General features: G+C 39.4%; 1 long non-coding RNA gene across 1 annotated transcript; it reads left to right on the forward strand.

The window, feature by feature from the left end:
- The first annotated feature begins 29,464 nt into the window (after positions 1-29,464).
- Positions 29,465-53,394, forward strand: LOC116038703. The gene is made up of 3 exons (XR_004102155.2): positions 29,465-29,780; positions 45,999-46,003; positions 53,382-53,394. It is a non-coding gene; the product is annotated as an uncharacterized LOC116038703 (long non-coding RNA).
- Positions 53,395-72,089: the final 18,695 nt, after the last annotated feature.

Here is a 72,089-nt window from a genome sequence, read left to right on the forward strand (position 1 = left end):
AGTACAATACAAAGAGAAATACAGCAATTAAGTGAGAAGTGTAGTATGAACCATACTTTTACTTTAAATACTTTGCAGAATTAATTTGTTTGTTTGTAAAGGTTGATTTCTTTCTTTTTAAGTTTATCGTTAGCTTGCATGCAGGGCCAACACATACAAACACACCAAAAAGAAGAAGAAAAAAAACAAAAACTTATTTGTTTAAAAATTTGATTTAAAAAAGGCTGTGAACATTTCTAAGGATGGAGATGGGGCACAGAGCCATTTACACTTCTAATTTAAGGCTTCTTTATTCCCAAATGTTAAATACTAATGATTGGCCCCCATTTTGAGCTCAACCCCCACTGGAGGCCTGTTCAGGATCTCCACTGAGGCATTTGTGTGTGTCTCCCCTGCTCCTTTCTTCTACTTTTAGCCACACAGGCTCAACTTCACAGGACAGTCGACAGCCTGTGGACAGCAGATGAAAAACTAAGGCAGCATATCCTGCGCCTGTTAAGTCCTCAACTAATTAGCAAAAATGGTGTCCTTTCTTTTCTTTTTAAGCATTTAGTCTCGGGGGGTGGCAGAGAGAGAATAAGATGGAAAAAAGGGGGGAGATAGTGAGTGAGGGGGAGAAAGGAGAGATGGGGTAATGCTGGACTGGAGCGAGGGAGTGACTGAGAGGGAGGAGAGGCATCTGAGCTCTCAGCTGGGCTGTTTTGAAAACACACTGTTGAAAGCCCTCAGTTAATTCATGGCTTTTGTTTTTAGACCTTTTGTGTTTGCCAGTTTGACCATATAACATCATACATCTGGTCTATAGATTTTTTGGGGCTTTCTCGCTCAGGGACCCATAGAGTCCCCCTGGGCTCAAATTCGAGTGGTCGTGTAACATAAAAGCACCTCAAGTGTGGGCTGAGGGAGAGACGCAGGGAGCCAGAAATAGGAATAGATGGCTGGGATGCATTTGGAACGTGAAGTGAAACATGCACAAAATCATTTTTACTCTTTTTTGCAGTCGCTTGTGTTGTCTCACCAGGTGACATATTGTGTATGACTGTTTTTTAAAGCAAAACACCATTTATAGCTGTATTTCAAGCAAGAGTAGCATTTTACAATTTATTTTAACATGTACTCCAACAGTTCAGGAAAGATTCAAAATGTCTATTTCATTAAAAGGTAGTATAGATTTAATGGATCTTAGGCATTTTTAATGTGTCAACATTTTAAAGACTACCACTTTTAGTAGCGATAAAGCCAGTTCATATACATAATACAGTATTTCTTCAGGATATCCTTATTGATACACTATTTCAGAGTGGATTGCAAAATTAATTAACTGTTCAGGGTTCAACGTTAATATATTTTTTTAATTGTCCGTTCGGGCAAGTGGGTCAGAAATCTACTTGCCTGAAGTCCATTTTTACTTGCCCCAGTACAAATAGTTTCATTTATTAGGTTATCAAATAACAACAAAGACTAAAGATGCAGAGTAAAATGACTTTAACAAACATTGTTAACAAACAATGTACTTAGGCTACATATTTATACGGCCCATGTGTGTGTGCTCCTCGTGTCTTATCATTTTTCCACTTCAGATGAAACCCATGAATGTAGCCATTTAATAATAGCCTAATAATAATAATAATACTCCATCCATGGTAAAACCACCCCCACTTTCGTATAACGAAAGCATTGACGGCTGCGTTGATGTGCTTTCCTATGCTGAGTGTGTGGATGGATGTTTACACATTTAGCGGCTGGCTAGCTTTCTTGTTCCACCATGCTCTCATGCTAAAATTGTTACAGAAAATGAGCCAAACAGGGCTTCTGACTGGGTTTTCCCTCCGCCTCGCTCCCTGCCACCGGTGAAGATGGCCGTCTTTGGGGTGCTCTTCGCCTAGCAAAGTAACGTTCAGCGGCGGGACGGTTAAGGCTGATTTATGGTTGTATGCTGGTGTGTCTGCGTAGTTCTAGCGTATCTTTTTAAGAGAATAGCAGAGCCAGTATGTGTGTACGGGGATTAGCTTCGGAGCGAATACCTGTCCCTACTCCCCTGTGCTTTTTGACCACGTCAGAGAGCTGTAGCAGGAAAAGTTAACCCTCTCATTGATTTCATGTTGTTTATGGAGAAGAGAACCCAGAAATGAGTAGGGGGAAATGCAACTCTACCAAGCCACAGCCAAGCGGACCAATCACAGTCGTTGCGGTCTGCATCGACGCAACGCGTAGTTACATTTCTGGGGAGGTGCACGTCAGGCTTTGGCGTATGGTCTATATCTATGCTTACCTGTATACGTATGTATCTAGCTTACGTAGCATTTCATTAGATTATTTGTATTGGCATTTTAGGCCTTTATTTGTATGGGACAGCTTAGACTTGAAAGGGGAGAGAGAGGTGGAATGACATGCAGCAAAGGGTCACAGGTCGGAGTCGAACCCGCAGCCGCTGCATCGAGGAGTAAACCTCTATATATGGCCGCCTACTCCACCAGGTGAGCTACCCGAAAATGACAAATATTTTAATAGTGCTATTTTAGTACCCTCTCCGGGAACCATCACCTTATCGTGGTGGAGAGGTTTGTGTGTCCCTATGAACCTGAGGGCTGTGTTGTCTGGAGCTTGTGCTCCTGGTAGGATCTCCCTTTGGTGAAGTGGTTTCAGGTGAGGGGCCAGACAAAGAAGGTTTCATAAACCCCTGTGAGTCATCGAGGAAGAGGTGAAGTTACCCTGCCCGGAGGAAGCACGGGGCCCCCATCTGGAGCCAGTCCCAGATGGAGGGCTCGTCAGTGAGCGCCTGGTGGCCGGGTTTGCCACGGAGCCCGGTCGGGCACAGCCCGAAAAAGCAACGTGGCACCTCCCTCTCCAACCCATGGGCCCACCACCTGTGGGAGGAACCGCTGGGGGCGGGTGCGCTGCCACACGGGTGGCAGTGAAGGTCAGGGGCCTCGACGGACCAGACCCAGGCGGCAGAGGCTGGCTCTGGGGACGGGACGGTTGTGGGGGGGAAAACTCTGACTGTTGTTTGTGCATATGCACCAAACTAAAGCTCGGAGTATTCGGCCTTCTTGGAGACCTTGAATGGAGTCCTGCATTGGGCTCCAGGGGGGGACTCCAAAGTTCTGCTGGGGGACTTCAACGCGCACGTGGGCAATGATGGAGACACATGGAGAGGCGTGATTGGGAGGAACGGCCTCCCTGATCTAAATCCGAGTGGTTGTTTGTTGTTGGACTTATGTGCTAGTCATGGATTGTCTATAACGAACACCATGTTCGAACATAGGGATGCTCATAAGTGTACTTGGTACCAGAGCACCCTAGGCCAAAGGTCAATGATCGATTTTATAATCATTTCATCTGATCTGAGGCCGTATGTTTTGGACACTCGGGTGAAGAGAGGGGCAGAGCTGCCAACCGATCACCATCTGGTGCTGAGTTGGGTCAGGGGGTGGGGGAAGACTCTGGACAGACCTGGTAAGCCCAAACGGGTAGGGCGGGTAAATTGGGAACGTCTGGAGGAGGCCCCTGTCTGACATACTTTCAACTCACACCTCTGGCGGAGCTTTTCGTGCATCCCTGTGGAGGCTGGGAGCATTGAATCCGAGTGGACGATGTTCAAAGTTTCCATTGCTGAAGCTGCGGCAAGGAGCTGTGGTTTTAGAGTCTTAGGTGCCTCAAAGGGCGGTAACCCACGAACACCGTGGTGGATACTGGTGGTCAGGGAAGCCGTCCGACTGAAGGAGTCTTTCCGGGATATGTTATCCCGGAGGACACCAGAGGCATTTGCAGGGTACCGAAGTGCCCGAAGAGCTGCAGCCTCTGCCGCGAAAGAGGCAAAGCAGCGGGTGTGGGAGAAGTTCGGAGAAGACATGGAGAAGGACTTTCGGTCGGCACCAAGGTGCTTCTGGAAAACCGTTCGCCACCTCAGGAGGGGGCAGCGGGGAACCATCCAAGCTGTGTACAGTAAGAATGGGACGCTGATGACCTCAACTGAGGAGGTAATAGGGCGGTGGAAGGAGCACTTTGAGGAACTCTTAAATCCAACTAATACACCCTCTATGTCAGAGGCAGAGCTTGAGGATGATGGGGGATTGTCGTCAACTTCCCTGGTGGAATTCGCTGAGGTAGTCAAACAACTCCACAGTGGCAAAGCCCCAGGGATTGATGAGATCCGTTCAGAAATGCTGAAAGCTCTGGGTGTGGAGGGGCTGTCTTGGTTGACACACCTCTTCAACATTGCGTGGAAGTTTGGGACAGTACCTAAGGAGTAGCAGACAGGGGTGATGGTTCCCCTGTTCAAAAAGGGGGACCAGAGGCTGTGTGCCAATTACAGGGGTATCATACTTCTCAGCCTCCCTGGTAAAGTCTACTCCAAGGTGCTGGAAAGGAGGGTTTGGCCGATAGTCGAACCTCGGGTTGAAGAGGAACAATGCGGATTCCGTCCTGGTCGTGGAACAACGGACCAGATCTTTACTCTCGCAAGGATCCTGGAGGGAGCCTGGGAGTGTACCCAACCGGTCTACATGTGTTTTGTGGATCTGGAAAAGGCGTATGACCGGGTCCCCCGGGAGATACTGTGGGAGGTGCTGCGGGAGTATGGGGTGAGGGGGTCCCTTCTTAGGGCCATCCAATCTCTGTACGACCAAAGCGAGAGCTGTGTCCGGGTTCTCGACAGTAAGTCGGACTCGTTTCAGGTGAGGGTTGGCCTCCGCCAGGGCTGCGCTTTATCACCAATCCCGTTTGTAATATTTATGGACAGGATATCGAGGCGTAGTTGGGGTGAGGAGGGGTTGCAGTTCGGTGGGCTGGGGATCTCATCGCTGCTCTTTGCAGATGATGTAGTCCTGATGGCATCATCGGCCAGCGACCTTCAGCACTCACTGGATCGGTTTGCAGCCGAGTGTGAAGCGGCTGGGATGAGGATCAGCACCTCTAAATCTGAGGCCATGGTTCTCAGCAGGAAACCGATGGAGTGCCTACTCCAGGTAGGGAATGAGTCCTTAACCTAAGTGAAGGAGTTCAAGTACCTTGGTGTCTTGTTCGCGAGTGAGGGGACAATGGAACGGGAGATTGGTCGGAGAATCGGCGCAGCGGGTGCGGTATTACATTCAATTTATCGCACTGTTGTGATGAAAAGAGAGCTGAGCCAAAAGGCAAAGCTCTTGATCTACTGGTCAATTTTCGTTCCTACCCTCACCTATGGTCATGAAGGCTGGGTCATGACCAAAAGAACGAGATCCAGGGTACAAGCTCAGTCATCCGTGAGGAACTCGGAGTAGAGCCGCTACTCCTTTGCCTCGAAAGGAGCCAGTTGAGGTGGTTTGGGCATCTGGTAAGGATGCCCCCTGGGCGCCTCCCTAGGGAGGTGTTCCGGGCACGTCCAGCTGGGAGGAGGCCTCGGGGAAGACCCAGGACTAGGTGGAGGGATTATATCTCCAACCTGGCCTGGGAACGCCTCGGGATCCAACAGTCGGAGCTGGTTAATGTGGCTCGGGAAAGGGACGTTTGGGGTCCCCTGCTGGAGCTGCTGCCCCCGCGACCCGACCCCGGACAAGCGGACGAAGATGGATGGATGGATGGATGGATATTTTAGTACACATTTACCTCAATGTAAATATGTTTGCTAAAATGATAATTGCATCATTTTAAAGAATGTTGCAATATCATAGTGAAGTAGTATACATTGGTGAAATTACAACAAGGAAAATCTGTTGTTCTTATCTATACTAAATGACTGTTTTGTGATTCCCATGAATTCTCATAAACTCTACTGTTTTGCATACCTTGGCCTTCCTTAAATGCCCTTTCACTCTTGCCCAAATTCAACATCTGTTCACTTGGCACTAAGTCTTTAAGTTAGTCTTGACAGTTTGAAAGTGAAATAGCAGTTCTATGGCCTCTTTGAGGGTTGTGCTCAAATATTTCTAATTCAAAGCTGATCATACTGTATACTTTTTTAAACACACAATGAATGTCTTCAGTTATTTGCTGATTAGTCCACATTTTACCAAGAAACTTTGTAACCTTCATAAAAGTACAGTCTCATGTACACAAGCTGTTACAAGTATTATTATTATTACGTACTTAATACAAAGAATGACTCATGGTTATATGACATATGGTACTTTTCCTATTATTATTAGCCACATTTCAATTGCCTAACCCTAACCATTCCCTAACCTTTAAATACTTTCCATGCATGGACTATTTTTTGCTAGGTGCAGTAACTTCCTGTAGTCTTTTTATTTCGTTGAGGTAATTTCTATAAACAGATATCAGCATATGAATGCAGAAGCTGTAGGCAACCGGACAAGATTTTGGTATTGGAAGCGTTCTGGTTTCTAGTCCGAGTAGTATTGACCAGTCATGTTTGAGGGGGCTTTGGTTGCATGCAAGTAAGCAGTCCGTGTGGAGAGGAAAAGAGGCGAAACGCATTGGCCGAAATGCAACCTCGGAACCCATCGGCTATCGTCTGACGATGATTTAGCTTTTTATTTTATTATTATTATCATGACCGGCACACGGAAGAGGATCTCTTGGCCCGGATATCTGCTGGCTACACTGGAATAGGGATGGTATGAGTAATTGATTCCTCAATTACTTCAATTACTCACCATTATGAGGGAGCTTGAGGGGTTAATGAGATAACTCGTACTCTTAGCTTTTTTAGTGCAATAAATAAACAAAATAAGCTCACAACTTAACCAACTCTGGTCGAACTCTGGCAGTACATGCAGATAACTACTATAACTATTCGGAACAGCCCTAATAGTAACTGTGACTGTTTTGATTGAAAATAAGCATTATTCATCGGCTATATTGCTGTGTATTGTTATTGCTGCTGCAATGCTCTTTAAGATGCGTTCCAAAAAAAGTTTTGCCTCCATGAGGAATTGTTCCCCCCTCGAGTAATTCATGGGAGTACTTGATTTGGAAAAACATTACTCGTGGCTATTAATATCGGAACTCCAGAAATATTGACCGTTGGTTTCAAGATTGTGTTGAGGTGCCAGGCAACTGCTGAGACTCCAGGAAGACACTGCGCTCAGTACATAGTCCAGTACGTAAGCAACCATGAAACCACAACTTGACTTTTTTGTACGGAGTAAACTAGATATACTGTGTTAATTAGTGAGCTTTACAGATGCCAGGACTGTTGGACTGAGCCAGTCTAGCTTTTCCTTCCTGTTTTCAGTCTTTGTGCGAAGCTAAACTAATCGTCTGCTGGCTGTTGCTTGATATTTTATGACAGATATGAGTGGCTGACCTGTGTGAAAATGACGTGACGTGATCAGTTAAACTGTATCCGTAGCAGAGACTTACCACTCCTTGTGTCAAGCAAAAATACACTAGCTTTTGTTTGAAAAATACAACATGAGAGAGTAGTGTTTCTCCCTGTAAAAAAAAATTTGTTTGCAATTGTAATGGGCTAAAAATGAGAAGACTGCATTAGTACTTGTATATGTATATAAACATGCCAAATTCCCCCAGTGATTTAGCTATTTAGATTCTTGATATTGTTTGATTTGCTTATTAATATATTTTAATTACATAGTGCAGAGCTATCATGCTAAAACAAAGTAGGGTTGAAACAATTAGAGCAGGATGTCAGTGGGCTCTCCCTAAAAAATGTTAGTAGGTGTTCTTCAGACTGAAAATACAACTATGATTAAAGGAAAAGCAGAGGATTGCATTTGTGGGGGGTGTTGCTACAGAGGAACTAGAAAGTCCAGTTTGAATTATACAATCATGAGTTTGAAGACTTATCTCACATTAAAATACTGCACAGCAGTTTATAAAGCTATAGGAGAGTATCTTACAACTCTCCCTTCATATATTTGTATATTCATTATGATGTGTTTCAAAATTGATTAAAAAGTCTTGATGATGTTCAGTGACAGCTGGTCTTTGCGAATCTAATTGCATTTATTAAAGATTGATGATTGTTCAAGTTACAAAAATCTTTTTGCGAAGCCATTTCATCAGAGCTTAGAAATATTGTGAATTTACTTTTTACCAATACTGCTCCACTCTACCACAGGATTTAGGCATTGTGCTGGAAAATAGCCGTGGTTCCAAATATGCAATCATGTGGGGTGGGCCTAGATGTCTCTGAAGTTTTTCAATATTCTTACTGACTCGTTTGTACTCTGTTTTGGCCATTCTCTCTTTTATCTTTTATTCTTCTCTATAAAAGAGACCATCACCTGGTCTGAATTTTGTTAGCCCTGCTCAGAATACGACAACAAAATAACAATTAACTGTTGGGAAAGTGATAGCAGTGTGGGATTACTGTTTTCCTCTTTGGAAAAGAGGAGATCACTAAAAACTAGTTTTGTGTAAAAGTCAAGAGTTGTAGTAAAGTATGTACATCAAAAAAAATGTAATGGCACAATACTATGTACTAAGTATTCTTGACCTGGTTTTATAACACATTGTTGATGTTCCATTATGCTTTGCACCTAACTGGAATCCACTTGGAATCACAAGTTAGATGAATAAAAAGCATCTAGTGTATATGAGTATGTATGGGTGTGCATGTTTGACTGTATGCCTGTGTGAATGTGTATAGAAGGTTTTTTTAAGAATGTGAAGGTTTTTCATTCTAGATTGTCTAATATATAGACAGAATCACCGTGACGCCAAAAATCACTTCCGGGTAGACAAATGACAGTTGATTTGAATTGCAGAGATATGTGAAATCGGTTTATTTCTGTTGTCATTTTCAGTTGCAACTGTAACGTTTAAAGATATGAAATTAAACACGGTGGTCCGACGTATCTAACGTTTCTGCTGTAATTATTTTCTGTACTGTGTTGCTTTGCTAGCGTCTTTGATAAACCTAATCTAGTGTTACAAACAGCAACATCTCACCGCCGGTCAGACTGACTGCTAGTTTGGGTAGTGTCATTCTCTTTAGTCAGTGGCCCAACAGGTAAATTGGGTCTCCAACCTAATGTTAATGAAAGTGTTGACATCTGAAAGCTTCAGACATGCATTTTAGATGTATTTCCAGTTGATCCAGTTGTTAAAGTTATTGTTGTGATTGGGTCTATAATATATTGAAACAATTTCATTTTAAAAGCTCTATTTTAAAATGATCATAACAAACAAAGAACGTTACACACTGTCAAAGAGTTATATTGCCTGGAGCAGAGTATATAAGGGTCAAGGGACTACACCCAATAAATCAATGAGATCTAATAAGCGTTTGAAAAATGATTTGCATGCATTGTATAGATGTGCACACGAGTCATACAAGCACATATTCACATGTGGATGTACACTAGAGCTGTCAATCTTCCTCTATAATACCATTTGAATTTCATTTGTTATTGTTTAAAATATTCGAATAATATTCGAATATTTAATGCTCAAATGCAACCTGTTAATATGTGCAATGCATAAGCCTACACTACTCAGGCTTATGCATTGTCAATACCATTATCAGCATGTGGTTGTTGTTACACATTCTGTCCTCTAGAGAGACTTCCAACATTAGCCTGGCCTTGAAGGGGATCTACGTCATGGCGCATTGCATTTCTGGCATGCCGCTCTGTTTACATTTTCCACCATGAACATACAGCGACAAACCAAAATCAACAGAGAACTCTGTAATGTAACATTATCTAACAAGTGTATTGAAGCCACTCTGTTGTTAGGCCTAACGGTGCTCGGTTTGCACAATTACATCATATTAGAAAGCACAGTCGAATAATAAACTAATTAACAATAGTGTTAGCTACGATACTAACGGCATTAATAACTAAGCAAACGGTGCTGTCACATTACTGAGAATACAGCTATTAGAAGGTAACGTTAATATATGACGTTGAAGCTAACTCTGACAGCTGAAGGGCAGCTAACATTAACTTTAGCTGTATCCATGAAGCTCCCAGCTAAGCTAACGTTACTATAACTTGCGACGCAGTTAGGAAACAAGAATGAGCTAACTAGCTAATGATAATGTAAGCATGGCTCGGTGGATGTCGATTTTAAAGTCATGTAAAAGTAGCCTGTAACCCCCGTACTAACGTTATAGCTCCGTGATCTTAAGACCTCACGATGCCTTGTGTTTCTCACTCCCACTAACTTATTGTTCATCAGACGTGACATGACAAAAGCATTTCGTTTTCACATGCGGGTAGGCTAAGGCGAGAAGATGGAGATTAGCAACTGTTAGCCAACATATTTATTTAAAAAAATCACATTCGAATAGTATTGATTTTTTTACTATTCAAATTATATTCGGCTTTCGGAATTCGTTCCAACAGCCCTAATGTACACACATATGAAGAGACAAAAAGATCACTACCCCCACTACAACAATGACAAGCAAGTAAAGAAGAAACCCCAAACATGCACTTGGGTTATAAATTAGGAGCTGTCAGTATTACAATGTATATTAATAGTCACACCTCTTTTTAATGAGTTTGGCATTGGCAGCTGAGAGGAAATACAAGTCATCATAGCACAGCTCATGCACACCCCGATGAAAGAAGCTATAATAAATCTTGTGAGAGCAGGGCTCACCATAAATATGTATCGCATAAGGCATCTGTTTTACATTCTGCATATAAATCAGCCAGAGTGCTGAATAGCAATGAATCAGACACTCGACGCTTGATTTGATAACAAATCGACTCTGAACTTGGGAGTAGAGAATTTAAAGCCTTCAACAAAAGTGGGGAGTGGTGTGGTCAGTTAAGACCTGTGAGTCTCTGACATGCTTCTCTTCTAGCAGATAATGCTACATTTTTCTTCCTGGGTCAGGAGTGGGACTAATCTCCTTTGAGTTATCTTTTCGTAGACTACCTACTCTTTCACATGTCACAGATGATGACATTACCTGCACCTGAACTGGTCAGTGTATGAGGGGAAGGTGCAGCCACACTGTGGAGGGCATGGTCATACATTTGTAGTGATTCTGTTATTATAATGCTGTAATGTTGATATAAAATGAGAGGCTTGGTATATGTATTCATGTGCAGGTTTGGATCTGATAATTTTCAAATAAATGCAATTGGATGGTAAAACCAAACAGAATTTAGCCTCAAATTCTACTTCTTGTATTGATGTTAAATAAATTCACTCTAGACTGAGTTTTAATTCATTTATCTCAGTACAGTAAGTCTATACAGTGGGTCATTTATTCTGTAGATAATGTGAATTGAAAGCCCTACATTCTCATTTTAACTGTATAATTTGATCATATTTGATCACTTTATCTTACTACATGCATGTTATATTATTATTATTATTATTATTATTATTATTATTATTATTAGCCAATTTATACACTGAAACCGATATATCTGCATTGTGTTAGTATTGGCTCATTTTTCGGTCCAGGTCTACTTAAATCATACTAGAATGTACAGTATGCATCCGGTGCACAAACACACACAAACAGTATTGTGTATATATACAGTGTACTGTATGGGAGGGAGATACAGTGCTCAGCATAAATGAGTACACCCATGCTAAATTTGACTAAAAAGAGGAATAAAAAAAATAATCCTTTTGGAAATTGATCTTAATGCCTTAATTAAAAAAATGAGGAAAAATCCAACCTTTAAGGATACCAATTTCCTTTGTGAATGAATAATGTATCGTGAATAAATAAATGTTCTTCCTTAAAATACAGTGGGCATAAGTAAGTACACCCCTATTTTGAATTACCATAGAGGCAGGCAGATTTTTATTTTTAAAGGCCAGTTATAAAATCCTGATAAAGTTCCCTTGGCCTTTGGAATTAAAATAGCCCCACACCATCACATACCCTTCACCATACCTAGAGACTGGCATGGGGTACTTTCCATAAAATCATCTCTCAATGCAAATCAAACCAGCTATTAGGCTAACCGACATAAAAACATGCCAATTTGTAGGTATGGTGAAGGGTATGTGATGATGTGGGTCTATTCCAAAGGCCAAGGGAACTTTATCAGGATGCATAGTATTCTGGATACTATGCATCCTGATAAAGAGATGATAGAGAGATGATTTTATGGAAAGTACCCCATGCCAATCTCTAGGTATGGTGAAGGGTATGTGATGGTGTGGGGCTATTTTAATTCCAAAGGCCAAGGGAACTTTATCAGGATGCATAGTATCCTGGATCCATGAAATAACTGGCCTTTAAAAATAGAAAATCTGCCTGCCTCTATGGGAATTTAACATAGGGGTGTACTGTGTGAAGATGTGAAGAACATTTATTTATTCACAATACATTATTCATTCACAAAGAAAATTTGTGTCCTTAAAGGTTGGATTCCTCATTTTTTTTAATTAAGGCATTAAGATCAATTTCAAAAAGATGATTTTTGTATTCCTCTTTTTAGTCAAATTTAGCATGAGTGTACTCATTTATGCTGTATATCACCTGACCTTTTAGTCTGACAAAATATTAAAAAATGTTAAGGGGGATTCATACAGTCAGGGCATAGAGGACATCAGGGTGGGAGAGACTGTAAAATATACTTAACAATGATGCTGGCTGATTCATAAAAGGAAGACATAACCATCAACAGAACAGCCAAATGGGAGCCCTCTCCACAAACATACAAATTATCTTGTGATAGCAGCTGGGGTCTAACATCTGCCTGGGAAATCAAATACCCAGGGAGCAGATGTTCATACAATCAATGGTGTTATTTTCTGTACTTCAAATTGCCCTTGGCTGTAAGGGCAATGTATTTGAAAATAAGGTGTGTCATTTGTCTAACCTGACCTGGACTTAACTGTGCTGTATACTACTTCAATTTAAGATAAATAAATATGTATTATCACAATTAAACTGATTTCAGTGATCGATGAAGAGCTGTTGTTTTGCAAAATGTTTTTAATTGCAATTGTTAGACACCATGGTTCAGATAAGATTTTACCCTTACATACAAAATATGGATAGCTGATATATCAACTTATCAACAAGTTGAACCTCCCAGAGGCCTGTGGATGTGGTATCTCCAAAGACAGGATGCCAGAAGGAACGTTAAAGGCAAAAGAATCATAAGCCAATACAAGCTATCTGGAGAGCTTACTCCTCAGCATGTTCTTATCCCCTGTTGCTCAGAACAAGCAGATGGTTTTCAGTGAAATTCAACAATCTTCCCTTGCTCCAGGGGTTTGAAAACGATTGGGAGTCAATGTCTCTTGATATGAAATAAGACAACCTACTATCTGATTTGCTGGCATGGACACTTGCAAGCTGCAGACCCATTTAAGTTTTGTATTTTCAATGTTCTTATGTGATTTTCAGTATCACAAGTAGATGTAGTAGTACAGAAACTGTATGCAGTGATTGCAGACAAGGTAGTTTTTTGTTTTCCAGTAGCACAATGAAGGGTTGTATTATTATTATTAGAGTTTAAGGGAGTCCTTACCCATATTAGAGAAACATGCTATCTTTAGAGCAGTGTTTTCAGCGTTTTTCCATTGATATGCCATTTCTGTTGAGTAAAGTTTGAGTTTGAAAAACTGCTGTGTACTGTGAAAGAAAATGTGGTTGTCATTAACCCAAGATCATTGTCACCTAGCTCTGCAACTTTATGTAGCTTTATTGCCTATTTAGCTCATTGTTGTGGTGATATGGCCCCTATATCATGTATGGTGAGGCTCTTTGTTCTCAAACCCATTTCCACCAGCAGTAAGCAGCCATTTTTTGGCAGAACAAGCTTTGATAAACACACTTTAAGCTATCTGTTTAGCACCACACTTACTGTGAGGTGGCCAGATACATGATTATAATCAGATTATAATATTGTTCGTGACGTGCTGGTTGCGTAAACAGGCAAAAGGCCCTTTTCACAGCAGCCATTTACAAAACCTAACCCACTGACATGGCATTGCAGGGCAAACACAGGTGTATTTATTAACATTAATTATAGCCCTGTTCCATTAAGCTGGGCCAGGGCTCAGGTATGAGCTAGCATGTAGGCCCTTCCCACTGGAATGGCTGTGACACACTAAATAGAATGGGACCATAATTCATTTGATCATTTCCACCTGTGTTTACCCTGCTATGACATGTCCAAATGGCAGAGGTGGAAAAAGTGCTAAAATATTGTACTCAAGTAAGTACCAATGCTTTGATGAAATATTACTCAAGTACAAGTGAAATTACCTATCTGAAAAATTACTCAACTCAAAGTAATAAGTTGTTCATTTAAAATGTACTTTAAGTAAAAGTTACTTAGTTACATTTAAAAAAACAACAACTGTAAAACGGGGCGGGGGGGATCTCTCCCATGTAGTGAAAATAGGGGGTCATAAATCCAAAACTATTTTGTTTTTAATTAAAGAAATCTATACAAATGTATACACATCTATACAAATGTATACACATGTATTAACAACATAACACATGTCACACATGACATTGAAGACCTTTAGAAAGGTATAATGTGCAATTTTAGTTCAGACCATCCCATAAAACGTTTTCAAACAATCAATTGAAAGTGAAAGTACCATACATTGTTAGTTCTGAGGGCCATCCTTCTTTTCTTCACAAACATAAACAACAGTTATAATGCAAATCAAGGCCAAATCACGTTGATGTGAATGTTCACAGCCCAGACTAGCAGCTAGCTTCTACACACCTAAATAGCACGTATGAGCTAATTAGATGTATGTGAATTAATTTTGCCAGTCTCCTACATACGTTGTCCTACGGCAGGGGTGGGCAATTCATTTTCCCAAGGGGCCACATGAGAAACAGGGACTTTTATGGAGGGCCGGACCAATTGGCTAAACTCAATTCTGCTCAATATAAATTTATTGTCAGGCGGCACGTTCTCAAACGTCTCTTTTTTTCTCTGGGCATATTAGCGCAGCAGAGTCCACCAAACACTTTAATAAACTCCCCTTCAGAAAATGGCTTACTGTTTTTGCCGATTTTGTGGGATATCACAAAGCTGGTCTTGACTGCTGCATCCCTGGATGCCTTGTTACTTTGGCAGCTTAACTAGCAAGGCTTCAGATGTCCGCGCCCGCTCTGCATCAGTCAAGTTGTTGTATTTCTCTGCGTGTTTAGTATTGTAGTGGCAATTCAAATTATCATCCTTTAACACAGCGATCTGTTCTCCGCAAACTAAGCACACGGCTTTACCTTTGACTTCAGTAAATAAATACTTAGAAGTCCATGTTTGGTTAAAAACTCGGCACTCTGTATCGACCTTTCTTTCTTTCCCATGAGCTGACATTTTTGAGGGATAACAGCTCATTCACGTCCATGCTAACGTCTCCCGCTCAGTTCGCGGCTCGCCGACACATCCATGGGTCCGACCAAAGCCGGTCTACGGAAAGCCTTTCCACTCCCTATTTATCTCCATTGTACCAAATTTGGTTGCAGTTCCACCAGAGTTCCACTGGGGGTGATCGCAGGCGAGTGCAAAATGAATGGGACTCTATGGAGCTAGACGGCTAAATGTGTCTCTTTCGCCTGATTGTCGTTGAGAAATCTCAGATTTGATTGTAGTTTTTGCAAGTTCAACATGGATTATAGGTCGAAAGTTGAATGAACGAGTACTTATGTCATTTTGATTTCTTACAGGTTGAGTCGTTGTTGCCCATAACACGCTAGCATTCTGCTAATGAATGCTGATTGGTCAGTGAAGGACTGATTACGATCGGAGATCCTGCTTGACGGCATCCGAAGCAGAACCAGAATGTCTTAGTGAATATTTCGGCGTGGTCTTTAAAACGTTAGCAAACCTCTTTCTATTACGTGTATTGACAGGAAGAGCCTTACCTGTCAGCTGTGTTGTCGGTGCCTCGAGAGAACAAAGGAAGTGACTCAGAGCTTGCCGTAAAGCAGTATCTGTGTATGACGTCATTGACATTTTAAAAGGCTTTTTAGAACAAAAAAGCCACTTTAAAATGTGTGTATTTTCTTAGTCTCCCCTTTCGAATGCAACATTCAAATTACTAGACAAAGAATTATATCCTGAGAAAAGTGGATTTTGAGGGGTATAGCTCCATAGAGTCTCATTCAGTCTGCACTGGCCTGTGAGCGCCCCCTATATGGATCAAGAGTGGAACTGCAACCAGTTCAGAAGCCGGAAGTAACAAGAGAGTAGAACTTCTTCCCTTATTAGAAATTCTTTGGTCCGACACATTGCAGTTCTTGTTCTACTTTTTTTAATTGCGACTTGCAACCAGAGAAGAAGATGCTGCATATGTTTGCACACAAAAAAAAGAATGCCCAGGTCTGGTGTAGTTGTTCCGGGCGCGATTTTTTTTTTAGTCAAAGTTTTTTTTTTTTTTTTTTTTTTTTTTACTAAGTAACGGATTGGATTTGTAATGTAGCGAAATACAATACTTCACTCAAAACGTAATCAAGTACATTTTAAAATACCGATTTTAAAAACTACTTGAAAAATACAAAATACACAACAAAACTACTCAATACAGTAACGTGAGTAAATGTATTTTGTTACTTTCCACCTCTGCTCAATGGCTGCTGTGAAAAAGGCCTATTGTTTGCTAACCCGCTAGCCATTGCAGCTTTTTAAGGTAATAGTATGTCAGAGTTGTTAATCTATAAACATTTTAGGGTTATTCTGCCGCTTGTGGCCAAAAATCAATCATTGCAGTTCTAAATATACATTAAGTACAGTCCATTTAACATTAACATGTTGATTTATTAATTGACTGGCTTCAAAAACGTCCAAAATAGATTATTTCTAACAAAATAAAAATAAAAAGATAGTTTGTCTCCGAAAGTGACACTGAAATATTATGCATTCATTCATTCAATCATTTATTCATTACCTCCGTCAAGGAGGTTATGTTTGTTTGTTTGTCTGTCAGCCAGATTACGGAGAAACTCCTGGCCCGAATTTCATGAAACTTGGTAGAAGAGTGTAGCATGAGCCAAGGAAGAACATAATGGTAAAAAGGTGCATCAAATGAGCATTACATGCAATTTGATCACAAATATATGAACATTTTTCAATAGGTGTAATGTAATTCAAATTGATTTAGCACTAGAAAACATCTTTCATTCAAAATCGGGGCAGGAACGAGCATTAGATGTATGATTTCTGTTGAATACAGAGATAGTCTGACAAACAAGGAAGATTGAGGAAGAGGCTGGATCTGAAAATATTTCTTGCAGCTTGATTCACACCTGCACACCCTCTGTGGCAGCATGTTCTGCAAGCGTCGTCTGTTGCACGGCAGGAGTATTTGGGGATGATTAATTGCTCTGTCTTGTCAATGGTGTGCTCAAAACAGCGGGATCCTCTGCATATGTAAATACAAGCAGTCTCAGCACAGCAATCTAGAGCAGGATTAACACAGGTATGCTTCAAAATTCAGACCCATTCACCAATCTTTTCTATTATCTCTGACATCCAACCTATGTTGGAGAGACAAAACATCCCTTTCCTTTCTTCTGATCCAAATACATACATCTTGTCATAACACACTTCTTACAAACACAAACAAGATGAAAGATACAACTGATTTATCTTACATTTTGTAATGACAAGCTATTTTTAGAATCTTAAGTGATCAGGTATTATTGGGAGATATTGACAAAATAAATATCAGTTTTCACCCAATATTCTATTTACTTTATAATAATATGATTTTGTGAAATAAGGGGCAGGACCAAATAAGCTATTTGCTTCTGCCTGCTCCTTCTCAAACTAATCCTTTTTATATTTTTATTTTTTTTTGTTTTTTTTTTGTTACATTCTGATTGTTTGTGTTTTATTTTATGATTTTAAATTTTTTTGTCTTGCAACATTGTTGATTGTTCGAGATAAATGAAATGAAATGAAATATCTATATATGAATACATATTGCAGACATATTTCTCACACCAACTTGTATAATGTGTAATGTGTTTATTTTCATAAAATAGCTGCTATTTTCACAAACACAAATTTATGTATGTTTGTTTTTTCAAACCCTAACCCCTTTATTTCAAATTAGCTAAGCTATTTGTCGATGTCTCTATGTACTCACCCCGATAACTACAGAAGAGCCTCCTGTGTACATTTAGTTTTTTCATGCCTACAGGAAATCTAGTGACATCTAGACTCTATTACTGAAGAGAGTAAAAAAAGAGGAAATCTCCTGAAAACAAGCCAGTGATAAAAGGTTTCAGGGCATCTTTGAAAATGAAGACTCAAACAAGGTCCTAGGCGCCTAGCAACACAACCATTTCCCTTGATATGTTTCATCCCTTAATGCCATTGGCTATTACGTGTGAACTCGCTGCCTCGTGGCAGGTAAGGAATTTATTGGTGCTCCATTATTAGAGGATGGCAGAGAAAGAAGTGCAAATCGCTACGGTTTTCTGAGGCTGTTACGACCTCCTCCTAGATTATGCCTTCTGACAGGTTTGTCATCCCTGTGCACTGATGTGCTCTATAGAGTGCTCTGATATCATTAGCTTCATTGCTCCTAATGTGTCTGCTCCCCTCATCAGCAGGACAGGTCATATATTGTGCATCAGTGGACAAAAGCCAAAAGCGAGAGATTACTGGATAAACCCTTTCTCACCAGGAAAAGAGAAAAATGTGTTTCATGGGAATTAAACATAATTTGAACTCAAAACAGTTGTATTGCCGGTTAAGATACCAGTCGGTAAGTTAAGATGACATATTAGATGATAATAAAGTACAGATATAGTAAGCACAGTGCTATGAAATAGCCTGCAGTTTTTATTACAGGTTATGCAGGAGCAGATGGGTAAGCTCATAGCTCTCTTAAAGGATTAACAGCGGTCCTGCAAAGCAAAGTGTGTCTTTTGGAGAGGCCATCTAGGTCAGGCAGCAACAACAACATGAGTGGTAGGTTCTGAAGGACACCCGTGACTTTCAGATTATGAATCTTTGGAGCGTGGAAAACTAGTTCTATATCACGCAGGTGGATAGCGCCAGTAAAATGATTGGCGCAAAGCTGCTGGGAGAAAAGGTGTAGTACACTGGGAGTGTCCCTGGTGAATTTGAAGTCTTTGATTACTGCAATTATAGTAACCGTAAGCAACCTGCCTGATCAGACCACGTCCATTTTTTTGTGTAAGTTCCACCAATTAAACACACTTCATCAAACCTGAATCCGTTCATTTTAAAGTTGGGCAGTTGTTACTAGATGAACCATTTCCCATTATCTGGCCTGGCCTGAATTACGGCCTATATTTTGTCATTTGTAGTAGGTTGGCCTCCAAGGGGAAACCCCAAGTGCCTCAGAAAATAGTGGTAGTGGAAGCTAACATACTGGAGCTCAAAGACAACCGCTAATACACCAGAGCATATGCATAACATTGACTTGTTACTTTTTTTTTTTTTTTTTTTTAAAGAATATTATTTGGGGCTTTCCCTTTATTCAATAGTGACAGAGGATAGACAGGAAAGGGGGAGAGAAAGAGAGGGGATGACAAGCAGCAAGGGGCCGCAGGTCGGATTTGAACCCAGGCCGCTGCAAAGGACTCAGCCTACATGGGGTCTTACTGGGTGAGCTAGAGGCCGCCCCATTGACTTGTTACTTAACAAAGGTAGCAACTCTGCAGAATTGAAGCATCACTTTTCTGACCTTTGGTCTTTGTAGCTGCTGATCCTGTATACTTCCAGCGGTTGGCTGTATTTCATGATTGTTCGGGTTAATTGGGGATTTCTTCACTCACTTTGTATCAAGCAGTGTTGTCTTGTATCTAACCAGGGTTTCTGCGGGGTCTTAAAAGTCTAAAATTTAGAAATCAAAATTTTAGGCCTTAAAAAGTCTTACAATTGCTGAAGTGTTGTGTTCTAGGTCTTAAATAATTTATAATATTTAACATTTTATAATAATAACAGGTCTTAATTTCCCTACGTCCATGTAACGCTACCTCTTATGCTCACTGAATGTTTTTTTTTTTTTTATTCTGTGGTGTTGTAGTTCTTTCTTTCACTCGTCCAAATATAATTTGCTGTATATTTACAGATTATTATTTCTCTGTCACTTTTATTCAGCTTTAATATGTTTATTAACTTTGCAAGTACTTTTGTGACTGCATTTCGTCGTACTTTTATGTTGTGATATACAGTAGGTACATTTTCATTCATAAAGGTCTTAAAAAGGTCTTAAAAAGTCTTAAATTTGACTTGTTGAAACATGCAGAAACCCTGCTAACAACCATGAGATGAACTGCAACTTTAGACACCTCTGTGTTGGCTTCACTCAGCCTCAGTGGTTGCTGCTTAGTGGAAGAGATTCCTCGCGCCATTTTTTTCTTTTTACAAGCTGCAATTAAATCAAGAAACCTAGTAGTATTGCATGTTCATACCTGGTCTGTTTTCCAATTTTGCAATAGCTCTTTCAAATTATGATAGGTTTCCACACAACCTTCCACAACAACTCTGCCATCTTTGCTTTAAACCACTTGCTGTACAGAGGATACCAATATGATGAAAGTTAAGTTTTAAGTGAATTTTGCACGTTTTGAAGTTTGAATTCAACTTACAAATTGGCATAATTTGCCCTTGGAATCATGCATGCAATTCTGCATAATTACAGTATATGGCCACAGTATAGGCTAATTGTGCCTTGAAACTCTGCACCTTCTTGACAAGGACAGTATCTTTCTTAGCTGAAGGAGTACTGGACTTTCCTCCTCACAAATTAGAAAATGGTTTATCATTACAGAGCACAGCTGTTGTACAGCAGATGAAGGGACCTGATTTGATTGGCCATGATCAAAACCCGCCCACATTCTACCTGCTGTTTTATCCTACTAATAATATATTAATTATTAACATATTAATTCTGCTCAAGCCTCTCTTCCAGATTGCATTGCATTGCCCCAGGTTGCGTTTTAGCCTTTGGTTACCAAAACGGAAAAGTTGCCCTTCCATTCTTGCGCCTGTGTTTGCACTTGGGCTCAGTTTTCCAAAAAATAGTGCCAGGAGACCAAATAAGCACAAATATATCCAATATGATTTATTTATTAATGTTGGTGTTTAGGATGCTCCTTTGCACATTTTGAAAAGTCACTTTTTTAAAACCAACAATGTTTTTATAACCTTATATTTTGTTGGCATCTGCTTTGTTGTCTTTTCTCTCATCTTGCCATCACTCTACAGGCAGTCTGTCTGTACAGCTGATGAAAAGGCAGGAATCCGCTGAAGCTAGGAGAAAAAACTGCTGAAATCTGGTGTGGGGAATTACACCAATTGAGGAAATTCCTATTTTTCTGCAACCAACGAGAGTTATAGGGCAAAGAAAGGTTGTATATTATGGTTAGGATGGAGAGGGGAGTTGAAACAAGTGAATATTGCTGAAAGAGCGTCGCTCACATTCAGGCACAGACAAAAGGTGGAAATGAAATAACTTCCTTTCGTCGGGAAAACAGGGCAGCTCTTGACAGAATAATAGCAGCCGAGTAGATGGAGAAGGTCTGGTACCACAAGCTCTAAAACACAGGAAACTGTTGTGCCGCCTGCACGCCTTATTAAAAGTGAACATGACACACTCCCAAAAACAATGCTAGATCCTGTGCAAATGATTTTTATCATCGGCAGGATTTCACATTATGTTAAAGGTTAGGCCTATTTTATTAAATGCTATTTTTTTTACTTGTTTTCTGGACATTTGTTTGTGTACTGTACCAGGTGTTAAAAGAGATGTAACCTGGGCTTCAAATAGTGTACAGTAATATAGTATTTCAATGTTTTCTTTAAGGGGTTTATGTGTTGTCTTTTAGAAGGAATCACGCTCAAAACTCAAAATGTCAAGGAACTTTGACTTAGTTTTTATGTCTGAAGTTAAAATAATTTTAATTTTCAAATTAAAACATATACAAAAGGGTCTGTCAACTAATCTTGTTTCATTAATTGAACTTTCTTTCAAACAAAAGCCTGGAAGTTAGAATGCACTAAGAATGATATATTTCTAAGATATACTACGTTAAGTAAACTCATAAAAGTAAATTACAGTTGTTGTAATAAAATGTGTTTTAACCTTAATAACAAACTACCGGTACTAAACCAGTAACTAAACTAACTTACATTTTGGCAATGAGTATATTTTAGTGAGTCAAACTTTTTACATTTTGTTGGCATCTTTCAGCTCGTTTTATTTTTTTGGCACACAACTTTACCATTTTGGTTCAGTCTCACAGCTATCATCAGTGTCGTTTTTGGCTACAGCAAGTAGTTATTTTTAAAAGCTTTAAAAACCCACTGTACACTACCTACTCAGCACAAAATAGCAAACAGACAAATTTAGAAACTAGCTGGTGAACATAGCGGAGCATTTAGCAGCTAAAGAGTTCAAAACTGTCGACAGTCCCGTGTATTGTTAAAAATGTTTAATAATCACTGGTTTAAGGGGAAAAGAAAATGTTCCTTTGACATACAGTTGAAAAAACAAAGGCTTAAAGATGTTTGCTTTGTCCGGTACTTGAAGTCGACACTTCTGCTGCTTCAGTAAAAGACGTAAATATTTCGTAGATACTAATTTGTAGGTTGTTCATGATGGAGGAAATTAAAAGACCTCCTCTGGGTTCCTGGACCTCTGCAGTATTTAAAAGCTACGTCCAATCAAGCAAATGATTCCTCATGCAATATGGTAATGGATCTGTGTGTGTGTGTGTGTGTGTGTGTGTGTGTGTGTGTGTGTCTGTGTGTGTTTTCAGGATGGGGGTCAATATATTATATCCGTGTAGTAAAAGCTAATTACCATATGTTTGCGGGTCCTGTAAGCTGATGTACTAGATGTTTATAACTTGGATTATTAAAATGTCTCCACTCAATTACTTGAGACTCTGCTCTCTGAGCAGTTCAAGACTTGACCTATTGTTTTCTCTCTTCAGTGTCTGAGCACAAACCAACACAGCTTCTTAAACAAATATAAAGATAAAACAGGTTAAATTACTATAGTGACATTTTAAAATTCAATATTTTCTAAATTGTTGTAATATAATTACATTTGTCATCACTGCGAGAAGGGTTTGAACCAAATCGAACGTTGTGCCTGTTCCCTCCATCGTCAGACTACGGTTGTTCTAGTGTTCCTATTTCCTGCCACTATGACATGCAGATCAGATGAAATTAAACCTCTAAATTATGAATATGAGTGTGCATTTTCCTGTTTACATGTGTTTGGCATGTGCAAGGTTACCTTTCTGGGCTGTACTATGCCTCTCACGCAGTGCATACTGGGATAGGCTTCAATCCTAGTAATACTTTAAATGGTAACTCTACATCCTTTTTTTTTTTGCTTGCAATAACTTTGTGTGTCTGGGATTTTTAATCTTGTATTTCCAAAAGCGTTCTTCAGTGCCTTAACCCAGGAGGTTGAAAACCCTAGACAATGTTATCAGTTTGCGTTAAAAGTATTTATATAAAAAGTCAAAGAGCACATGATATTCAACCATTTGTGTTGCTTTGTAATTGTTTTGGTCTAAACTACTTAGTCTAAACACTACTTGGTCATTATTTTTCTCTTGGCATGGAATTGTAATTGCAGATAATAGTAATCGTCACTGATGTTGATACTTGACCTGCACAGGTTATCATGTCTGTATACCTGGTTTCCCTCTTCCCCTGAATCAATTGTCTGTTAATCTCTTGCTCTAGCTTTCAATTGTGAGAAAATGTAGCTACTGCAAGGGTAGTCCTTTAATGGCTTGACCCCAAGTGGCTTTTTCTCATATGGACAAAAGGGCGGTAAGGAAATCAAAGAGAGGCATAGTAAGTGTTGAGAACTCTTTGGGGCAGAGGCTTGGAAAAAGCAATACTACTGCAATGTTTTGACTAGAAATTCATGATTTCCATGGACAGACAACTCCAAATACTTTAGGCATGGCGAATTAGAAAAGTTTACCTTTGCTAGGTAAAAAAATAAAAAAATACTACAACTTTTTCTGATTAATTACACTTTTTATTCAGTCCACTTGTGAAAAAACACTGTACACAAGTGTGCATTTCAGTCAGTGTCAAAAGCATTCCCATATGGTAGTCGAGGTGGGATAAATTAATTGTTTTGTGAAGTATAACTTAGTCTCGCTTTGCCAGACCCTCCTCCAAAGCGCGCTGAAGGAGGGTCTGGCTACTCCACATAGCATTCGGGGATGGAAGGAAAACGTGTTCTAGTTTAATGGCATTTGGCAAAATAGTCATGCGAGAGAAAACTCAGATGGGACAGATAGTCTAGCTAGCTGTCTCAATTTACCATGCAGAGATCTGAGGAGCAGTCAACAATAGTCCTCATGAAGCCACCAAATTCAAAATTCCAACACAAAGAAAGCGGAAGGAAATGGAAAATACATGCATCCGCTGGAATTTCCCGCAGCACTGGATCAATCCTGGAAGTTGAACGCGAAGGATATAGACTAGTATAAGTTAACTCTTAGCATTGGACTCAGGTCCCAAGTTAAAACCTGAATTTTGAATTTTGAGTTCTAAATAACTCTGTAAATAGCGCTTCCAGTTTACGTAATGTTATTATTGTTACTACTACTAATAGTAATAGTAGTTATTTAATGTAATAAACATTTTTGAAATGAATAATTTATTTACCCTTAAAGGCAAAGGATTCATACTAGCAGACCCCAGTTCAACTACATTAACTCATTATGAAATCTATTACATGTATATATTATCTAAATACATGTATTTGTGTTTTTAGCCATGCTAGCTGCACTATGGATGGCAAAAATAATCAGAGGTACAGCGCTACACGCTCCTCTGTGCTTCCTTTGGAGCAGCCACCCATTCATAATCCCATAACTACGGTGTCTGTCCCCCGACTGAGATCGGTAAAATCAAACATAAACCAACGAGGTGCTATACTTAACAACCTAATTGGAATCAAAACAACCACTGCAACGATAGAACAGAATAGGAAAATCAAATGTGGACTATTAAATATTATATCTCTGTCTTCTAAAGCAATATTGGTAAACGATTTGATATCAGATAATCAAATTGATCTATTCTGTCTTACTGAAACATGGCTGGGCCATGAAGAATATGTTAGTCTAAATGAAGCCACTCCTCCCAGTCATAATAATACTCAAATTCCTAGAGACTCAGGTCGAGGAGGGGGAGTTGCAGCCATATTTGACTCAAGCCTGTTAATAAATCCTAAACCTAAACTAAATTATAACTCGTTTGAAAGTCTTGTTCTTAATCTTCAACATCCAATATGGAAAACATTACAGCCAATTATATTTGTTGTTGTTTACCGAGCGCCAGGCCCGTATTCTTTTTGTTTTTTTCATGTGTAGTCCTAAAATCTGATAAAATAATTATAGTAGGTGATTTCAATGTCCATATGAACGTTGACAGCAATAGCCTTATACTGCCTTCAACTCACTGCTAGATTCAATTGGTTTCAGTCAGAGTGTGCATAAGGCCACGCACTGTTTTAACCACACCCTCGACCTTGTGCTGTCATATGTCATCAAAATTGAAGATTTAATAGTATTTCCACAGAATTCTTTATTATCAGACCATTTTTTAATAACTTTCGAATTCTTACTACCCAACTATACGAAATTAAATAAAAGCTTCTACACTAGATGCCTATCTGACAGTGCTATAGCTAAATTTAAGGAAGATATTCCAACAGCATTTAACTCAGTGTCGTCCTTTAATATAACAGAGGACCTTTATGTTAACTTTAGTCCATCCCAAATTGATAATTTTGTAGACAGTGCTACGGCCTGCCTACGGACGACTTTAGACTCTGTTGCTCCTCTCAAAAAGAAAATGATGAAGCAGAGGAAACTAGCACCTTGGTATAACTCCCAAACTCGCAAATTAAAACAAATCTCACGAAAACTTGAAAGTAAATGGCGTTCCACCAAATTGGAAGAATCTCGTTTAGATTGGCAAGACAGTCAAAAAAATTATAGGAGGGCACTCAGAAATGCCAGATCAGACTATTACTCAACACTAATAGAAGAAAATAAGAACAACCCAAGGTTTCTTTTCAGCACTGTAGCCAGGCTGACAGATAGCCACAGCTCTACTGAGCCATCTATTCCCCTAGCTCTTAGTAGTGACGACTTCATGAGTTTCTTTAATGATAAAATTATAACAATTAGGGATGGAATTCATCAGCTTTTGCCCCCAACTTGTAACGGTTCACATTTGAATGCAGGAGTGCTGGAAAGAACGACAGGACCTGACATATACTTGGACTGCTTTTTTCCTACAGACCTTCAACAATTAATGCTAAAGGTCTCTTCAGCAAAGCCATCTACCTGTCTCTTAGACCCCATCCCAACGAGGCTACTTAAAGAAGTTTTACCCGTGGTTAACACTTCATTACTAGATATGATCAATGTGTCTTTATTAACAGGTTATGTACCGCAGTCATTTAAAGTAGCTGTGATAAAACCTCTTCTGAAAAAACCCACCCTCGATCCTGACGTCTTAGCCAACTATAGACCTATATCTAACCTTCCCTTTCTCTCCAAGATCCTTGAGAAAGTTGTCTAATCAGTTATGTGACTTTTTACATAGGAATAGTCTATTTGAGGACTTTCAGTCAGGATTTAGAAAGCATCATAGCACAGAGACGGCACTGGTGAAAATTACTAACGACCTTCTAATTGCTGCTGACAAAGGACTTGTCTCCATACTTGTCTTATTGGATCTTAGTGCTGCATTCGACACTACTGACCATACCATCCTTTTACAGAGACTGGAACATTTAGTTGGCATTAAAGGAATCACACTAAGCTGGTTTAAGTCCTATTTCTCTGATCGATCACAATTTGTAAATATCAACGTTAAATCCTCCAAGTACGCTAAAGTTAGCCATGGCGTTCCTCAAGGCTCAGTGCTTGGACCAATTCTATTCTCCCTATATATGCTTCCTCTAGGCAATATTATTAGGAAACATTCAATTAACTTTCACTGCTATGCAGATGACATGCAGAGACACCCAATTATACTTGTCAATCAAGCCAGACGAAACCAGTCAGTTAGCTAAACTTCAAGTGTGCATTAAAGATAGAAAAACTTGGATGACCTACAATTTTCTGATTTTAAACTCAAACAACACTGAAGTGATTGTGTTGGGCTCCAAACACTTCCGAACTTCATTATCTAAAGATATAGCTACTCTGGATGGCTTTGCCATGGCCTCCAGCACTACTGTCAGTTATTTTTGATCAGGATCTATCCTTCAATGCCCATCTAAAACAAACCTCAAGAACAGCCTTTTTTCATCTTCGTAACATTGCCAAAATTAGGAATATTCTGTCGCAAAACGATGCTGAAAAACTAGTCCATGCATTCGTTACTTCCAGGCTGGACTGCTGTAATTCCTTACTATCAGGATGCTCAAATAAATTCCTTAGGACTCTCCAGCTGATCCAGAATGCTGCAGCACGTGTTCTGACAAGAACTAAGAAAAGAGATCATATTTCTCCTGTATTAGCTTCTCTGCATTGGCTTCCTGTAAAATCCAGGATTGAATTTAAAATCCTTCTCCTGACCTACAAAGCCCTAAACGGTCAAGCATCATCATATCTTGAAGAGCTCTTAGTACCTTATTGTCCCACTAGAGCACTACACTCCCAGAATTCAGAGCTTCTCGTGGTTCCTAGAGTCTCTAAAAGTAGAATGGGAGCCAGAGCCTTCAGCTATCAAGCTCCTCTCCTGTGGAACCAGCTCCCGGTCTGGGTCCGGGGGGGCAGACACCATCACCATATTTAAGAATAAACTGAAAACACTCCTCTTTGATAAAGCTTATAGTTAGGTAGCGAATAGAGTAGAGGGAGGCAGGCCAGTACAGCCCGATCCGGTTGGGGAGAGTTCTAGCCCGACCAGGCACCTCTCTTTAGCCTGCCTCTCTTAGTTATGCTATTATAGTTATAGACTACGGGGGAGGTTCCTTCCTTCCTGTGACACACTGAGCTGCTCTCTCCTCTCTCTTTCCATGTTTCCATTTGTGTGCATCCTTGCCCCAGAAATGCTTGTTACTAACCTAGCTCTGGGGAGTTTACTCCCCGGAGTCCTTATGTTTCTTTCCCGCCCAGAATATTCCCTTGGATTAGGGTGGCACCACGATCTTGTTTGGAGCTGTTACTGTGGTCCTACGCTCTGCAATGCCCTGCAGTGTTCGGCGATGCTCTGCAGTGTTCGGCTGCGTCCGGCTGCGTCCTGCCAAGTGTCTGCGTCTTGCTACGCCCGCCCATGCTGTGCTGTGCCATGCTACATCCTGTAACGCCCTTCAGTGCCTTGTTATGACATGAACTACTATGACTACCATTTGTAGTCACTGTTCCATTATGTTTATGACTATTATTGCCACTGTTCAGCACATCCCCAACCGGCACCGTCAGACACTGCCTACCAAGAGCCTGGGTCTGTCCGAGGTTTCTTCCTAAAAGGGAGTTTTTCCTCGCCACTGTTGCGCTAGCCACTGCTAATGCTTGCTCTTGGGGGAATTACTGGAATTGTTGGGTCTTTGTAAATTATAGAGTGTGGTCTAGACCTACTCTATCTGTAAAGTGTCTTGAGATAACTCTTGTTATGATTTGATACTATAAATAAAATTGAATTGAATTCAATGTCGGTTGGTCCAGAGTAAAATATCTCAACAACTGTAGGATGGATTGACTGTAGAGACATTCATGGTGCCCAGTGGAAGATTATATGGCTTTGGTGATCCTCTGACTTTTCCTTTAGTGTCACCAACAGATCAAAGTTTCACATAACCACTGGAATATCTCAAAAACTATTGTCTGACTGTCTCTTTCTCTCCCTGTGTTTGATAGACAGAGGGAGGACGCATGAAAGAAAGAGACCATTACCTCTACAGTAACCTACATCAGGGATTTCAGGAGTAAAAGCAGTAAAGTTAGGCTGCTGCTGGCCATCCATCAATTGCAGAAAACAGTTAGACATTGGTTTTTGTTCATTGATTTTGCAAGACAACATTTATGCTACCAACCAGGGATGTGAATAGCACATCACCACAATGGCACTGCAGGGCCCATTGATTTAGTGTTAGCAAAACTACTTAGCGCTTAGGTAGGTTAAAACAAAGCTCAACTCAGTAGCTATCCTTTAGTGTCAAAGACTGAAGTGAACGGGAAACAGTAGCATCTGTGTGTGATCTTGATAGAGCTGAGAATTTCATACTGTAGCACATGTATCCTATGTTTACTGAAAAAGTTGGTATACAGTTACGTAATGTACTCCTGTTATAATTATAATACTACTTTTTTTGCCAAATATGTTGCGAGGGAAACCTAATTGTTGTTTGGAATATGTTCAGTGGCAACATTCTTTTCAGTAGTGCAACATTTGAATACATACAGTAGGGAGGTGGTCAAAGCGCAGGACTGTGATTCACATCTTGAGAGCTTTGGTTAAGGTTTAGAAAAAAAAAATGTTTTTAGAAGTAAATGTCATTTCTAAAAGACATGGTTGCCATGCTTGTGTTTTCTCAGCTGATTATGAGAGATTGTTATTCCACTTAATTAAATTCTGCTTTGTTACATTAACAATTCAACTGGTAGATAAGTCGCCTACACATGATAGGCGGCAAAACCGCTTTGCGCCGGCCGCTCCATTGATTTCCTAGGCGCTGTACTACCCCTGCCGTTGCGCACCGCTCGGATTTGCCGCTTTGCACTGCGCTCAAAGTTTAAATTATTTCAACTTTGACCTATTTGCCGCTGACCTTTCGAAAGCGGAACAAATGAGATAACATCATGTTGTTACCTAGCAACAGGAAATAGCTTCCTTGCCACCCTTGATGACAAATACCTGCGCTGCGCTTTACTCTCTGGGCTTTGCTCTGCACCCTACCTAGCGGTGCGCAGAGAGCAAATCGCTTATGTGTAGGCGGCTATAGGCACAAGCACTGTACAGACTTCTTAATTAGGACATGGAGATCCTGGATTAAGTGTTATACAGTAGATAGAGGGACAAAACAACTCTGAATTCATACTTCTTCAATATAAGTATTGAGTATAAGATGTATAACAAAACATTTTTGTTTGCTATGGGTGGGTCAGATTTCTTTTTTTAAGTAGCCTACACTGTACATTGGACATAAGTAAGTAATAAGTTCTTCTAAAGGTCTAATAAAAGACACTATTGATTTGCATTATGGGAAATTAAGTATAATTTTTGACCCATATTAAAGGGGTGATTGAATGCAACCGATTTTACCTTGTCATAGTTGAATGAATGAGGTAACTAGGACATACATAGAACCTCAAAATCCCATTGATACCTCTTTCTTCTGCAAATCTCACAATTTGAAACTGCCTCTGAAAACGGGCAAATCTCAACGAGCCGCCTAGTTGATGTCAACTTGGCGGCTCCTCCTCATTTGGCTCTAGTCTCTATCTTTGTCATGCCCAAACATTTACATAGGCTACACCACTGACCTGAGATCAGGTAGTCTTCTGAATAGGTCGCGCAGATCTCAGAAATTGTATACATTGTTCATCTGCTATTTTACCACTAAATTCACATCTGAGACTTTTTTATGCGAGAAATCAACTATGTAGAGGTCAAATATGTGCCGTTTTACGAAAATTGATGGCTTATTGCAAATTTTGTCGACTGTGTGTCGGAATTCAGCGGCCGGTGCTGCCTGTGTTGCTACCTCACTGCCCGGCCTGCCTTCCTTCACAGACCCCGGCCTGCTGTGAGGTAGATGGAGCTCCGTCACGGCTGGCAGCCCACGGCACTCCATACCCGCGCAAAGTCACCGTTTTTTGGGTAAATGGACTACCAAACGCCGCTGCCCTAACAGACTCCAGGGCCTGCAGCTCCCCTCTTCCTGCTAAATGGCCGGTGTGTGTGAGTGAGAGCGCTGTCAGCGAGCTTGTTACACCAGCAATCTCTTACCACAGGTTCCAGTTAATCTTATAATGTGTGTAATTATAATGTGTTGAGTTATTTAAACAAACGATCGGGGAAATAAACTCCTCTTGTCCGCGAGTCTCATTGATAGAGCCTGCGGCTGGATGGAGCTCTATCAATGAGAGCTAGCTAGCCTCCTCTTAGAATTCCTCTGAAATTCACAAAAATTCATTAAATTGAAATCGGACACCATTGTTAGCTTTATAAGACCTTGGGGTAGATGTTATATAAGTGGTGTGACGAAATTCAAACTGTAAATATAGCTACTCTAGTTATGCCAGCAGCTGGCAGCCAGCCAGCTCCTCCACGGAGCTCCGCAAAGCCCCGAGTATTCCAGTAGTCCAGTACCCAGGGAAACGCCAACTTTCACTGGGTATGGAGGTTGCCGCTCTCTCGTCAGACTGTGTGGAGCTCCTAGCTAAAGTCCGACACGTCTTACCAAATTTGCAATTAGCCATCAATTTTTGTAAAACGGCCCATATTTGAGCTTTATATAGTTGATTTCTCACTTAAAAAAGTCTCAGAAGTGAATTTAATAACGAAATAGCCCGACAAACAATGTATAACTTTGCAGTGTCTGAAATATGAGACCTGCTGTCTCGTCTCCAATGTGTTTCTATGTGTTTTGCTCAAACCAATCAGCGCGCAGCTCATATTCATGAGCATACCATATTTGGAAGAAAAGCTCTTGTTCCGAATAGAACAATGTAAAATACCCTATATAATCATTCAATCACCCCTTTAACTTTTTTTTTTTTTTTAAGGATTTTTTTTTGGCCATTTTCGGCCTTTATTTTTGACAGGACAGATGAAGACATGAAAGGGGGGTGAAAGAGGGGGAATGACATGCAGCAAAGGGCCGCAGGTTGGAGTCGGAACCCGGGCACGCTTCGTCGAGGAGTAAACCTCTATATATGGGCGCCCGCTCTACCAACTGAGCTACGTATCTGGGCGCCCTATATTAAGGTTTTAACACCAGGATATATCTGCCTCTGTTGCTTCACCTTTGGCCATGTTTTGTTTAATCTGTGTCTTGCAAGTCCCCCAGCTTTATGGAATTGCAATACTACATTTTGGACCCCTTTAATGAGGTTAGGAATTTGAAGATGAAATTAACTCTAAAATGTTATTTCCACAATGGGACTCCTGTTAATCTCAGAGAATAGTGTAGAGAGGTAGCATTACCACTGTCACAGTTTGATGTGTTGTACTGTAATACTGTTTTTCAGTTTGGGTAAATGATTATGTGATTGGTGATGGTTCTCTTCATGATGCAATAATGCATTTTAATCTGGCCTAATGAAGTACTAAAGTCCTTATAATTAAGTATCCTCATTTTACATAAGTCCTGTGTAATAGCTCCTTTTAAGTGTTGATGCGATGGTGTCCACAGCAGAGTTGTGTTTATCAGTGGTGATGTTTGTGCTAATGTTTTAAGGGCCTTCATTTGTGATTGAGTTTATTTTCTTTCTGTCTTCAACTGAGATGGAGATATGAGGAAAAAATATTATCTTATTTCATTTTTTGAACTACCGTGAAAATCTGTGTTTAAGATTAGATAATGAGATTGTGCACAAGGGCGGTTATTGCATTCATAAATGTAATAGGGAGACATTAAATGGTCAAGAAGTCATTGACATTGACATAAGCACTAGTAATGACCCTGAATGTGAAACTGAAAATTTATATCAACGCCGACTTCAGATGTTATTTTTGTTCGTTGAAAGCTTTAATGTGCTGTACTCTAAATTATCCCTCAAAGGCACATAATTAGCCTTCATAGAGACCTTTGGCTCAGTGAGCCCCTGCCTTAACCGATTGACATCATGGCTACATAGCTGATGTTTTACCTTCATGCGACCCATCTGGGCTGTCTATTTCTTTTTACCTGAGGGTAAATAAAGAGGTAGTGATGTAGTCCTCTTACCTTGATCTAAATTATATGGACATTTTCCCTTTAGTTTTCATTTTGAACACACGGATATCCGAGTTAATTAAATGTTGTGATGTTTGTGAAGGACACATTATGCATTGGTTGACATGTTTCTCCCTGGGGGAAGATGCTTTTCACCACTTAGTTACTATTTGCAGTCATGTCATTAGTTATTTATTGTTAATAACGTATCCGCTACCACTCAGGCCTCCCGGACAGTGGCTGCATTCATTTGTGAATCAGGCCACAGCCTTTAAACTTAACATGAACTACCTTTACGGTGTCATCAAAACAATATCAACAGGCCTGATCTTGATATTTAAAAACAATGCGCTTTTTTTTTTTTAACTAATGTGATATGTGTTATATATTGCCATGGTTATCAGACTTGAATGAGTGTTTAGTATCTGGATTTACCCTTCCCCACTCATCCCTATTTTTTGTCTGCTCTCACTGAGACAAATCCCCATGCCTAGCCCACTGCTTTTATTAAATTCGCCTCAATAAAAAAGCTCAGACAGGATTTATTAGGTACTCAGCACAGACGTTTAGTATTTCCCTCCGTTATTAACTGAAAATCAATAGATAGCAAAGAAAATGGAAGTCATACAAGTGTTGTCGCCTTTATATTATGTCGGCTGTCGGGTTAGATTCATGACGGGGCTCCAGCGTCTGCAAGGTGGATTTTCTGCTTACATTGCAAGACCTAAAGTGGAAGTTATTCATTAGAGTAAGCCAGCGGTCAGATACATTTCCAGGCCCTTTCACACATCTGTCTTGGTAAGACTCGAATAGAGTGAGAAAGAATACTGATATACCCTGATAGAGATGTCAGACGCAACACACAGCTTGCTGGATTTATGGTTATTTTGTTCTGAAGACCTTTTTTAACACCATCATGGAGCCCGTACCCTTGGAATGTAAACTGGAATAGCATTACGCTTAACCTTCTTCCTGCTCTTATACGTATCATTTATTATTTCATTATACAATTTATTTTCTTAACTTCTGCAGTTGTCAGCTGCAACTTGTTCCCTGGCACAATGACAGCGGTTGTATCTTATGGCTTCAGTTTTGAGATTTAACAGATGAGCGTTACATGCTAATTTGACAGACAAAATCAAGATTACATAAATATGAATGCTGCACCACACCAGTCTCATATCTTCAGGAAAGCCTTGATAGGTTTACTGAAGCTTATTCTGCGCTGTCAAAGGTTTGGACTGCTGCACACACTCAAGTTCAAAAGGGTAAAGGTGGTATTCACTTAATATGCTATAAAATAACAGTCATTCAGTAAGCCTGCATGCCGTGGCTCGACTGCAAAGCAATTCCATCATGAGGAAAAGTGGCTTTGTCCACATATTAGTCTTTTCTTTCACAAAAAGGCTAGAAAAATGTGGGAATAAAGAGCTTACCCACCTCACTAATTTAATTACTCTTAGGACCTCCATGACAGTAATGTAAATATTCCATCATGAGGACCCAAGATACACAGAGTAATTACTTAAGGCTTTCCTTCACATCTCTCAAGACTTTTTTTTATTACCCAAAAGCTTTTTAACATTAGCACTCTCTTCCTGACAAATTAAATGAAATTTCATTACTCTAGCCATCCTAATGGCATGAAACTATCAGCTGTTGTATGCCTGGTCTCTCTTCCCTGGCTGCCCTGGCAGATTAATCAAATAGTCAGCTTCAGAGTCAAACTGAGGGGAGCATCGATCCGCAAGTCTGTGTTTGTCTACGGTTCGTTCGTGCTGCTGATCTGAACCTTGAGTGAAAGTCTTATATATTGATCTCCATATGTTAAACATCTACAGTCCATCACAAAACAATTATTCAGAGCAGAGGCAAATGTCTACCTGCTGCTACCTGTTCTTTTTCTGTGGTTAATGGAGAATATATCCAGGCTGCATGTTTAAGAGTGATCAAATATCATTGTTAGTGTAGTACTTAAATTCCTACAGTATATTCCTGTTTACAAATAAAGCAGTCCCATAATATTCTAGTAGGGTATATACTTTTTATGGCCCGCTCAATGTGAAAAGATACATAATAGATTTCAAAATATGCTTTAAGTAGCAACGAATAATATGGAGGGGGCGTACACCAATAAAGGGTTTCCATAGATTTGTTATAACCAGCCATTACCTATGATATTTAACACCTTCGCTTTTGTAAGGGTTAAGCTGCTTGGCCTTTGATCTCTCAGGGGTAAGGTCTTGGCAAAGTGCCCCTCCACCACCCGAGGCCCTTAAGGGACTTTCAATCCAATTGCTGGCTAAGAGTGGATGCAGATCTCAAGGTTACACCTGAGTGTTCAAGGGCAGGTCCAAGTGTAATCGGCACTTAGATCATAGATTAATCTTATTTGCTATCTATTAGGCTTGATTCTTGCTTCCTTCTCTCCCCTCCCAAAGCCAGGATTACTGTGATAGTTTAAGATAATGGATTCTTATGGAAGAGGAGGTCAAGAACCATTCTTGTTTCAGAACCGGCAGATAATATGATTAATCTAAAAGCCTCTTTCAAAAGAGGTCCCACCTTCAAAGGCCTAATTGGCAAAAAGGTATAGAATAAATCTGAGATGTTGGCTCTTGGGTGTTTTATTAATTACAATGTTATTCTCTCACCAAGTGTAGGTGATAGAAAATAGAATTTGTATCTACTTCATTCACTTATTTATCAACGGAAACAGATCGAGTGGGTGTTTTTTCATCAAGCAAATCACCAGGGATATACAAATGGCTTTTATTAAATATGATGTTGGTAATCTCATTCTTTATCTTTCAACCTTTAGATCCATCTTTATGTATTTTATTGATATATAATACAACCTATTGATGTTGATGATACTATTTGGTATGGCATAATTGACATTTCTTTAATACAAACAAGCCAGACATTTTAGTGAGATGAACACTGATTACAACTTTTAGGCCATTTACAAAATGCTCTATTAACATTTAAAAGCAGAAGAAAATGTAGCATCATTGTCCATACATTACACAAAAGGTTATGTGGAGAGAGAGAGAGAGAGAGAGAGAGAGAGAGAGATATTGATTTCACTAAGTACAATCTCATTTTGATTCAAAATCTCCCCTGTTGTGATTTCTGCAGTAGCCACTAGCTAAACAGATAACAGATACACTCTGATAAAATATATCCAAATGTGGCAGCCTCCCTGATAACCTCTGAAGACACATTGGTTATCTTGTCCAGTCATCAGCAACTGAATATTTATCGCAAAGAACAGACTCTTGACGCCTGCATGTTTACCAGTTTATACACAAGTTAGAGGTCTTTTTTTTCAAGAAATATCACCACAAGCATGTAAACATTTCACCTACCCATATACCGATAAATAAGGTAGATGTGAAAACAGTTTGACACTCAGTTTAAAGTCTTATTTAGTATATGGAGATGCCTTCTGGTAGAGTGTTGTAGGTAGGTGTGATAAGGGTCTTATTAGTTTGTATACCTTACTACCAAATATTAATTCATTCATTCATTTCAATTGCCAAATTAACACAAAATTACACTGGAGTATATGTTTTATTTGTTACAATTACTTCTACATAGCAGCATCTTATTTGTATTAGTATACAGTCGCAGTATCAGTAGAATAGATGCATAGTGGAAATACAAAGGCAAGCAGCACATCCTCACACTTAAGAAGTGAGAAATGGGGAATGTTTAATTGTTTAATTGATTATAGAAATGGTAGCCAATTCTTTTTGTGACTCGATTAATTGAAAACTAGTTTCAGCTCCGTTCTTGATTAACTGGCACTTAGTATTGTTAACAATGTCACTAATTGTACTTGTCATGCTGGATCCTACAAATATTTTTACTGTTTCTCAGAGTATATCACACCTTCACCTACAACTTGGAGTTGAAGTTTAATATAAGTTATATGTCTAAACGGCTATTAGTTTGACTGCACATAGGTCAACTAATTTATGGTTTTTCAATGGGTGACATGCTATATTGCCTTATCAGTAGCATTCAACTTAATTATGAATGACCTAGGAATTAAATGTAAGAGAAGAAAAACATGCCATTTTGTGTCCTGACACAAAATACTTAATTTAAGCTGGAAGAGGCTGATTTTCCGTATCATAGCATCCATTTAATGGCACAAAAATAGGAAATCAATTACATTGCAAAAGACTGTCTGGTTCTATGTTCTTATGAAATCAGGACATAACCTTTGCAAAGATAGATTGAGGCCTCATTTCCATTCTCACCTGATACTGTCACACCGCTGTGCTCATTAAAACCTGTCTGTCACCCTTCTCTCTCACAAACAGCGCTGCTTTGTTTCCACCATTTATCATTGTCAGAGTTGTCATGAGAATCCGAATTACTCACACCTGTACGTTGCTCAGTTCTAGTTGCCGATGCAATTACGTATATATATATATATATGTTAGTTAGATTATATCTCTGTAATTGTTCATGATGTGTGAGGATGAATCAATATGATATTGATTGATGACACTAATTAAATTAAAGCAATATTGACAAAGAATGCCACAGAGCAATTTTGGATATATTAAAGAAAATGTTTCAGTGTAGTGCTGACAAATCTTAAAATCTGGTACATATGATGCATTGCAGGTGGTATTGTTTGATAAAGTCTTACGGTAGTTTCCTTCATTTCCAAGAATGTCTTTTGCCAACCCTTATAGAACAGTGTGAATTTGCCCTATTGACATGTGGGTTGCAAATAACCACCATGTAACCACCTGTGATTACTGCGTTTTCTTTTCCAGTATGATCCGTAAAATCAATGAAACAAGGAGAATTTGAAAGGCACAATGAGTAGGATTTTCCCTTCAAAATAATGTATAGAAAACAATCCCTCTTAATCATCATTTATGACACACTAGAAGTGTGTGGCGGTGTCTGTATGGGCAGAGACCCTGTCCTATGTCTGTATTTTCTAATTTCTTTTCATTTTGCTGTGTTCGGGACGTTTCTGGGCGTCAACCTCCATAAAAATGTAGCAACCAGGCGCCACATCGTAAGCACACTTCCAAGAGGGAGCTACAAAAATGGCGGACGCTGCGCAGAAAACACAACTATAGCGAGGTGAAACACCAAGCAGACAAAGCTCGTTCACAAAACGAGAGTGAGTCTGGGGTTAGCTTTCACCTGCCGGAGAGCACTGTAACGCTCGTTGAGCCAGGGAGGAAGGGCCAACTTTTAATTTTTTGTTTACAAACTGCAACCAACAAATCCTACTCATTCTGCCTCAACTTTTTTGCAGTTTATTAAATTGTAGGGAAATAAATGTGATGGCATCACTTATTAAATGTTCCCACAAAATAATGTACATTAAAAAAAATTAAACAAGCAACATCTTTTGTCCCCTTGGTGTCCTCAACTGTTTTTTGCAGGTCCTTCAAGGTTTAGTGATGCTACAGTGATCATAGAGACCAAGTTAGACAGTGTTACTAATACTGTGTTTTCATTTATTTATTTCCACACTGCACAAGAAAAAATTGGTCTAGGCAAGAGAAGTGTTGTTCACTTACACACATATTCTTGATGGGAAACACTAAAAGAAAGGAAAGACCTGTATAAGTTATAGTATTAATCTGGGTTAAGCTATTTCATGTTCTGTTTTATATTCTTTCTCAATCGCCAGATGTGATGAAGATTCTTGTATATACAAACAACTGTTGTAAAATCCATTAGACGGTATCACCCGTACTAGACCTTTTGAAAGATAATTTCATGCATGTCAACTTAATAACATTTACACCGGTCAGTCTTTCACAAGAGGGCTTTTCAGCCTTAGCTTTCATTAGCGCGTCTAAGATAACACAACTGTTGCAGAGTTTTTCCCCCCATTTCCTCAACATTTTTCTTCTTGGATGTTCTTTTTGACTGTAATTTTCCTCTATATAAGGTGTATATTTTGTGCAGCATAATCATTGCATCAAAATGAAGTAGAATATGCTAATGACTCTAATTGGACTACTAATAGAGACTGTTTCCCCAGCTTTAAGCTTTTGGGGGGTCTGTGTAATCAGTGTAGACAGTCGTTAAGGGAATGGAGAGGCAACTAGCAATGTCAGGAAAGGGCCCAGGCGGTTCCGGCTGACACTACCCCAATCTTCCAGGACCCATTAAATGGCAGTTTCAACACATTACCAACCATAACATCCTTGAATATCACTGATTTTATTTGCAGTATCAAACATTTCATTTCACGCACCATTAATGGAAAAGTGCTGAGGTTCTAATGCTGCCAAACATTTAGTAACTACCTGGACTCAGAGAACCAATTAACTCCAGCGACAACATGGCCAATTAAACACACAAATAGGTGAGTCCAGCATTGGTTACTGCCCTAGTAATTTACTTTTGAATAAACCCAAGCAAAAATAGAAAGTCAGTCATGGAATGACCAGTTGAAGTGGAAGGAAGAGTAGAGATTTTGCAGCAGAAATGGAAGATAATGTACTGTACCTGCAATTCAGTATATTTTAAAGGAAATATGATACATTATTATGAAAATAATAGCAAATTAATAATATTAGGGCAGGAATGAGAACTAATTAGTCTATAATTCAATTTGACATAAATAATGAAGCTCCTGTTCAGGGGGATCTGGTTGAAGAAAGAACTAAAACAGTGATGAAACAGAAGAGGAGTGCATTGCTAAAATACAGGTGAGATGATTTGGTGTTTCACTGTAATATCACAAACAAGCTTTGTTTGAATACAGTGCAAATGTATTAACATATATTTAGATCACTTAAACATGTATTGCTGTGTAACATCTACATTCATTATACACCATATGGTCGGTAACACCTTATGCATGAAGTCCTGTTATTCTCTCTTTCTTTACCAGTTCTTTATCCCACCCCCTGTAGATGATATTGACGTAGGTGTTGGTTTGTTGCTCTGTGATCTCACCACAGTAACCTCACAACCTCATCTAAACTAGGTAATATATTTTCTATTGATTTTCTACCGTCCTTTCAATTATGCTTTCATTGGAAACCAAAACATGTCAATACACAGCTGATGAACTCTTATGGCAGAGGGAAGCAAAGAAAAACATACGCTGCGGTTGTTATTTATGTGAGTCGTGTCATATCATAGCTTAATAATAGGGTACCAGAGCCATTTCCTCTCTATGGGTTAGAGGAGTGTAAAGAGAACCTCCACACTTAATTACCTCTGGGGTTGAGCTAACTGGCCGGCAGCATTACCAATTTATTGTCACACCTGTCTGTTGAAAATTCCTTTCAAAAGTAAGGTACTGCAATGCCGTGTTGCAAAATGACTCTTGGTCATAAACAAGTTTCATTTAACTAAATTTTTTATTTTTTTTATTTTGGACAATTGGGGGCAGTGCAACTAGCTGTAAACACTGAAAAGTTATAGGTAGTTCCAAAAGGCTCTTGGGTCACTAAGACCCAATCATCATCAGTTGGCTGCTTCTTGTAACGCACCTCATCACATCAAGGTTTTGTCAAAAATACACAAGGGTATTAATGAATCAATCAATCACAAGGGTATTTTGACGGTGGTGGAGCTTATAAAGGATGCAATCACCATATATCAATCAATCAGTATATCGAAACAATCTAATAACCCTGGAGATCAGGGTTTGCACAACTCTCCGCTACTTGGCCACTAGAAAATGCAGTCATGCAGTAATGATGAACTTGGAATATCCCAGCCGACTGTCAGCAGAATTATCCATAAAACCATAAATGCCCACTTCAAAACCCACATTGTTCGACAGCTCATTAAGTTTCCATTAGATAATCGGCAACTTCGGGTGATCGTACAAGAAAAGACACCTGTCAGCCGGTTTGGACAGTTTTCAGTTATATAACTTTTTTTTTTTTGCTTTCACTTTTAAGCAGACACTGTATATTGAACCATCATTTTATTACAAAAAGGTGCGCCTCTGTGAAATTCTTGCTGTCATATCTGGGAAATGAACAAACCAATAACTTCAAACATCCAATAATGAAACTCATACATGTGTTTGTTGTTGTTGCAGTTACCTCAGTTTGGTGATTTGGTGAAGTTATAGAAGCCAGGGTTGTTTGTTTCAACCTCACAGTAATTTGCATTTTGTCTTTCTGACTTTTTGGAACTTTGGTTAGAATTTATTTAGATGAGAATGTGTGTGTTCATTACAAAGACAATGGCCAACCATTGAAATATTAAATTCCTATAGTAGGTTCCTAATAGCTTTGCAATTATGTGTAATCATACCTCTTATAACCCTTTACTCTGCCCTTTTCCCTTTCCCCTCTCCTTTGTCTCTTACACATACACACACAATTTTATTTGCTTCCTTTTTTGCACCTCTGGGGTAGACATCTTGTAGTATCACAGCTTATTGTTTAGGAGCAAAGGGGTAGCCAAAGGCCAGGTAACTTGGATTTGACTGGTGTACTCTCTTGTCCCACAGGACATAAGATACAAATCAAGTTGCTTTGACCCCATTGTCCTCTCCACACTCCTAGTGCCCTAAAGGCAATACTGTGGTATGGGATCCTTTCTTCCATTTATTTATTTATTTCCGTTTGTACGGCTGCTGCTAAAGCCATAAGGTACATACATTACCTTGGGTAAACCATTTGACATTCAGGGCCAGAGTCAGCTAACATTTTGATTTTAAATGGTGTTTGCCCATTGTGATAGCTTGATAATCAGCTGGACAGGTTCTTTGGTTGAGTTTCCATATTAATGAACACATATTTTTGATTTATAATCAGACACATTTTGAGTGATTTACAGCCTTCTGTAAACCAGTATACCCAGATTCCTCAACAACCCAGCATCCTCAGGCACACCAGTGGCTCACTCAGTGATGTGTGGTTTGATCTTACCACAGACGCTGAATCTCTTCTTCATGTCATGCTGACCTTTCCCACTCTTAATGAAATCAGTCTCGACTTAAAAACAAATAAGCACATTTGACCCCCTGTTAGCCTGCAGATCATGCCGGTGACCTATGAACTTAATTTTCTATCCAAACATATATTCATAGGTGGCACCCTCTCTTTCCATGATGGAAAGTGTCACAGGTGTTGAAGTCTGATTAAAAATATGATAATGTCAAGATCCTGGTTCAAAAGTCTTTTGACAATGTGATGAAATGAAAAACGGAATCCAAACCGAATCTAACATATTTTAGGAGCATGTTTATGAACCTCTTCTAGTCTAATATCATAATGTTTTGACTGTCAAATAACATCATGTTGTGAAAGTTGACACTTTTTTGTAGCTGTCTCAACTTTATCCTGATTAGAAAGGGGTTTGTGCCGGGATGTTTTGTTTCCATAAGTTAGCGCCATAGCACCTTTGATCTGCGTTCTGGACATACTGTCCAGATACATACTGGAGTATAAGGGTAAGAACATCAACAACAATCACAATTTTATAGGACAATACTTCACATTACTGCCAGCCATTTTACAAAGCATACCTTAAAAAGTTACATCTTTAAAAAAAAAAAAAAAAAAAAATCTCCCACCATTTAGGCAATCATTTGTCTTCATTAATTTAAGTACTGTACAAAAAGATTGCAGTGGCTTGACACTTGCTTGAAAAAGGTAATCTATGAACATAAGTTTTATAAATGGCAAAATGGCATAATCGTAATAACTGTGACTTGGAGTGTCCTTTTAGGCTTCAAGTCTATTTTTTTCCTGTCTTAAAGGGATGATTTTAAACCAGCTCTGTGTCATCTTTGAGTTGGCAGTGTGTTAAGATGAACGGTGTTTGGCCTCCCTCTGTGGCGCCAGTGCACAGAGCTACCTGCAGAGCAGAGGAGGTCTGTCAGGATCCGCACACTACCCACTCTGCTATGACAGAGCTGGATTTAAATCAGCAAAATATCTCTTTATCTGTAACTACATTGATGTATTGGTAGTACTACTAAAACAAATGTGAGCCCACAGCAATACTGTGGCTGAATACATCCAGTGAAAACAATGATGCAGAACTGAAGCTGCTGCACTACTGACGTGATGTTTTCACTCTGTGGCCAGTGTAGACAAGGTGTAAAATTTGGTCTACTTGTGGTCGTGCTATATGCTATTATACATAGCATCAACTTATCCTTGAATGCTAACATTGCTTCTATTCAGTTCATTAAAAGTTGGATTGTAGTCAAGGAAGGATTGTAGTGTAACTTAATATAGTGCAATATCAATCAGTATCAATTACATTGTAAAACCTCTTAAATTAAGACTATTTAAATAAAGTAGAGATACTGTGACGTTTAATTAATAAAAACAAACATTAACTTGCACGTCTTGCTGAGCATTAAAATGTGGTCTAAGGGTAACAGGCTTCACAACAGTCATTTTCGTGGGATCTGAATTAAATTCAGCTGCACCCCCCAAGTACAACGAACGTTGGCTTGAACCAGGTGCAGTTTTCTTTCAGTTGCTCAAAAAACCAAATGTGCTGCACAAACTGGACAGAGTGGCCCATTCTTCTGATGGAGCCATTAAGCTAGCAAAGGGTAAATGAAGGTACAAGGTTGAATGACAGATGGCGCTGCCACAGTAGCGATGGACGAAAAAGCATTGTCGTTGGGCGCTAACACGCCAAGATAAGATGGCGAACTTGGTAGAAATAATACCCGGTAAACATCAGCATGCTAGCATTGCCATTGTGAGCATGTTGCTATGCTGATGTTAGCATTTACAGCCTCACAGATTTGCTGGCATAGCTGTAAACCGTTGTCTTGTTTCCTCACATGTGATGCAGATCTGTTTTTAATTACAGCAATGAACCATAAAAAATGTAGTATGACAATCAGAATATCCTTTAATGTTAATTGCAGGGTCCATCCAAAGTCATTGCATTTAGGAAGTAAGATTCAGGCGTGGCGCCTGTTTCTTGTCAGACGAGAGAAACAATACAGCCCTTTAACCCACCTTCCACCACCATCCTTATCAGCACGTTTCCTACAAAGGGTTAATTCAATCATGTCAAGGTTCTCTGCTCTGTTGCTTGCCTCTACCATCATACTTTAGGAGCAGTGGAGCGTCTCCTCATTGATGGCACCTTTGGCTTCACAATAGAAGCTAATTTGTTAGAATCTTTCACAGGTCAGGGGCTGCTTAAAGGCGAGGAGGGCGCCTTGGCCACCGGAAAAATAAAGCCATCCACTGAGTTGAAGGGGCAAATTAAATGCCCACTCATTTTATGACTATGGACATACGAAACATAAATATCCATTTTCTTTTCTTGAATTCAGTCAATGGGATCACAGTTAACACAGGTTAATAGATTGATTCCAGTGACATGGCTCATAATGAACAGTAAATTGTTTTATCTCTTAAGTCTTATTTGGTCAGCCAGGAAAACATATGAGGTAATATGGCTGAGGCTAAATGGAGCGTATAATAGATCTCTCACTAAGGCATAAGGATAGGTTGATGGCAGGGCTATGATTAATGAAAATAATAATGCTCTTGAAATTGAAATTTTTCTCTTTTTTTGGCCCCTTCAACCCTTTCCTGCTATGGTCATTCTGACTGTTCATGCACAATGTGATTGATGTGTGATTGCTAGCATCTTTATTTCTGTCTCTTGGGTCATTTTCCCAGAAAGGTCTACTCTGGCCCAGTAGACTCCAATTTATAGTGAACTCTTACTTACTTCATAGCCAGAAGGGTGTAACAAAAAATATAAAAAGTGCATCTTGCTTTCTTTATTTATTCATATAATATAGCCCTGTTGAACTGACTTTGTAATTATCACATTAAAGTATTGGCAGGAAGTTTACAATAAAGCTACCTTTTTAATCTGCTGTACCATGCAAATAACTTTGATAAAGCTGACTCTGCACTTATTTTAAACAGCATATTACAAAGAATAACATATCTTGCTCCTCCCATTCAATTTTCAATCTTTCAAGTGTTTACTCATTTAAAGACATAAGTTCAGTGTAACAGCTCCTTCTACCTTCTTTTGACCAAAAGGAAAAAGAAAACTTGCAAAAAATCAATGACTTTTAATTCGCACTATTGATATGCTTAGATAATTCAGCAATTAAACTGTGCTTCTGCCAGTGGTGATGAGGAGCAGTAGATGAAGAGTAATTGGGCCCTGACCCTTGTGTGCCTCGGCCACCATATCGCCCAAGCATCCCCCTCCCAACCCATTCTCTCCTACAAGCAAGAGGGCTCATTTTGTGAAACCCTCTGTTGTGGCAAGGTGATAAATTACAGTTCTTAACTATCATTGATTACTCAGTGTTTCTCCACTTTCTGTGACAACTGTTCAGTCACTCTGAATGGCTCTTAATGGCACATTAGAGAGAAGAAAGCATACAGCTTCCCCAACATTGATTAAACTTGCTTGTTGCTTAATAAAGACAAACTGACATGCAATACACTTTGGTAGCCTGTGACCAAGTAGAGACATAAGACCCATATCATGTAAAACAATGAGATATCGCTGATTCGCAGATGGTTTAGATGTAACTAATTCCATTGCAGCTTGCAATGCAATGATTTTCTATTCATTCAGTATTTTATCTTACAAAAAAAGGCAAAAGCCCAAATAATTTTTAAATTCCATCTTGAATTTTATTGTGATTTTGTTCCTCATCAAGTAAATATTTCAAGGGTAAGTTTAACAATTTAGTCATAAAGGAAACTGAATTAAATGGACTGTATTTAAAAAGAAATTGTCTAAGCAGGCAGATAAGAAAACCCAAGAAGTCAGTGTCCATACCCATGTTAAAGACAAAGACGCTAAAGTGTTGAATAAGTCATAGTACAACCAAACTTCACCAGAGACTAATTTTAAAAAGCTTGAACACTAAGTTCTCAATCGGGAACTGCCTTGAATTATTTCACAGTTTTTGTTATCACAGTGTCAGACTGGCTTTAAATGTTATCAAATTTAAATAAAAAATAAAAAAGTAGGGCTGTCAAAATAACGCGTTAAAAAAAATAACGCAAATGAATCCATTCCATATTGACGTTTGACCCAGAGCCGTTCTAGCCACCATTCGACTGTAAAATGAAGGAGGGAGACGAGAATTTGCTGCCTGGATCATTAACTGGAACATTTACTGTAAAAATGTTAAAATCTTCTTCCTGCCAACCCTGGTTACCGAAATCTGGTGCCACTGATATGTCTGCGCTTCTCTCTGATGCTCTGAAACAGACGATACAGGCAACACAAACACCGCTGCACGTGACGCTAGTTAACACTATACTCGACAGCAGCTAACGTTAGCCTACCGCTAGCTTGTAGCTGGATTAAAAACCAAGGGGGTAAGCTTCTCCTCACAACCCGAACCTCCTATGGCGCCATTTTGATGCTAATAAGCACTCACCCCCCGTTAGCATTCCATTGACTGCCATTCATTTTGACGTCACTTTGACAGAGAATAACTTTACATCTGAAGCGTTTAAAGACCTTATTTGTCCATTGTTTATTTCTAAAGAAACACGACAATGTATAAAAGGCTCCATTACCTTGTACCTCACGTTATGGCTCCATTGCAGACGTTTTAGTAAAAATAGGCTAACGATTGTGTCATAACCACGCGACTTACTGTCGCATAGTAGAGGAATTACCGTATAGTACAGGAGAAGCTCGCAGGCAGTTTCGACTTACATTAGCTGTTTAAGTTTAATTACTGATGTTAACTAGCATTTTAGTTAGCAATAATTAGCCTGTGCCTATGTTATCTCCTCACATATACCTACGCTCTCCGTCTCTGCAAGATTCGGAATGATTGAGATTTCTCTTGGCACAGCTACCAGAAGACTTACAACTTTCAGACAGGTTGCTCACAGCACATTTACGTCGTCTCTCTCAGTTGGAGGCTGCGCAGTAACGCTCAGCGCTCACCGGAAAAGTGCTTCTAATGGCGTTCACTGGTCTCCGTCCAGAGCAACGGGATCTGTTGGTTCATTCTTATATACAGTCTATGTTAAAAACGGTTAAAATGCTGACAGCTAACGCTAAACGGTGTAAAGTTTGACTGTGTTTTACTGTAGAGGATTCAACACCGGTATGTAACAATCTGTAGCTGCCATCGGAAAAACATCACAGACGGTGCGTTCAATGAAACTGGTAAACTACAGCTTCGTGGTGCATTTGAAGTTATTGTAAATGTCCTTTTCCCATCTGGTGGTTGTTTTTTGTTCAACAGCAATTTACTAGTGAAATAAGTTATTGTTATTATTAAATCATTTAATTTTGACCATATGGCCTTAGCAATAAACAAGCCGTTCTTTAATGTCAATGACTGTTGTTTAGTACCCTTTTTTTTTTTTTTTCTTTTTTTACTTTCTTAAAAAGTATCGGTTCAGGCACCGTTAATTATGTATGCGATTCATTTCGATTAATTAATCACAGAGTATGTAATTAATTAGATTACATTTTTTAATCGATTGACAGCCCTAATTTAAAGTGCCCATATTATGAAAAAATCACTTTTTCTGGGATTTGGGGTGTTATGTTGTGTCTCTGGTGCTTCCACACACATACAAACTTTGAAAAAAATCCACCCATGCTGTTTAGAGTGAGATCCGGTTTCTGAATGTGTCCTGCCTTCAGTCTCTGGGTGAGCTGTTCAAAATCGGCACGGCTTGTTACGTCACAAGCCGAAACAAGCAGGCTAACCGCAACCATTAGCTCGTAGCGTTAGCATGCTAACGCTAGCATGCTAACGCTAGCATGCTACCTCGTTCTCAGTAGCAAAGCACTGCTACAACACACACAAGTTCACCATAATCTACAAAAGAACTACTTACATGTGCGCCCTCATTTAGAAGTCTCCCAGCTAATCCTGCCTTGTAACTGACCGAAGTTGTAGAAACAGCCTTTCTTTTACTGTCTATGGAGCTAGCCAGCTGACATGATCTACATCTGAGCTACTGGGCATGTGCAGTGCAATCAAAGATAGTACAGAAGAAGAAGAAGAAAAGAGGTCTCATTCTGTAGCTAAAACAGAGACCAGCTGAAAAGAGGATCTGCAGCAGTGAGAGTGCAGTACAACAAAAATATGGTGTTTTTTGAAAATTAAACCATGTAAACCTATTCTGGTACAACCTTAAAATACAATTATGAACCTGAAAATGAGCATAATATGGCTGCTTTAAAGCTTTATAAAGCCTTGATTTACTGGTAGCACTGTTCTCCAACACATATGCATGTACAACATGTCATAACTTCAATTAGAAAATGTGTAAGGTAGCTCTCATCACATTACAAAATAACAGAGCATTTAAACACAATCAGTAACTAAATCAGGAGTATGAGTCTCAAGTATTGGTGTTAAATCTTAAGGTTGTAGGAAAATAAATATGAATAACTTGTGGATCTCATGGTCTCATTGTTCAACTTGGAAGTTGAACTTTGGAAGATGCTGATAGTTTGTTGGCCATGTTTTCTGCCCGCTATCGACATGGTGCAAGGGATGGCATGGTCTTTCAGTCGGTTGTTCCACCACTTTGGTCCAAATTGAAATATCTCAACAATTCTAGGGTGGTTGTTTGTACAGACATCCATGATTCCCAGAGGATAAATCCCACTGATAATGAGTTCTGACTTTAACTCTAGTGCCACCACAGGGTCGATATTTGTGATATTAAGTAAAATATCTTGACAACTCTAGTGTATTGTGAAATTTTGTACCCTCCTCGGGAATAATTGTTCGAAAACAAATACCTGCTAATTATATTATATAGTTATATATAACATGCTAAACTAAGATGGTGAACATGGTAAACATTAAACTTGCTAAACAGCAGCATGTTGGCATTGTCACTGTGAGCAGGTTAACATGCTGACGTTAGCATTTAGCTAAAAATACAGCTGTGTCTAAGTACGGCCTTGCAGAGTCACTAACGTGATTGATCTTAGTCTTGTTCAGTCTTAACATATGAGGAGTGCTAAAGTGCTACTTCCATATACAGTATTCTACATACTGTATATGATCATTGAGTACGTTTACATGGACACCAATATTCCACTATTATTCAGAATATGACAATATTCCGAATTTGATACAGGTCATGTAAACTGCATATTCCGGTTGAATATTCAGAATAAGGCCTTATTCCTAATATAGCATTTTCCAATTAAGACGTGGGATATTCTGGTATTATTTCGGGTTTCAGAGGCATTCTTTGGACATGTATACAGCGCATTCGGAATATGCGTCTCAGTTGGGGTTTTAACCGCAGGCTTAAGGCCGTTTTATGCTTCTGCGTCAAATCGACGGCATACCCCTGCAGACCCCTCTGCGTCTACGCCGGACCCTACGCCGTAGTCTGACATGCACCTCTCGAAAAATGTTACTACAAGGCGCAGCGACGCACGTTGCTCGGCCGTGGCTGGGTAGCGCTGCATTTCCCCTGACTCATTTCCTGGTTCTCCTTCTCCATAAACAACATGAAATCAAGGAGAGGGTTAACTTTTCCTGCTAAAGATTTCCCACCGTGGTCAGAAAACACAGGGGAGACACTTTGTTTCTCTAACTATGACTCTAGAGTCGGTACTCACTCCAAAGCTAATCGCCGTCACTCTCTCACTTCTCCCTCGCTCTAACACACTCCCCACACACACACACACACACACATGCCGGCTCGACGCACACACCAACGCACAAGTATAAACATCAGGCCACTTACGTAGGCTACGGCGAAAGCTCTGCGTGGAGTCTCTGCAGAACGATAAAACGGCCTTAATGATCAGCTCTGTGCGTTGCTATTGTTGCTGTACACAAACCAACCAGCCAAACAGTTTGCAAGGCTGCAGACGCAATAAGAAGGAGAACCACAGCTACTTTTAAACATTATCAAAGACTTGGATATCAACAGGTTTTTGGATATGCGCACACATCGCTACACCGACCTTTTCAAGAAGGTGGTTGAAGGAACGAAAGAGGGACGCTGTGTTCGCACAGTCCAACAAGTCCTCCACCGCTGATAAACTTTGAAAAAATCATATTTTGCACGGCTACATGTAAACGGGAATATAAGTGGATTATTCACTTTCATTAGCCATGTAAACAGCTTAGTCGGAATATCGTCTATTTCGGAATTAGGGCAAAACCGGAATATTATGTAAACATAGTCACTGTGCTTTAAGGTGAGCTGAAGAACCTCAAGAATCTAACGATCCACTGGGATCTATAGCATAGTAGGGTATTCCAGGCGTTTGCTGTCTGTCTCTCCACTAATGTCCTGAGCCATTCAATCGACAACGGCAATGGGGATGTATTGCTGTGTAATGAGGCTCAGACTGTGTCAGCATGAAGTGTAGCTCATCAAATATCCACCTTTTGGAGGAGAAGCACTGTACGAGAACTTATTCAGCGGGTGATATTTTACTTGTCTAAACAGACCATGTGAATTACTTTCTAGACAAGGAAAGCTTGTTAAATTTTTTATATAGTAGTATACTTGACCTCCTTTTTTAAACAATTGTTCCCACTAGTGTATTATCTGAAATCACAATTAAAATAATTGCACAATGTTTATGAAATAAAATATTTTTAAAATTATATGACACTGTAATGTCACCCTCCCCTTTGGCCTGCAGATACAGGTCTGGCACAAGGTTTCAAAACAACATTGAAGGAAATGAGTAAAGTATGCCTCTAATTTGCAGAAATCTGTGATAAAGACAGTCTAGTGATCCAGTGGTGAGATATCAACGGCAGCCTGAGGTGTCCACGTTTGAATCTGAGTTAAGAATTCATATACTAAAGGTTTTAGCATACCATCTAAGTGGTTAGTCATATTCTCAAGCTCAACAAGCTGAAAACAAAGATAAACAAATCATTCTTTTCAGCAAAGCCTCACTGAAGATTCTCACAATAGCACATACAACTTTGTTGTATAAAAGCAGTAAATACATAATAAAAAGCACAATATGTAAGAGGAATAATCATGTCCATATTATATAAATATGTTCACAGCTGAGAGTAGGGCCTCTTCTGATGCACAAAATGCTTATTGACCTAACGGGCGTGACGGTAGCGACTTCCTGTTGGGCTTGTGAAGTTTAGATATCCCCTGAGATGAACATGTCCTGGACTGACTGAAAGAAAACAAGATAGGAATCCTTGACTTAGATTATTAGTCATAAGGGAAGGACTAAATCAGTATTTAACACTGTGCCAAAATGAATTATTTTGTGTATTTCTTTTATTAAACCACTGCCAGTGTCTGTAATTACAGTGCTAATACATTTCTGACATTTTAATATGAAATCAGTATGCATGTAATTTAAGACGCAGAAACAGTTTTGTATAATTGTGTGTTACAAATGTTAAATGTAACCTAGAAATGAAGCATTATAAAATCTGGGTTTTGTTTGGTTATCTCAGGTTTCAGTCACTCACTGTCTCTTTGTTGCCTCATTTCAAGAGATAAAGCAAACAGGCGTGTGTGTGTGTGTGTGTGTGTGTGTGTGTGTGTGTGTGTGTGTGTGTGTGTGTGTGTGTGTGTGTGTGTTTGAAAAGCCAAGGAAACCAGTTTTGACATTTTTGTCAGCTTGTGACCCACTACTCATAGGACTGACCCAGTCCATCAACAAAATGTCACTGAGGACAAATCAAAAAACAAAAGAAATGAACCCTCATTTAAATAAGGATAATATCATAATAGTGGCAGGTTGAGGAGTCTATAAGATGCTGTTGGAAAGATTTCTATTGTCTCTGAACCTGATGTCAAAATGCCATGAGAGGTGTCCCCCTGCCAGGTCAGTATGCCTCTGAGGTCGGGGCTTTTGCCCTGGCCTAGGCTCCGGGCCACACTGACTCTAGAGTGGGACTGGCACTTGTGTCAGCCACACATCATGTGAACTTACAGAGTTGAATTAGTATAACAGGGTTAAACTGATTAGTAATGCACTTGTGTTCAGTGGGTCACAGTGTGAAGAACAAAAGTGATATTAAAGGATCTATATTTCTCCCTTGCCTCCTTAATGCCATCAGTTCTTTTAACATACAAAAGTCAGCTTGAGATCCCTGACAGATAGATGCCATTTTTTTCTATTCAGTTTAGCCTTTTCTTTCCTTTCTCTGTGGATATCACAAATCCCCTGCAGCCTGAGCCCAGTCCTCAAATTCTTAACCCCATGTATCCCCCCTGTCAATACATGAACTCTTCTTTTCACTTTTAATTCTCGCTTTTTGGCTTGTACTCAAACTTCTGCTCTGTCTTGCAGTTTCCTTCTCACTTTCACCCACACTCATCCCTGGGAAATGTGGATCTTTTCCTGACAAGTTCCTCAAGAAGCAAAGCCTCTGGAGATCATCAACAGAGCTCTGCCAAAAAATGCGTGGGAATAGTCTGGATGGGAAGGGGAAGGGACTTTTAATTGTTTTTCTTTTTTTCTTCTTCTAGAATTAGTCAGTGGAAAAAAAAAAATCTGTGATTGTTTCTTTATTTACCTTACAGGGAATAAGGTTTTAACTGTGGGTGGCAGTGGCTGCTTATAGCATACTATTTGAACGTAACTCTAGCACTAATGTTTGGAAATGTTCTCCATGTGATACAAATGATGCATATTAATTCTGTTCTGTATGATATAAATCAAGCTACTTTGAAGAGTGAAAATTATGTACTCCCTGTGTTTATGCACTCAGCCAACAGCTGGAATAACAAGTGCTGTATTTTGGCGTTCATTAAGAGCTCACTCAGATGGTTTCCCGACTGGAGGCATTTGAGAGTTCAGCTCTGAGGTTGAGGGTCAGAAAGCGTTGAAAAATGACATTATACAAGTATATTTATAAACTGGGCGGCGATTTATATCTGGATAGGATAAAATATCCTGATTTGGCAACATTAAATTCAGGGCATTGTTTGAAAATGCGCCTACAGGAATAACACATACCAATAGTATTGATGGACAGAACAAATGTATATTATTATTATGAGATAAGATTATGGTCAGTATATTACAGTATTGTATTTCAGCGTGTTGTAGTGTACTGCACTGCTGTCTTTGACCTGCCAAGTTTGCACTATTGCACTATTGTTTTTATTTGGATTTCAGTTCATTTTAGTTATTACATCATATATCTGATGTAGTTTCTAGGGGTTAAGAACTGACAAATGAAGACTATATTGTGTGATTAGAAATGGCCATGTGTCAAACATAATTATTTCTTTACAGTAAAATATAGTGTAACATTTCTAGGGTATAGTATTTTTTTTAGTAATAGTCGATTCAATATAATTGTTACTATTAAGTACATTGTACAAAATAGGAGCTCAATATTCATTCCGTCAGTTAATTTATTGTTTTAACATAATTTCTATTATCTTTGTGACAATACCTACTGAAGAAATGCACTCTCTACATGGTACTGCAACATAAGAAATCAAGACCAAATAAGTTTATGTCTTACTGCAGAGAAGGACGACAATTTTCATTTTATTTTCCGGCTTACAAATATTTTAAGCGTACAAATATGCTTTCATTAAAATATATATACCAGTGTAAAATGTAAAGAAAATACTTGAATCTTCGTACTGTTTTGGTGTCACCGCTAAGATACACACAAATATGCAGAGCGATGTACCATTTCAGTATGTATGTAACTGTAGAAGTTTTAAGACTCAAATGCTACTTAACTCTAGAGAGGAAATCTCAAGTCTGCAAACAGTTTGAAATAGTTAGTTCACTGTGTTGTTGCACAATGTCAGTTGCCATCTTTGTCCAGTGATGGACATAAAAGAGCTTCCATTGTTCAGACACAATAAGCCTCCATTCTTAAAGCAGATAAGCATAACAAAGTAAAAGTAGGGGGCCGTCAAACATCCAAAATTAGAAGGGTCCAAGCAACACTATTTACATATTAGCCATTTTCACGGAGGGAATAGCTGAATAAGTTGTATTGATTGACAGTCGCTCAGATTTACCATTTTGTGATTTGATGTTATTCCCAGATAAAAAATGATAAAAAAATAACTGTCGTAACTTCTTAATAATGGAAGGCATAATTGAATGTGTGAAGCAAAGTGTTCATCTACTTTTTTTTATATGAAAGTATTACTAAATTATCAACATTGACTTTGCTACTGGTTGATTGAACTTTTTGTTGTTCCATCAGGACTATTTATTTGTCAATAAATTACAAGCAAATCAGGGAGAACACAGTTGCCTCATTTAGTAACTCACTTTATCGTCTTTACATTGCAATGGACTTGATTGGTATTTCTATTACTGCATCGCTACAGGGGGCTGATTACCAAACAGTACTCTAAAGCTAACAAGTGGCTAATGTAAAGCAAAGTAAGTGATGGCAACCAAGTTAGGATTTGAAAATCAAATCTTATTTTTACATAATCCTTCCGTATATTAATATGAAGGTGGAAGACTAAGCAACCGGGTGAGAGGTCCACATGTGGATGGTGGCGGGCAGCAGAGGGCTAAACTAGTGCCTGGGATTTGAATCGCTGCTCCACAGGAAGCTGGCCTGCTGGTTTGTTTAGCTGGATGTGATTTTGAGTGGCAGGAGGGGGTGTTGCCTGGTCATATGAAACACAATGAGGCATACTTTCTGAACAAGACTATTAGGCAATAATGACGTGGCTCAAGTCCAAGCCATTCGCTGGCCTTGTCTGAAGATTAAGATATGCCCCTTCTTGTATTAATCAAATAGTGGCCTCTGTGTGAGGGCTTTATATGAGTACATGTTTCTATAGCACTATATGCATATTTCAGGGGCAGAAATTCTTTTTATATCTTAGTTTTCAGCAGTGAGGAAAAAAACTGCTGTTTTTGAATGGTACAGTTATAAGACAGAAGCTCCAGTTTAACATGTAAATCGTTGCTGTAAACAATCGCTGTGGTTTGGGGATTGTTTTTGTCACAAAGTCCTGATTCATTATTCCACAATTGACCGTTGCCCTCAACCTAACTTGCACCATAATAATGTCCCTTGTGTACAGTCCTATAAACATTTGACTAAATGCACTTTTAATGTACTGAACAAACAGAAAAAACAAAGAAACCCAGGAGTATCCTATTGCAGGAAAAAACTAGTCTCATTTTCTCTGTAACTGATTCCAGGAAAGGAGCTACATGAGAGAAAGAAGTCAAGCAGTGGGATTTAGAACACTGAACAAGATAGATTCTTCCAAATTCTAATTGGAGAACAGTTGATTTAATTGGTATCCATTTGGCTGACAAAAGAAAGCAAGAGTAGTGGGCAGGCAGGAATGCCTCTGGGGCCGATGTGAACATGAAGTGGCTCTGCTCAACGCTCAGGGACGGATCACTTCCAAAGACAAACCGTGGGAGCTGGCAGGACAGATTGCAGTGGGAGGGAAGGAGGGAGGGGGACCAAATTCATGGTGGAGTGAGGAGCTTTCAATAGAGAGGCATCTTTATTTGGAGAGGGAAGCCATTTTAGACGCAAAACTGAACTCCCACTCTGGGTAGTAATGTGTAATGTGACTCTGACCCTGAGATGAGAGAAGTGGATGTGGTTCAGCGGGCCTTGTAAATGCAGGCTTTGGTGACAGACAAATCTAAATTATCGTGACCAAAACAAACTGTTTGCTTTACAAGCTTCAGAGAGCGCATGTTAATATTTGTAATGCTAATTAATTTGAGATACTGTAGAGGAAAACATGCGGATGATTTCCAAAAGTTTAGTTTAAACCCTGCAGCTTTTTTAGTCTCTGAATAAAATAATATCAATGACATTATGTTTAAGGAATGTTTGAAGGTCAGTCGATAATAATGTCTTTACAGATGTTGTAATGGCAGTCATTATTACTTGGCCTTCACAATAAGCTATCAGAGATGAGATTTTGTTTTTATGTCAAGAGCTAATCACAAAGCGCTCTGTCTCTTCTCTGTGTGTTTGAGCTTGTGTCTGCAGATGAAAAATGTAGTCGGTGGTCTGTTGTACTGTAGCGTGCGCAAAGCAAAGGGGGAACCCAGGTGTTGTAATGTTTTTACTGCCTCTGTAGAGAGGAAGGGTGGGAGAGCGAGGGCAGATGACCTGGAGGGGGTTCAGAATCAGAGGCCGTGCTTGGGAGACCTTCACAGTCTGCCTCAGGGGGATACAGCCACTGCTTATCTCTTCCTACACTTTTACTTCTTTTTTATCCTCTTCCACAGCACTGCTTTCATTTCCCTTTCCTCTTAGTTTAGGAGGATGAGTACTCCAGCATTATTTCCTACCAACGCCAACCATTGTATTATCTGCTGACACGCATTTTCAAGAGTGGAAATGCTCCTTTCTTCTCTTTTACAGCAAATATTTGAACCTGGCTGGATTATAAATCTTAGTGTTGAAGCAGTCTGGGATTACTGTGTCTTTAATCATTTAATGATTCCTGGCCAATTTGGAGCACAACACACACAAGACACCCCTACAAAGACATAGTATTATCATGATGACATTAATGGTCTTTTCTTGTATTCACTTTGAAAGCCTGGTTACAGTGGCTCTTTTCCCGTAGTGACTACAGTAGGTTTTAATCCTCCTGCAGTCTATGACAGGCTTGCCCTCACCTTGCCCAGCACTTAAAGAAGCAATCTTTCAAAAAGTCCCCTTTAAAGCCTATGTGAATGTACGTCCATGCAGAGGAGAGTGCAGTATGCTGATGGAGAATGGGCCCATTCCTGATGTAAATGAAGAGATGCATATCAGTGTTAATCCATTGCTTTGTAGTCACGGCCATACCCAAAGTCTGTCTAATTTCCCTCACACTCCCTTTTGCAGCCAGAAGTGTATCGATCGGCAGTAATTGAAGTGTACTTGATAATCCGTAAGGCAACAGGGGAGAGAGAGACCCTCAACTCTCACATCGATGCACAGAGAATGGGGCTGTGGGGTTGTGTGTATTTGAGTGTGAGTGTGTGGTGCAGGGGGTGGGGGGGGTGCTCTAATGTATGGGCGGGTAAGGCAACACCCCCCTCACGGCTTCTTCTCAGCTGATTAAACTCATTGAGAACCAGACAAGTGGAACAAATAGATATAAAGGTTTGCCTGGCAGCTTACAGCCATTCAGATTTCTTCATTGAAACAGCAAGCACCACATCTACATGGCCTGCTTTATGCTAACATTAAGCAACTGGAGTGCCTGTTTTTGAAATGAACCATACATTATGTGCCACACTCACTCAGATATCTCAGGTGGAAACTTTAAGAATGAATAGATACATTTTTTTGGGGGGGCCAATTAAATATGCAGTACACAGTCAACTGTAATGTTGATGATTTCTTTTAAAACGCAACAACAGCCTGAATGTGTTGTTTGCAGCGTTGGCTAGTAATGTGTTATTCATCACAGTGTTACTTTGTGACTGTATTCATTTGGATAAAAGCAGCATTACCAATTTGAAAAAGTCTTTACTTTTGCAATCAATCAGCCAAAATATTAGAATTTTTAACAATTGATAAATTAGCATTTTTCTCTTCTCTTTTCTACACGATTTGTCATCATAACAGTTTGGCCCAATTTTCATAACCCGGCTTGTGTTTCCAACCTGTTTTATGATAATCATTTTGGAATGCTTACATCCTGTCAACCTCCCCCTGCCTTTAAAAGTAAATGATTTTTGAAAGGTCAAAGAGCATGTGATAGATTTGTTTTATTTGATATTTCCAAATAAGCAATTAGGAACAAGGCGCATCACATAGATGATTAAAACCAGAGATAAGCAATGTTTTCTTTTATACAGATTTGATGGGTTACGTTGTGTCTATAGTTTTGCAAATTGTTTGGCAGGGCATGTCAGTTATAACTTTAATTGGAATAAATTATTATATTTGTTAGAGATCAATAATCAACAACTTAACATAATCAACACGGTAGAATATAACTATTGTGCATGCTACATCTACAAAATATGATAGATAATGGTGATATATTTTTGTTTTGTTTTTTAGAATTTCGTCAAGAAAATAATTGTTTTTGTTTTGGGGATATGATGCATAGTAGCGTAGAAGCATAATATAACAGATTATTAGTCATCAAGCAGTACTTGATGACAAGAAAAACAGCCCTGGCATCTTCAAGTCTTAGGCCAAGTGATTATGGTCTCTCTGCGGATGTGGGAACAGTTACTAGACGGCTGGTGGTGTAATAAAGGGCACGCAGATTAAAGATGATTAAGAAAATGTCTCAACTGTAAATGTTATGAGATAATATTGAGATAGTGAAAGCCATTGTATTTTTACAATTATGATTATTGCTGTCTGGTTACATAATGATGGCTTTGCTCTGCTAATGATGTTGATGACTGTATCAACAAAAGTGATGAATATCTATCTGTTTAACTGTGGTATGTATCTATATGTCTGTCGGTCTGCACTAATTGAAAAAGTACTGTACAGTAGTTATATCATAGAAAGACCCCACATGATGTAATTGCTGCAGGTCTGGTTGTGGTCAGGTGAAAGGACAAGCCTGGACCTTCCTTTTACAGTTTATTTATCACTATTCTGTGGCACCTGTTCACTCCCACTGAAGAGCTTTTACCATTAAAGATCAGCTATTCAGGTTTTTGGGATTTTTACCCATTGAACTTTTTTCACAAGACCATATTTTATTTATAGCATATTCATGATAAGAAATACCACATTGACAATCATGAAACAGATACAAAGAAACGCAAACTGAACCAGTATCTTGACATTCAATAAATAAATCGACACCAAAAATATCTCCCAATATTGAGAGAGATGAGCAGGCTGCACACCAAATTATCCAAGGTCCACAAGTCTAATTCCTATAATAATACACAAAAACTGGTAAGGAACACTTATTATTATATTATACACCTTTATTATTCACATTTTTTGTTGTGCTTCATAGTTATACTTTATTATACATTATTGAAATAATGTCCCTTAACCACACCTTGTCCAAGCCTTTACACCCTAACCTCACACATTTGAGACACACCTGCTTACACACACACACACGCATAAGGAGAGAGAGAGAGAGAGAGAGAGAGAGAGAGATGTTTCAGAGAGTGTCTCACCCTGCAGAGAAAATAAGAAATAACCATAACTCCTTCCACTGCCAGTCTGCCCTGCATGACCCCTGTTTTAAGTGGGTAGCAGGTAATTGCTGAGGCAGTGTTACCCATCAGCCTACAAGTCCATGTGTGCCTTATGTGTCATCTCTATTTATTATATTCTGCACGCTCCCTGGGCCTTGGTAATCAATTTCACAAGGATACAGGGCTGATATCAGCTGCCGTGCACATTATGAGGCGAGCCCTCCTCTTATCAAGTGCAGAATTGCCGGCTAGAGGTCATGAACAGATAAACAGGGATGTAACACAACTCCCCCCACTCACCTGCCCCCCAGTGAACACAAAGGTGGGAAGGTGATGTTGTGAGGGGGGTACAAAGAACAAAACACCCAGCAAGGAAAAGGTTGTGACCCTTGTAAGATGCCTCTTGTTACGCCCAACCTTCAGAATTTCATCATCAGTGCCTCGGTCGGCTTAATAATTCGGAAGCTCCCATCTCATCTCGTCTCTTGAGTCAGCGTATGTGGGCGTGCGCAGGTTTGTGTGCGTATGTTTGTGTGCGGTGGGGGGGTTATGAGGCCTGCAGACACCCTCTCTCTGATTATCTCCAAGCACTCTTTGCAGTCCTTTATAGACCAACCACAACTCCATCAATCATTTGCCCTGCCTTCTTACTCCTCAGGCTGCCCCATGTCCCACCTCACCACTGCTGGGCTAATATTACCTAAATCTGTATCTGCACTGACTAAAAAACAAAGTGATTTCTTCCTCTGAAACTTAGGAGTTTTGAATATACATATTCATAATGTTTAGAGGGCAGAGAATCAGATGCTGTCAAATCAACCTCAGCATTGTACTACAAATTATTATTATTTTTCTCTACATCAGATCGATTTAGCTGCAGAAACGAGCAGCCACAATTGGTGAGAGAATTAAGAATCTATGTTTATACATGTGTGCAGCTCTAAAGGAGAGATCTCAGACTAAGAAAGTATTTATAGAGATCATTTGTGGTAAGTGGACAAGTCGTGCAATAGTAGAAATGTCATGCAGTTGCATCAGCCTTAGTAAACATTAATTATGAGTCCATCTTTGTTTACTCATCCCTACACCCCACACTGGCAGCTGTGCATATTTGCCAAGAGGATTGGATCTCCATGTCACTATATTTTGGTGATGTGCCTATACTACTGACCTTCTGTATTTGAGGAAAGATGTTGTTATTAATCGCTAAACGGGTTAGCCTTGTGGTGGCTGTTACTGAAATACTACATAAAAAATAGCTTTTTTTAAAGATACTATGGGACATATTTAATAGTGCACCTTTGTATTTTCCATATACAAAGTTTAGTTCTGGTCACCTGCCTTTTGTTGTAGACATGTGTCTGGCTCCCTCACCCTGCCCCCGCCGCACAGCTGACCTTGTGCAGCCTTTCCAGGCCAAAGACTTGATGAGTGTTTTTTTTAGCCCATCCCCCAACATCCCTCGGCATGTGCGCTGCACATCCGCTCTGTCATTAAACCCTCCACCCATGGCTTTAGGACCCAACCATATGGTGCAGCTAGTGGAGTGTTGCAAGAAAGGCTCGGCTTTGGTCATAATCTGATGAATCTTTCTCAGAAAAGAGGTTCTATGATGACATCACAACCAATCATCTGGACAACAATCTGCACTGGTGTGTTTGTGCGTGTGCATATGTGTCATACATGTATGTGGCTCTCAGCACACATTAAAAGTGTCAAATTTAGAAGCATGACAGAAATCCTCAAGAGACATGCAAGTGACACTGCAGGACTACATTTGTGCTAAATAATCCTATGGATACATTGTAATGTACTTTATTTTTTATAAAAAAAATTACACTTTTTTACTTTGTTTTTTTAAGGTTCTATAATTGTCTAGACCAGGGGTCACCAACCTTTTTGAAACTGAGAGCTACTTCATGGGTACTGAGTCATACGAAGGGCTACCAGTTTGATACACTCTTCTGAAATAACCAATTTGCTCAGTTTGCCTTTAGTTATATATGATTATTAATGATAGTCATCTATGTGAAGACACTGATCACGTTAATGATTTCTCATTATCAATAATTATCAACAATGACTTAACAAGGTGGGAAACAGATAATATCAATATTCAATTTTAATTTTTAGAACTGGCCTGAGGGCTACTCATGTGGTCCTTGGGGGCTACCTGGTGCCCACGGGCACCGTGTTGGTGACCCCTAGTCTAGACTATCTAAAATGTTATAATTGAAATGCCTATAACATATGAAACTGTTTAAGAGCCCTGGTACCTTGTGCAAGATGAAAGGTTGCCCTTGGAGTCATTAGAGGCATGTTCAATAGCAGCACCAACAATAGTTGCCAGTTTCACAGTTAAGACATGACCAGTTGTCTGGCAACATGTTTAGTATGCAGCAAGCAGAGCGTATCACACACAAAGATGGAAGAGATTTTCTGTGGCTCACACAATCCAAAAGAAGCTATCAATTCCCTGACATAAGAGTGAATGGATATGGTTGATGTCCAGGCGATGTTATCGGTGTGCGCATACTAAATCCATGAGGGAAGCAAGACAGTGAGGTTCATGGCCTGAGAGGAAACAGTCTAAATGAAAAGCATGCTCTTTGTCGAGTTATCATGGGTCATGAACATGTGTGTGTGTGTGTGTGTGTGTGTGTGTGATATAGAGAAAAAGAGAGAGAGAGAGGGAGGTGCATGGGGTTTGTTATATAATGCTGCCGAACCAGTTTTTATAATTTGGGGTAGGTCACATTGTGACATCTCTGGACTGACAGATGTGCTTATTGGGAAAAAAAAGTCTGTTCAAATTTGGTTAATCTGGTATTTCATAGGCCATAGTGCTGCGTTATCCAGTTTATGTCAGGTCATGTCAGTTATTATCAGGGCAGTGTTTTTTCAGTATTATCACTCTGTTTATAGCGACCTACTGACCCAAAAAGGCAGAAAACCAAATGTGGTCACAAAACATAAGCTCATTTCCCCTTGGAAATTTGAATGAGTGTAACATCAGAGGCAGCTGGACAGAGAGATGTTCCCTTATGATTTGAAATGTGTACAATTAATCCAGATGTCATCATGCTGCATTGCTAACTGAAACATTAAGCTATAAAAATGTCTTTGGTTTCCCTATTCCAAAACACTAATAATAATTCCATGAGTTGTACGTTCCAAAGCTGTCTTTCACACAAAGTTCACAGAGTCCATCCACATATTAAAAAAAACACACAAGTGTTTAGTCTAATAGGCCTAGAGGCCTCTTGACTTTCTCATTTAGCTCTTTTGTGTATGTCAGAGTAAGGGGCAAAGTGGGAACACGGGGTCTTAAGCGGTAATTTCACCAGAGTGAAGTGTATTGCAGATGGGAATTATTAATTTGTATCTGCTTTGCCTCAGTTCTACCACTTATTGAAGAGGGGAAAAGTGTCATTCTATTCAATTTTTGTGTTTCTGAAGTCTGTGGTCTCGGGCACAGCCTGGTCCAGGGTCGTGAGTGTTAAATGTCAAGCCTTGTAGTGAGCTGTCAAAGAACAGAATAGGCCCGGGATGATTGATGACTGGAGAGCCTGAAACCAAAACCTCCCAATTGCAAATGCTACCTTGCGTCAGTCTTTTTACCCCCCGCTTTCTCAATCCTGATAGTTGCTCACTATAGGGCCAGGGCAGCTCCCACACGCACGCACATGCACACACACACACACACACACACACACACACACACACACACACACACACACACACACACACACACACACACACACACAGTTATGCTTCAACATACTAGCATTACTAAAAATGTCTTCTCTGCACACAGCCAGGGGTTGTTTCGAATACATGTGGGCAAATCCCTTGCAAAGTCACCAAGCGTTTTATCCCATGAAAGAAAAGTGAACCACTGCTTTCATTTACGCCGGTTTTGCTTTTTTGACTCCGCCTGTGACATTTGTAGTAATGGGGAGTTGTCAGAATCTAGAGGATTGCGAAATAAGTTAGACAGTAAGTGAATAACTTGGGAGTTCTGAGTTATGATGACAAGATTATTAATGGCTCAGGCTAGACCGTACTTAGCCCCATGCATATTCAGTGGAACCATACAGATGGGCTTCTGGCTGTGAAAAGTTTTCTGCTGTCTGCTATAGGTCAATTAGTCTACAGCTCAACATCTTCATTTTTGTCAGTTAGCCTAAAATAATCTACTCAGTAAAGTACATACTACAGATAAATCACATTAGTTGCACAAATTTAAATAACATTAATTAATTAATATAATGACATTTTTAGATAATGTGCCATTTAAATTGAAAATTGTATTTATATGCCCTTCCCTCAGATATTAAAGAGCTTAATAAAACATGGATTTTAATAAGTAGAAAGACAAATCATGTGCTTTGTTGAAAAGTGCCTGAGGGCGCTCATATGTTAAATGTAATTATTGTATATTGATGGCCCATGGAATCTAATACAGTGCAAATATTTATGCCTGCTAGCCTGTGACAGCTTTAACAAGGAGCACTTCTGATGAAGATATCTCCCTGAACACAGAAATGATCAAAGACTGTCATAGCATTACAATAGTTCCATTTGTCTGCCTTGGCAGGGACATACATCCTGCTTACCGGATGGTTAATCAGAGACTCCCTCTATCATCTTCATCAGGATTGCCTGTGGTTTCGGAGAATGCGTAAAAACGTGCTCACATTTCTTTATCTGCCTTTCTCCCACCGCCACTCACTTTGTCCCCCAGATGCTATCTACTTCTCAAAGCACTGCCTATTTAGCAGATCAACGAATTATCTTTTTCAACCTTCAACACACTTATTACAATTCATCACAGCTTTATTTGTTCTTTTAGGGAGAAAAGCGCAAAGTACAAAAGCAGTGTGACAATTGTTGTTCAGCCATATGATACTCCCACACATGTCAGTCTGAAGTCCCCTATTAAAGCAAGCATCATTGCACTCACCTGAAGCAGAGAGCAAAGAGGCTGTGAAATCACAGCGTCAGAACAGCTCAACACCTGCCAATCTGACCCGCAGTGACAGGCCACGCTCCTCTTGCCCACATTAATATCACAGATAAACATAAAGCTAAATACCAGGCCATGCTCTGTTAACTTTTATGTGGTTAAGAATGATTGGCTTTTTGCTTCACTACACCAGAGAGATCAAAGTACTCTGGAAGGATATCAGAGCGTTGGTATCCCAATAGAAATCCTGCTCTGTTCCTTTTACCTTCCATGCATATATAATTGTCAGTGTTCCCTCTCAGCGCTACCTGCAACCTCTGTGGACGTATTGCACACAATATTGTGTGATTAGTACGTAAGTGCCTTGGCAAGGGTCTGCAGTGGGACTGTTTGACTATGTATGCAGAACATATATAAATTAGTTCTAGGTGTGGACATACAATAGCTTTGTAATGTATAATTAACACTTCCCCTTTTTAAATGACAGTACTGCATTACCTATTGTAGGCATTTAAGGTAGATCTGACTGAGTCTGATCTGAGTATTGTCTGTAATGCCTATTATATATTATATTATGCAATAATTTTATTATGTCTCAGGTGTATTTTTTTTAGTCTTATTAGTGTTATAATAATCTTTGTAGAAAGTCGAAACTTTGCAACTGTTATATAATATCAATTAAAATTAGGCTGAGAATTTGATTTTCGTAATAAAATAAATGTTGTAATTTTTGGTATCAGTTTTGAATGTTCACATTTTTGGCAGTTCATTTAATGCTGTGGGATTTGTTTAACTAACAGCCCAAGCAAAGAACTATATTTCACACTTGACATTTAAAAGGGTGGAATTGAGGGTCATTAAGGGGCAGGGGTTGCGGGCAGACGTCTGCAACTGTTTGTTTACCATACCGCTCATTGGTGTCAGACTTCCTGACATTCTTGTACCTTATCTTCACTATTCTGAAGTCTGCAAACTGGTGCCAGTGAACAAGGGGATGTGTGTGGGGTCTACTTCCATGGCACTGCATTGCGCTCACACCGGGACGGAGTCCAAAAGAGCCAGGCTTGTGCTTTTGAGGAGTCGGGGGTCAGGAGAGATTAACCCATGTGATCCAGCAGCGCTGGGAAAAATTTGACTGAGTGTGGAGCAGAGGTGCTGCAGAGGGCAGTGCAGGCTGGAACAGGTTCAGCACCCGCTTGCTTATCCCTAGGCCTCACTGGCGACAAAACTCCCTTGGTCAGAGAGTGCTGAGAGTGGTGTAAAAAACGTGTTTACAATTCAAGGAGGTCAAGGACTTGAGGACAGATAACTATTAACAGAATAATGCCACAGTCATTCAAAAGACAAAGTAGAGTGGATGCTGGGTTAGAGTGAAGGCGCATATCATCTCAGAAGATTATCTCACTTTATCAATTTATCATAACAATTCAAAAAGTATTAGATAGACAAAACAAGATGAATTTAAAAGTGAAACTTTAATGTTTCAAATAATAACATAAATGGTATTCATTTACAGATGAGAACAATATACATAAATCATGACAGGCTAGAGACAGTACAGTGTTTCAGAGGTAATGTATTGAACTGACCCACTCAGAACAGTATGTTTAAGCTGCTGCCTGCCAATATGTAATGGTTTCCTTGTCCACTCATTCTTCATTATTTTACTGTATTTAAATATAGACTTAAAGGCACATGTGAACCAGCTGGCAAGGGTGATAATCCCCTGGCCTTGAAGTATTCTTTTTTCTTATTTCCAAACACACAAAGGATCGATTACACATGCCTGAGTAAATAGGTGACAAAACACAGTGGAGTACTTGGCCCTATAGATCGACAGGGCAGCTGCAAGGTTGTCAGTCACGACGATGAATAGTGTCACACTTCTTTGCCTTCTTTAAGGCCCGTGATCAGACCAACTTGGATCACTCTGTATCCATGCAGAATAACATCAGTGACAGGTGGTCTTGCTACTTTAGTGTGAATTGCATCCCTGTAACAAACTCACTAAGGAAATAAACAGGAGCCAGTGTTGGAAAAAAATAATTTCTTCTTCAAATTCCTCCTACATTACTTAGGATTAGGATTAGAACACAGTGAAAAAGCAGTAGATGCCAGTGAGGACTAATGTAATTTTTGTGTGTGTTTTCAGTAGATGACAGCTACGACTGACATCTCCCCTAAGGTTTGGTGACCTCCATTCTTGCCCAAACCTGTCAAAACATACTATCTTCACATTGTTCCAGGGGTTAGCAATGTGAAGCAGCTGTTTCCCTGTATATGAGTTCAGTCTGAGCTTTACCCTTCAACACCCTCCCCTTCCCTTTTTCTCAATCGCTCTCACACACATACAAACATATAAAAACACTGTTTCTGTCATCTTCACACACTCCTCTCTATTAAGATGCTTTGTCCTCTGGTGTACTGCAGCCATGGCCCTTGAGAGCAATTATTGCTTCAAGTCAAACATCATTATGACTTGATCAATGAAGGCACTGTAAATGTAAAAGAGTGAAATAGACAGAACTGACAATTTAAATCAAAAATAGTAGGCAATCATAAGATTTTGTTGTTGTTTTCTTCCTTCATCTTTCAATTAATATGAAAAAAATAAAACTATAATTTCCATTCTTAAATGTGCCACAAGAGAGATAATTAGACCTTAACTTGTTATTCCACAATGTAATTGTTACATTGCATTACATTGTCTGCAATGTTTTATAGTAGCAATTTTCCCAAGAAATGCTGGATTTGCTGGATTATCTTTTTGTTGCAATTCAGAATGAATTCATATTAAATGTGACTGCATCCATCAGCACCTCCCAGGCAGCACAGTTGTCTGGCTCTCGGTGTTTAATCTATTAAAGTGCACCCCTGCCTTTTTCCATGACATTGAGAATCTGAAACTGGCTTTGAGCTGACATCATGTTTGAGGATCAGACTTCCAATGACACGGGCATACTCATATCTCCTCATCCTATTGATGCCTAGACTTTAAGGTTATTGAGCTGTTGTTGTTTTTTTTGTTGCATAATCCTTCTCTGTTAAAATAATACTGGAATTGTTATGTGTGGTCTAATCAAATTAGAGGAATATTAGGGCTGACAGTTAACCCATCTGCATTTATATCTGCAAATTATGGATATAACTGTTGTTGATTAGCAACACATTCAAATTAAATGCAGTCCGAAAATTTTTATCCGCTGTGATCCGACACATGCATGTAAATGATACAATAACGTCATATGGATTCAAGGCAATTACTGCAAATACTTAAACTAATATACATTTTTCTAATACATTTCTTCCATACATTACTATGATTTTTATATAATATTAATATTATAAAATAGTCACTGAACTTGTAAACAACTCATAAAATGTTATACAGTATTGTTTACAATGCTTAATGTAAGATTTTAAAATGCAGATTTAGCGATTTTAAAAAGATTTAAACTGAAAATAAATATGGATTCTTATGAATGAAGCCACACATTGTAACATGAAGCATCATTATCATTGTGTGTGCAGTGTGGGCACAAAACCATAGAAATTAATGCTTATCGCCAAAGGTGTCACAAAAATCAAGATAAACTGGATTCTTGTCGATTGTCTTTTTACATAATAGTCTGAAAAGAAAGGAAAGTACAAATGGAGACTCATAAGCGATTTCTCTTGACATTACTTTATACATTTAAAGTCTTTGTATCGGCATCTGCAAAACAAAAGGAGCAACTGCCAGTGACGTGATTAGCCTAAGCAATGCTGTAACACGGAGAGAAAAGAAAGCAGTAGCTGGTACTTTAAAGTGTCAGAGTCTTTGTAGCAATGACTAGTTTATGATGCTGATGTCAAGCATCACACTCAATGAGGCCTTTGTCCCAGGCTGAGACCAGGGCAGTGGGAAAACTGCCCACTCTTAGTCGGCAGGCCCATCCATCTTTCCATGAGGCTTTGCCGTCCCCTTTGCACCAAAACTCTTGTGTATTAAAGATCTCTTGGGTTAATGCGCTGGAAAATTGGCTTGCATTTTTATTGGTGGAGGCCAACTAAATGAAAGAAAAACAACTCATGGAGGGTAGAAAAGGACGGGAAAAATATCTGGAGGAGTGATTGTGGAGGGCAGGCCCTCAAGACTTGTTTCCTGTGACTTCGATAAAAGAGAACCTTGTGTCTGACATGCCAGAGATGATATTGTGCTCAGGCTGAGTGTAGCTCTATCCATTTATCATTACCGTCACAACCAGCGGTCGTTACTGCTGAAGTATTGACCCGGTCATGATGTCTGTAATAGGACATTAGAGATAAATCTAAAGAGAACACCGGTGACGATAGAAACAAGAAATATTCTATTTTCATCCTGTTTCACCTCTACAATCAAAGATTACATATTAAATTAATCCACACCCTTTTCGTTTTCTGGGATACTGTAAATCTATAGAAATCAGTACCAGCTAACTGATCTATTTGCGCCGATGAGATGTTTACCTCTGAGGGTCTTCTTGACACATGCAGACTGCTTGTGTCACCTACTGCAGTCGTTTTGATGAAGGAGCTTAAGTCAACCCTCAGCACGGAACACATCAGTGCGATCAATGAGCGTGGAGTGACTGACCTACTGGACACATTTATGGGTGTGGGAGGCTAATTAGGAACCACTTCCCAGGCTTGGAAAGACAAGCCCACAGAACAGCTGCTGGTCAGCACTGGACTCCTATCTATGGGTCAAATAGGTGGCAGCTCGTCACGGACAGTGACACAGCTATAGGTCTAGAGAGGCCAATTTACTTAATGGCTAGCCCTGGGGCTGGGGACTCCCAGTATTTCTTTACTTTGACACTTGTAGATGACAGTGCAAGAGCCAAAACGATCCACTTTATCACAGCCGGTCTCATAGGAGAGCCATGACCGGAGCCGTTTTACAGGATCATTTTTTGTCTTTAAAAGTGGATTTAATCAAGTGCAATGTTGAAAGTTGTAAAGGTAAGTTAGTACAAACATTGTTTGCATTGATTAAATGCTACATTAGGCATCATAATGTTTAAAGCTATAATACGTAGTTTCTGTCGCCCCCATGAGGAATTCTAAGTAATGACAACAACACTGTCGGCGCGTCCACATAATACAAGCCTTCTGTGATCGCGCACGCGCCCGCGCCCCTCCTCCACGCAGTTGCTAGTAGCCAAGGAGGACACGGAGGATTCAAAAACATGATGGACTCTTCAGAAGAGGTAATTATCTTCACTTAAGCTTCTGCACTGGAAAGTCACTGGACGACACAATCTTCTGAACATAGCCATACTGAGAAATACAGAGAGAGTTGTGTGGAGCTGATAGTCTTAATTAGCGTTGTAGCAACTCATTTGGCAATGGCTTGAATGTAACGGACGTTTATTAATATCAAAAAGTTACGCACTAAAGCTTTAAATGGACTGCAATCATTCATGGCAGAAGACAGATTGTTTTTCAGTGGTGTGAGGATTTTTATCATGTCAAAAGTAGCTCTAGAGGGCTTTATGTCAAACGTAGTCATTGAATCAGAAATCTTAACGGTAGTGTTTACTTGTTTTCTTTTCACAATCATGCCCCTGAGGGTCAGTCCCAGACGTCTCTTAACACACAGATGTTACAGTAACACAGGCAGGAAATCATGCCCAAACATCACCTTTGACCCCACATGTCAGCTGATCCACCATCACCTCTTTTGAAATAGACTCTCAACTTCTATAAATTACCAGATTTTCCCACCATGTCCCTCATTCATTTTGTCTGGCTCCAGCCAATTTCCACTACAGACCCTGCAGTCAACTAATAGTGATTGCACAGTTGCTGAAAATCTGTCCCCTTGGGTTCACAGAGGTCAAAGGGCTCACACCAGGGTCAGAGCCTGTCTTTATGTCTCTTCCCACCAAAGGCTTTGTGATGAATAGAGAGCCCCAGGAAACAAAAGCTTTCAGCAATGACAAGCAACTTTGCTCAATACATCAGCACCTCCACTCACTGCCGCCCTCCCTGGTAAAAACACACTTTCTAACTGAGATAATGCGGGATCGAGGGGGACCAAAATCCACAAAGACATTTAAAGCAAGCAAAGACGAGAAGAGAAAACAGGAGAAATTGATCATTTAATATTCAGTCCATATGTAGCCACTGAAAAGAGGAAAAAACACAGGCATGCAACAGCATTACTATGCACTAAAAGACAATTTTCTGGTACTATACATAACTTGTGACTTGCAGATGTACACATATACTTTATTTTTTATTTTGGAACAATCAGCTTAATTTACGTTAATTTAGCTTTACAGCTGCAAACTGTTTCTTTTTTTTTTGGAAAATAAAGTTGTCTACAGCTACAGTATATTAGAAGCCTTTAGTTTTAACTCCTGAAACACCTTTTCTTCCTCAACTTGTTTTCCCTATCATTGCATTTAACCCTAGTAAAAATGTATCAGCAAACTAATAACCAGGCTGGCCTCTAATCTACTGCCTTTGTTCCCTTCTCTTATAATGTGTTGCAGATTCCAGAGGTTGAAACTGGCAGGGAGATTTTAAGCAAATGGCATCTGGTTAAAGGTCAGATTCGGGGGGCCCAGTGGGTGAAAGGTTGAATAACTCCAAGTAAGGTAGTGACCACGTCTTCTGGGAGATGTTTTGGAGCTCGTTTTAGGCAACTACTTATCCTACGACCCATCTAATCCTTTAAAACCTTAAATAAAAAACATGTTGTATTATTGATCATTTGAGTGTTTAGAGAAACCTCTTGTAGTTAAATAGTTGTTGTAAACTTTAGAAAGCAAACAAATTAGTTAAAGATGTTACTCTCAAGATTTTAGTGTTTAATCAGTTTACAAATGGTTGGTCAGTTCAGATGTATTGGATTTCTTCACTTTGATTGATTGTTTTTACCCAGCTTTTAAAGATAAGTGAAGAAAAAGGTTTGTTGGACAGTTTTGAGTTCAAACTGCAGGTGTGTAAATTGGAACATGCATGTTTCTTCTAAATTGGGCATTGAGGGCTCGGAGAGAGCGGTGGAGGAAATTAGTGGAATAACTGGTTGATTCTAACCAGATGATTGCTTCAGTTGGACACCAGAGAGTTTTCATTAGGTCTCTAATTTACAAGCCTCCCTCTGCATTCCAGCCGGTGGACCCTCTGCCCCAGGTCTTAAAGATCTCCTTTTAGCCTTTGCCCCTTGCAAAAGTTGTTGCCAAAGCCATGCACTTTGCAATGTACAAATTCCTCTATGTTAAACTTCAAGTGTTAGAGGAATTGAATTTAAACATGATCACTTTTCAACTGTATTATTCATCATAATATGTATATGTTAATATAATAAGGTCGGTCAGGTGTCGGTAAGAAAGCAGCTTTAGTACATCCTTAACATCAGTCAACTTTGTATGTGTTTATTATATATATTATAAAGCCATTAAAACCCCTGCTGAAAGAGTTTACTGCAGTGGTTGCCCTGAAAAAACTTTTAAACTTTCGATCTTTTGTTACTCAGAAATATATTCAGGGAACTTGAACAAACACTTTTGATTTAATCATTTAATCATTTGCCATATCTCAAACACCAATTGTCAGTGCAACACAAACAGGTGACCACAAATACGTCAAAGCATGTTTTAGCTGGATGCTCTTTTGGATTGCTGATACAAAGGAGACACAATGTTGACCAGGAGCTGTAAGTAACAGCAAACACTTTCATACTTCATTTCAACATAGGTTAGGGAACAGTAGTAACTAAAGAATAATGCCATCGCTAGAACTACTGTGGTATTTATATTTATATTATTTTATTTATTTGGCATTTTTTTACAAAATAAATCTACTGACAAAAAGCTGTGTACTGAATTGGTCTGTAAAATGTAAACGATTCAAATTAACTGATTGAATCGGCTTGAAATACACAATATGGATGGATGTCTTTCATTGGGCAGAGTTTATAAGATAAATTCAGTCATTGTTCATTGTCTTGGTCTTTCCAAGCTGACCATTTGGGATTTTCTTTTTTATATAACTGAAGTGTTATGCACCCATGTCCAGCTTGACTGTGGCATTTAAGTGTGTAAAGTTTACAAATCAGTTTTTCACCCCTAAATAACCTTTTTTTTTTTCTTCTAATTCACGATTAAAAAAAGAGAAAGTAACGGGTCATTAAACAACAGAACACTATTATTATTGTTTACCTGCCTTCCACAAAGCCTCTTTATCCATTAAATAATCAAGCAAACTATTTTACAATTAATTCATAATGTAGGATATTAGAAGTATTTCTTTCTATTCAGTGATCATACCCAGCTGATAAGTCATGATACGTACACAGCGTGAAACGGTCTCAGTTTAA

Source organism: Sander lucioperca, chromosome 7 (genome assembly GCF_008315115.2).
Source record: "Sander lucioperca isolate FBNREF2018 chromosome 7, SLUC_FBN_1.2, whole genome shotgun sequence".
NCBI classification, from domain to species: Eukaryota; Metazoa; Chordata; class Actinopteri; order Perciformes; family Percidae; genus Sander; species Sander lucioperca.